The sequence below is a fragment of the Acipenser ruthenus genome, chromosome 1 (assembly GCF_902713425.1).
Source record: "Acipenser ruthenus chromosome 1, fAciRut3.2 maternal haplotype, whole genome shotgun sequence".
In the NCBI taxonomy this organism is placed as follows: domain Eukaryota; kingdom Metazoa; phylum Chordata; class Actinopteri; order Acipenseriformes; family Acipenseridae; genus Acipenser; species Acipenser ruthenus.
The window spans coordinates 86,018,057-86,088,056 of NC_081189.1; the positions used below are offsets into that span (position 1 = coordinate 86,018,057).

The following is a 70,000-nucleotide window of genomic DNA, read 5'->3' on the forward strand; positions in this document are numbered from 1 at the left end:
AACACAGCAGCAGCATTAATATATGGCATGGCATGGTTTAAAAAAAAAAAAAAAAAAAACTTTGTCCTTATGGTTTTGCAGTTTAATAAATATCTGTACTTTTGGATCTTACTTTAGTTATATTTGAAGAACATGGACATTTATAAATTCATTTCAAATATATACATCAATATACTTTTTTGTTGAAATAAACATGGCTTAAATGCTATCACGAGCAAATAATATAACATATTTTAATCTTTATGTTAGAATGAATTGTCAAATCACCACCTGACATGATGTAGAGTTATTCACCTAAAATACTATACACATATAGGAACACTAGGCCCTTTTCAATAATCATTAATTCATTTGTGTTTTTTTTTTTTTAATTTTAATTAAAGATTTTATGTTTGAGAAACTGCCCAAGAATGTTGTTAAAGAATATAGAAACAATTTAATAAATATCAAACCTGATTTCATTATTCAAAACAGACCTAATATTACTTTCCTGGAAAATAAACACTCTTGGCTTCTATGTACACAAAACAAGCTTCCATAAACAACTTTTTCATAAATAAGATTTTGCATATGAAAGTGCAGAGTGCTCAATGTAGTAGGTAGCAGCTACTACTTTGTTGTACATTGAAACATTGGAAATATATTTAAAATTCAACTGGAAAGACAAAAGTGCCCTCCTCCCTTTAAGTGCCATTTTCTTCTTGAGCTTCAGTGCCACTAGAGGACGCTATTGTGCTATAACTTACAGTAAGATTTATTTGGTTTCATTACTGTGGAGACAGTACCCTATTTTGCCTACTATCCAACACACTTGCTGTTTAATAAAAATGTACAGAACTAAATCTGATTTTAAATAATGCACTTTTAGAAAAGGTCTTTAAGTATTTTCTAATAAAATAGAATTACCATATTTAAAAAAAAAAAAAAAAAAATCTATTTTATCTTGTCTAGTACACAAGATGTGCATCAGATTTTTATATTGGGTGTGCGCCATACACTGGTGCGATATTATGAAAATCACGGTATGCAATAGTATCTGACACACCAGGCTTCTGGGAAGTGTGTAGCTGAGTGATTCTGACAGCATCTAGTGAACATGGATTAATGCTAACTACTCACAGGTGTGGTCACATATATGAGATCATTACTTTTTTTTTCTCTTACTGTTTCTTGTGGGACAATATTTTATAGACACAATACAGTACGAATGTTAGACTTAACAGGAGGAAGTGTGTGCAAAATAATGTTTTGAACAGGTGACAAATACTACTGCCACAAAAGGGCATAGACCACCAGCAATTATCCTTATAGGGACATTCCATGCTAATGGGGTACATTCTGCCCTAATGATACAATGGATAAAAATGTGTTTTAATATATAGATGTCCCTGTATAAAGAAATGTACACATATATTGTTAAACCTTACAGATTAATTAAAATTGTATTACAAAAAAATATAATCTAAAAGTATGTCCAGCATTTTTCAGTTTATAACATTGTACAAAATCCTCTTTCTCTTGATGAATAATGATTTATATTCAATACCACTATTGTCTCTCATATCTCGTCCCCTCTTCTCTCGTCTATCTCTGCCATTCGCCTTCTCCTTAAGGGGATGATGAACAGTTCCCCTCCTCCTTCTTCCTGTTTCCTCATCACTACTGACATTTTCTTGCATATAATCTCAATCCTCCGTCAAGGCTGTTTTTCTCCTTTTGATAATAGTCATTGAATCTCTTTGTCTTTCTGCCACCTTTGGTTTTCTCTCCTGTTCCGAATTTGCTGTCCCCCCTCCTTTCAGTTTTCCATCCCTGGGCTTTTGCTCCTGCAACCTCTCTCTAATCCCCGATTCACGCTATATTCTCCTTTGTATCTCCAAAACAGACCAGCTCCATAAGGGTCAATTCATGTTCCTCTGTAAACCCAACTCTCCTATTTGTCCTTATTCCTCCCTATCTCGCTATCTTTCCTGCTGCAACTCCTCCAACCCTTCTGATTCCAACACATCCTTATCAAAAAAAGAACAAGGTGCTGTTCTTCAACTGCCAATGAATCTTACATTTGTTCTTCACTTCCTAATATTTTTTCATCCCAACAGAATATTGCTAGTATGCCCGGAGTTGGGGACATCTCTCTGCCAGGACCACCAGAGGTATCCTCCCAATCAAGGGGGGAGGGGGTCTCCCTGAGCCAGGGGGCAACCCTGCATTTTTCTCAAATCTCAGTTTTCTATCACTCATTCCCCTACATGCTCTCCAGCCTTGGAGCACTGAACGGTTTGGTCTCACCTGAGAGGGCGGTTCTACCTGAGTCTGAGGTAAACCCTGTATTCTTTACTAACAACTTGCTTTCATCTATGCCAGTGTTCCTCTGTTACCCTTTGTATGTTCATTTCCTTCTCTTTCAGAATTCCTGTCGCCCACCATGGCTCTGTCTAGGTCTGGCCGTGCCGATCTCCCGAAGCTTAGGCATTCCTTGTTAGTAGGTTGACTTCTAGTCTTCTCAAATGTATCATCTATCACGCTCTTCATTTTCCCCTTGAGGGAAGTAATGCTTGATTCCCAGCCTTGGAGGCCGAGGGGAAAGCATGTCATCTTCCTAGTCACAAGCACATCATTCCTATTTCAAGTCCCAGAGCTTACTCCTCGCAGCCCTTGCTGGATAAATGCAGTTATCATTAATATCAATCTTAATAATACATGTCTTAGTTTATATTACTTTATGGAGGGTTTTATTTGTAACTGTGTCTGTCTCCTGTTACATACATTACAAGGACTGCAAGAACTACCAGCTCAAAATAACCAGCATCAGTTAGAACTAGACTTTAAACAAACCGTCTAAAGATTTGAGTTCATCAATTTTATGGATTAATAGCCAATATACAGTAACAAATATTGCAAATAGGTATAATAAATATGTAATTAACAAAACATCTAATTGACGTTATTGAGGTCCCAATACTTTTCAAATATGTATTGTAATGTAGCCGATGCATTTCTTATTTACCTGCCCTGAATCAAAATTAAAATAATTAGTTGAACCCATATTTATAAAACAAACAAAAAAAAAATTATATTTCAAATTTTGGATTTTTTCTGTCCATGTTACATACGTTTTTATAAAATGATCATGGCATTCGTTTTTGATTTTTTGATTTCCGTTTTTTTGGTCTTATCCCACATTTTGTACTCCATTACCAGGAAACTGAAAGGGACTTATTGAGTAGTCTAAATTGGGAGCTGGTCACAGCATAAAGAGCAAGCGTCCTATCTTTAGATAGCTGACCATTCTTAGAACTTTTTAGTTTGCTTTTTTTTTTTTTTTTTTTTTTTGTCATGCTGGAACAATTTCCATCTGAGTAATTACTGGACCAGGTTGCATTACATTCCTTCTATATAGCCAGAAGCAGATACTCTCATTAACAAACAAAATGATTGTTTGGGTCTCTAGAAAAAAAGAGGGATATTTCAGAACAGTGATCTTGTATTTTCTTGTCATCTGATCTTTATTAGTTTTTAAAATTCTACAGACAGGAGTTAATGATTTCTGTCACTTACAAACATAACTTGTGCTTGCTCTATAGTATCTTACAATACCCATTCGAGGAGGACAATGCCATCAACCATCAAAACAAGAACAAGGTAATTAACCATTTCTTAAGACAATTTTCAAGAATATTACATAGTTTTAAATATATTTTCTTATATATATATATATATATATATTCATATATATTTTTTTTCATATATATATTAGTAGAGAGTCAATTATCCAAACTATTTGGGACCGATACTAGTTTGCATAATCAAGTTGTATGGATAATCGAACAGGTATTAACAATTACTGTACCTTTAATAATGCATAAAGTTAACACACACACACAAGTAGTTAGCACACAAGTACCTACTGATGATATATAGCTAGTAACCTATTCTATCATATTAAGCATACACAATTATAAAGCTTTACAAATCATTAAATGAATGCAATTCAGCATAACTTAAACACCTATAGTTAACGTAGTGAAATACTGTAATTAAACGTACCATATACCAATCAAAGAATACAATTCAGTACAACTTTGACACATTACAGAACTTTAGGAATTAAACTTCAACAATTCTGTAAAATGTTTCTATGCTTTGATACTTGCTGTTAAGGCATTGTAATAACATGCAATTGAAATGAATACAATAAAAGTTCTTAACTGCTCAATAACAGACACAATCTCCAGCCCTTACTGATGAAACAGATGAAAAATCAAGAACAAGGTGACTCTTAATTTGCTTAACTGCAACAATTTAAAGCACACAATGCTCCATCTAATGTTTTGGTGGTCTGAATAATTCTGCAGCTTTCATTTGCCTCAGTCTGCTTGTCCTTTTTTGGCAGCTAAATCTGGTAGCCGTTTTAGCAGCAGACGCTGTGTGCGTAATAAACCACATGGAAATCATTAAGTGATTACTGGTGCGTTCGGTTGATTAGGCAGTACGGTTGATCAAAGATTGGATAATTGACTCTACTGTATATAAGTGTGTGTGTATGTATATATATATATATATATATATATATATATATATATATATATATATATATATATATATACATATACACACACACACACACGCACGCACACACACACACACACACACACACAGTAAACATGCATTCTATCAGAAACTTTAATTTCCTTAATTAAAATAAAACAAAAAAGATACTCTTCTTTTCACACAAGATGTTTTATGCACTTTACTGCCTAATATTCCCAAAAAAGGCATTTGCTATACAGCTATTTACACCATATTTTGGCTTGAGCGCAGATGTTGCAAAGTCATGCTGTCATTCAAAATGTAGATGCTTTAAAGGTTTTTTCCTATTACATAGCACCTACAATGCAGTATGATGTTTTACAGATGAAAAAAATGTCAGACTGACCCTAGGGCAGATGTTAACATATTTTACATGGATTGCATTGATGGCAAACTGATCACAAGTATGCAGACCAGTATATGACATTAAAGAACAAGAAAGTGAAAGGAAACAAAGCCCTTGCATAAAGATCAATTCTTTTAGCTTCAGATGGAATGACAGGTTTAGGTGGAGCTGGCTTCTTGTTATTTTTGGCCTGCAACTTCCCCAAGCCACTTTCGACTTCTATGGGTTTTCCGTAACAGTCATAATTTGACAATTCAAAATCTCTTGGCAAAGATCCAACGATGCTAAAGTCATTAGACCTCAGGTCAGATTTTGAGGTGCACACCTTTTTGCACCTAGTTTCTGCAACCTAGCAAACAAAACCACAGAAGACAGGTTAAAGAAAGTTTAAGGGAATAAACAGACTTTCAAAATACTGTATACTTCTTTGGAGAATCAATATTCTGTTAAATGTTAAACATCATTTAAATATTTAGTATTCATTCTTTTATGTTAAGAAATTAACACATTCATAAACAATCTTCTGCAAATTCCAAATCAGCCCATTATTTTATTTTAGCTTTACTGAAGATTTTACAATTGTAATACTTAATCATCCAGGCCTTCAAAAAGTCCAGAACAGGGAAGTTAAGGAGAAGCAAGGTAATAAATGTTTAATAAATGTAATGTTTCCACAAAAATATGAAGCCAGAAATACGTCTACAGCAGCCTGAAGGTGAAGTATCCAGCAATTTGTTACAAGATAGTGTGATTCTTGCTTGTATTTTATACTTCATTTAGAAATATACAGAAGTTTCAAAAGACATTGTTTTCTGTTTCCTGTTAACACATCACAAACTTTGCTGTAGCTCAGTTTTATTCCAGCCACAATCAGGCCTTGCGACCAAAGATGTAATTTGATACCAGGAAGAAACAGTTGCTTTTTTATAGTCAAAGTTGTACTTTAAAATTCCTATTAAATAACCATAAAGATCTTCAACTAAGAAATAGGACCAATTATAATGCTTTATACTAAAATGGAAAGGAGAATGACGAGGATAGGAGAATGATTTTAAAACATTGTTTAGCGCTCCTTTAGCCACCCATAGGGCTTTTACCACAGGTAATGTCACAAATCAAAACATTTAAAATCATTAAAGAAATCCAAATCAGTTTTTCCTGTTATTAGACTCTGAAAAAGAAACAAGGCTAGATGTATTCAATGCAATCCCATCTGGTTCTAACTAAATGAATACCAGAGAGGACTGAAAAGGTCAGGAATGAAAGAGATGGAGCACCTACTACAATATAAAACATCCCAAATATGAATGAAAACAAAATGGTATTATTAAAAAAAAAGAAAATCTTAAAAAAAAAGGACTGGGAGAAGGTGCTTCAGTCATTAAAATATATACATTAAATATATTTACTAAAATACATGCCCTGGATAATAATTAGCCTAGTTGCACAACACTGACACTATATATATATATATATATATATATATATATATATATATATATATATATATATATATATATATATATATATATCCTAAAATATTCAATAATTGCACTTGAGTGAAAAATAGTTCTTACTTCTTAATAGCATGAGCATCCTTATCAATAGTCAATTTTCTTTGTGATAGAAATTGTTTAGTTCCACTTTAATTCAAGATAAAAAAATAAATATATTTTTCATGGCATATATTCATTTCCTGTGCTGAAGGTTACATAATCTGACTGCATCTTAACACTGGACAGATATTTTTAAGTAAAAAAGTCACCAGGACACAAAAGCCACTTTATATTCTATAGCGTTGAAATATCTGTATTGAATGACAGTCAATGCAAGCAAACAAATTACAGTGATAATGTTGCTAGTAATAACAGGTAACTGTAATACCAACTTGCAAGCACAATGTACAGAACTGCTTTTTACCACTGAAATATAGTGTGAAAACAACCAATTAAAGGAAATTGCCATATATCTTGTTACAACTTTATTTGACTTCCCATCCAATAAAAATTATACACTGGCATTGTTTCAGTCTTGTTTTTGATGAAGCATCTCCTAGCAGTCATTTATTCACATAGAAACAGTCCCAGAGGCTTAAGTCTATTGTTCATTTACTCATAGATAGGTTTCATCTTGTAATTACACCTATTGTTCTAAAAGAGAATGCATGTTAGGAGCACATTAGTGCATAGCCTTTACTATGCTTTTGAAAATTAACAAATGCTAAATTTTGTAATGTCAAATTAGTCTTGTGTCTGTTAAAAAATGTCTTCAAAGGAATATGTTCACTCTGGCAATCGCTTTTGAAGTTCAAGCTATTATTCAGCATAGTTTAGTAAGTAGATAGTCATTTGTTGATATTCTAATCCAAATGGTCTCATTTGTTTTCAGCAGATTAACATGGATGTAATCACATTTCATGCAACTTTAAAATCTTTTTAATATACTTTATCACATGAACTGCAATCTGTGTGTTAACTATTTACATACAAACATGACTCAAGCTAACAAAAACACCAAGTGAGTGTGTGACAGGGTATGCCCCCGCCCGTGCTTCTTTCACGTTTTGTGTTATTTTGTATTTGTTGTATTATTATTATTATTATTATTATTATTATTATTATTATTATTATTTAAATGTACTGTTGTGTATGCAAAAACAGGTTATTTTATTGTTAATTGTTTTGCAGCAATCCATGCTAAGCTCGTGCAGAATGTGACCGTCTCCAGATTGATTGATTCATTTATTACTAATTTGGAGACGGCCACATGTATATAAACCCGCAGCTTTGGCTGATCGAGGTTAGTGTGTTCAGAGGCAGAACGAGATGTGAGTGAAAGAGAATCTAAAAAGAAATCATAAACAATTGCTACTCGTGCTAGCTTGACACCAGCATGATCCTTGTTTGTTCCGTGTCTGTTTTGTTTGTCTGTTTTAGCCTCTGTGCCGTTTTATTTCTGCAGAGTGTTTTGTTTTGTTTTGTTCAAACCTTTTATTTATTTTCCAATAAACCGTATCCCAGCACTGTTGTCTGTTGCTTCCTGGCCTGACGTCACCACACGAGCCATTGTGTTACAGAGTGGATACCAAACAGTAACAATATTGATAAGATTTAACAAGCTTTTAGAGCAGTCCAAACGATTAAGCACAACAGTAAAAAACAAATGTTACAGTCTACAATAAAGGACACTACCATCAAAAGTTAAAGTATCCATCCATCCATCCTCCACTAGACAAACAACAAATGTGCCACTGCTGAATGTTCACTTATTTTAGATAACAGAACTAAGGCTTTGGATACTTAAATAACACTAGTCTCTAAATAAATACCAGAATAATGTATATCTTCATTGAAAAATGAAGATATACATTTATTATTACAATCTGTAAGTGCAATGGCACCACAGACAGATTTTTTTGTATACTTTTTAAGTAGGTTGAAAACTGAGTAACAGTTCTAAGGAGGAATAATTACAGAGGAACTATATGTATTGTGAATGGATTCTGAAAAAATTGAGTCAATACTTCAAATGTTTACCACCTCCTTAAAATTAATAAAACCAATATTTTGCTGACCTCTTTCGACTATTTGTACTGTTTAGTGATGTCAATAAAGGTCCATAAATCCCCCGTTGGAGAAAACCCCAGCAAGATTAATAGATGTAAAAGTGTTGAGGTTCAGAATTAAATATATTTTTTCAATGCTACAGGGTGACATTTAGAATCTATATTGCATTTATTTAAATCTAAATGACAGAATGAATGGGTGAATTGCACAATTCCTAATTTATATCACTTTGCTAAGCTTGATCTAAGGAAAGTAATTCTCCAAATTGAATTGTTTCATTAAGGTTTAAACATATTTTCATTTCCATACATTGTACTTGTACAACCCACTAGTACCTTGTCCGTCAGTGTGGGCTCTTCATTAATATGCTACAATGTGGCAATGACACGGTTCATTGTGCTATGTTTGACTTACCTGCAGAGTGCTGATATGAACAGGGGTACACCCTGTTCCATTTACTGTATTCTTTTTAGCTGGAGTTTTTCCCTCTGCCTGTTCTTTGCTTGCCATTTTAACCTTTTCAGCCTCAATCCTCTTGGGACTATTCAGCATCACCTGAACTACAGCATATTCAACCAGGGATGCAAACCCGAACAAAAGGCAGGTGATAAGCCAGACATCGATTGCTTTTACATAGGACACCTTTGGGAGTTCAGCAGCAAGAGATGTACATTCAGATGACAAACTCAGCACTGAGAAAATTCCTGAAACAAAAAAACAAATTAAAAAATGTCAGATCATTAACAACATTAATGGATAAAAGACCGTTAACAACAGCAGTGCTTGTTAAATTTGAAAGAGTCATGATCCAATTCAAAATTTCCATAACTACACCAATGTCTTGGCAAATCACACGTTAGTTCTGAACTTAAAAATCTGACACAACAACTTAAATTCAGTCTGGGGTGGCATTAAACAATTAACCACCTCATCTTGCATTTTTTTCAAACATTATTATGTACATTAGAAATCAACCACATTGTTAAATGAAACTATATATAAATTCAAAGGTCGAGTTAAATGTAAAATTAGATAAGCTAGTTTTTAATCACAAGAAATCACTGTCCGAACTTCCCCTTTAAACAGCATCACCTCGTCAACTCATGTTTATCCCAAGCGATGAAACATCAATGCTGACAAAAAGGCTGAATGCAATAAAACTAATTTAAGCAAATGGAATCATGGGAACAATTATGTGTTATATCACCTGTATGGATATGAACTGATGATAGTCTGAAGCAGTTAATTTTTACTACAAGGAATGAATACATACTTGATGCAAGATAAACTGCAATCATGAATGCTGCTAAGGACGTATCCCTTCAGGAAAATGGTTCAGGGTCAATGAGCACAGGATGCATCAAATGAAAACAAACAGTAAATCATCTCCTTGGGACATCTTTTCAAAGTGTTTACTCAGGTCTTTAACTACTATTTTTTTTTAAAGAAGAAAAATCATTATGTTCAAAATGAGAAAAATGCAACTTGACAGTACTTAACCTTGTCAAACTTGGTAAAGCTTAACATGGTATTTTGTACGCATTTCAAAATGAATGTTCTTTAAAAATACATGAGCTGGACACACTAGATACCCAGACTTTTGGCATCATTTAGTGTTCATTATTCTTCTCATTACTGGATAGGCAAGGTAGCTGACCTACGTTTCAGAGGATGGTCATCCTAAGGAATTGTTAAGGAACCAGTTATCTATAGTTTGAAAGTGCAAAGGGTAGTGTTAAGGAATAAATGCAAAAGAAGACACGCAACTGACCTGGTAGGAAAGCTTTCCCTCTGGTAACAAAGATGAAAAACCTCAGCAGAATTTCATGAGTTTTAGATGAGTGTGGCATACCAGGACCAGATCAACACATTACAATGATGGAAACATGAAGAGAGAGAGACAGTGGGAAATGATGAATATGTGTGACATTTCTTAACCTATTACAAGTCTATTACAGGGCACCATAAAAAAATAAAGTAATGACTGTTCCATTTAGCCAAGGATGGAAAAGATAATTTGAGTTAATACCCAGCGGAACTCTGGCAGCGCTAGCATCAGGGTTAATCCAGAATGAGAGCCATGAGAGGACCACAATCAGAAGAGTAGGAGCATAGACACCCATCATGTAAAATCCAACCTGCCTCCTCAAAGTGAAGATCACTTCCACGCAGGTGTAGTAACCTTTTATGAAAAAAATAAAAAATAAATCAAGAATATAAAATAAAGTTTAGAAAAGACTATTGTTCTAAATAAATATGTTCTCTGCAAAAAAGAAACACCTTAAATCTATTAAACATGAGAAAACATGTGCAACTAAGGGTGCATAGTAAAATATACAGAAATAAGATATGAACTTGGTTAAGATTTCTTCTGCCTTTCACATCAACAGCAATGCTTCTACAGTCATACAGTATGTCTTCAATAGCCATGCCATATGACGCTCCGATATTAACAAAGTGCATCTTTATTGTGTTTAGTAATTCTGTGACAACTTGTTTTAACATGTATTTGTATTACCTGCTCAGTTTTCAATAAAATGTTGAATCTCAAAATGTAGAATCTCTCAATGTTTTAAATGTTTGAATGTTTTAAACAGTGTCAGATCTAAATATAGAACGCCCTCGCTATAATGATCCTGTTGGGGTCCAAGCCTTTTGTTTGTTATATCGAGGGGCTCGTTATAGCAAAAGGACAATCAAAATGAACGCTAAACTGTAAGTTAACCTTTTGAGTAATGATTTCTAAAATGCACTGCCAGTCCTACGGGAGTGAGTTTTTTTTTTTCTGTCTCCTGCATGTGCTTGATTATTACGAGTACAGCATACAAACAAGCTGAAAGCTATATGTTTGTATGTATGTAATAAACACTGATGAAATAGACAAATAATATTTACCTTAAATAAATAAAACAAATAAATATAATTTTTTATTTTGTCACAGGGAAAGGTTTTGACTAAAAAATAACAACGGGTTGGAACAACCACAACAACACATCCTAACAAAAAAAGGGCTGAACTAGAGGTAGAGAGAGAGAGAGAGAGAGAGAGAGAGAGAGAAAGAGAGAGAGAGAGAGAGAGAGAGAGAGAGAGAGAGACGAATAAATCATATCCGGGTAAACAGGTTGTGGGAGTGGAGGGAGTGAAAGTGTCTAATGCTTCAGCGTATGATACTCCTTGAAGCATGGAGCAACGCACAGAGATGGGTGCCGCCTCTTCACTGGACGCCTGTGACTTGATGGTAAATATTCTTCGCTGACATCCGATTCAGTGGAAAAATTGTATGTATTTGAATTTAAATCGCAATCTGAATTCAGAATTATTTCTAATACTTCTTTCTCACCGAGCAATTTTCACCGGTTTACAGACATTGACAATTGTGTGACAGGGTTTATTGTATGTAATTCAGTCAATATCTGGCAGAGGGCGCAATAGACCAATACAAGGTGTTACAGAAACCTTGTGTTACAATATCTTGTTATCAGAAGTTTTGTAGGCTCAGTAATTCAAGTTTAAAGTAATGGTACGTTCGTATTCTCTGGGGACCAGAGAGCAGTGAACGTACCGGTACATTCGTACTCCTCAAAGGGTTATTGAGATGAGATTGTGAATAAAAGTACAATTACACGCAACCTGTTTGTCTCATGTATGCTATATTATGCCTTTGCTTTATGCTACAGACGTGCTCAAATTTGTTGGTACCCCTCCGCAAAAAACGAAGAATGCACAATTTTCTCTGAAATAACTTGAAACTGACAAAAGTAATTGGCATCCACCATTGTTTATTCCATATTTAATAGAAATCAGACTTTGCTTTTGATTTTTTATTCAACATAATTTTGTAAATAAGAAAACAAATGAAAATGGCATGGTCAAAAATGATGGGGCCGCTAACCTAATATTTTGTTGCACAACCTTTAGAGGCAATCACTGCAATCAAACGTTTTCTGTAGCTCTCAATGAGACTTCTGCACCTGTTAACAGGTAGTTTGGCCCCCTCTTCCTGAGCAAACTGCTCCAGCTGTCTCAGGTTTGATGGGTGCCTTCTCCAGACTGCAAGTTTCAGCTCTTTCCATAGATGTTCGATAGGATTCAGATCAGGACTCATAGAAGGCCACCAGAATAGTCCAATGTTTTGTTCTTATCCATTCTTGGGTGCTTTTAACTGTGTGTTTTGGGTCATTATCCTTTTGGCGGACCCATGACCTGCGACTGAGATAGAGCTTTCTGACACTGGGCAGTACGTTTCACTCCAGAATGCCTCGATAGTCTTGAGATTTCATTGTGCCCTGCACAGGTTCAAGGCACCCTGTGCCAGGCGCAGCAAAGCAGCCCCAAAACATAACCGAGCCTCCTCCATGCATCACTGTAGGTATGGTGTTCTTTTCTTTGAAAGCTTCATTTTTTCGTCTGTGAACATAGAGCTGATGTGACTTGCCAAAAAGCTCCATTTTTGACTCACCTGTCCAGAAGGATTGTGGCTTGTCAATATGCATTTTAGCAAATTCCAGTTTGGCTTTTTTATGTTTTTCTTTCAAAAGGGGAGTCCTCCTGGGTCTTCTTCCATGGAGCCCACTTTTGCTCAAAAAGCAACGGATGGTGCGATCAGAAACTGACGTACCTTCACCTTGGAGTTCAGCTTGTATCTCTTTGGCAGTTATCCTTGGTTCTTTTTCTACCATTCGCACTATCCTTCTATTCAATCTGGGGTCGATTTTCCTCTTGCGGCCGCGCCCAGGGAGGTTGGCTACAGTTCCATGGACCTTAAACTTCTTAATAATATTTGCAACTGTTGTCACAGGAACATCAAGCTGCTTGGAGATGGTCTTGTAGCCTTTACCTTTACCATCCTTGTCTATTATTTTCTTTCTGCTCTCCTCAGACAACTCTCACCTTTGCTTTCTCTGGTCCATGTTCAGTGTGGTGCACACAATGATACCAAACAGCACAGTGACTACTTTTCTCCATTTAAATAGGCTGAATGACTGATTACAAGATTGGAGACATGTGTGATACTAATTAAAGAAACTAATTAGTTTGAAATATCACTATAATCCAATTATTTATTATCTTTTCTAAGGGGTACCAACAAATGTGTCCAGGCCATTTTAGAATATCTTTGTAGAATAAGCAATAATTCATCTCTTTTCACAGCTTCTTTGCTTTATTCTATGACATACCAAAGGCATGCAAGTATACATGATAAAATAGCTTTTAATTTCATCACTTTTCAGGAGGAATGAAGCATTATTTCAATGAGCTGTAAGGGTACCAACAAATTTGAGCACATCTGTATTTGTTAAAGAATTAAAATGCAGTACAAAAAGCAAAAATCCCAAATTGAAGCTGAACTTTTATTCAAAATCAATCTGACATGAATTGTTTCAAAGTCCACCAAAGCTCAATCAAACATGCAAGAATCCCAAAATTAGCTTTTATTCCAAATCAACCCGACATGAAACGTTTGACATGAAAAGTTAAATCAGATCCTCAAGGTCTTTTTTTCTTTAATCAATTTTGCTTTGCCACATGGTTGGTGAACAAGCCCGAGTGCTTTTTGACAACCTATATTCACGACAGAGATATGCCTGCGTTACTCCTTTTTTCAAACAATCAACATAAAATTATTTTTGTTTTGGAGGCATAGTTACACAGCGCACACGTTTAATTAAGACAAAAAAGAGTTGACTGAGGTGGCATCCTGTGCGTACAGACCGGGATGTTGACTGTGTGTGTTTATATTATCTTTTTTTTGTATTCTTTTCTTTGGGGTCCAGGGGCCAAGCTTGTTACAGACGAAGATTCATTATAATGAAGGGTGTTACAGCGAGGGTATACTGTACCGTCATTCATTTACTCGTGTACACTCCTTGTGGTCATTTTTATACTGGCCTCATTACTTGGCAACGCTGCTAAGAAAACTTCAGAGAGAAATTGGTTCAAAGTCGCCCCCATTTTATTTATTTTTACTTATAAGATGAAATTCGAAAGGTGTTTGTCCAGGTCTTTCAGGTATATAGTGAAATTCTCTCGTTTCTCCCAATGAACGCAAATACGACTCAGTAAGTGTTTTTATTCCTGTATTTTCATTTTCTTGCTCTTTTAAAAATGTTTAAATTCTTCTGTTATTGGTATATTGTGTATGTGTATATATATATATATATATAATTTACTTCAGAAAATAAATACAAAGAATAACGTAGTATTATATTGTGTGGTTGACAGCAATTTATACATTTGTTTTACAACAGTCACAAAAATAACACTGCAGTTGTACTAGTAAAAACACTTCTGTAGAAAAAGATATATATTATGTAACTTTTTTTTTATAGCCACTTGCTGTGTATTTTAACTTCGACCTACACTATACAGTAGAAAAAATAATGAGCTTACTCCATGTCAACTACAACAACGTTCACTGAATTCTTATTGTAAGCGTTCGCCGATTAAAAATGCAGCAAGACTTAAACTGTTCACTTTATCAAAAATGAAAAGATGTAATGAAAATATCCGGTTACAAAACTTGAATTTGTTACTAAACAAGGACGGCACAGTAATCAAGTCCAGCTTCAAAATGCCGCCTAATACACCCGCAACCAATGCAGATTAAGATAAACAAACAGAGCAAGATAAACAAAAATTACAAAAGGTAATTCCCATTTATCGTTTAGAGAGCCCACAACTCCTTGGAAGTAAGGGAGATTGTCATCGTTGCTAGTCTTGGTTTTAAAAAAGTGCTTTTCAGCAAAACTGTTCACGTTCAAGGATTTGATCAAGTGAGCTAAGGAGGAGGACCTGAGGTGATGCCAAACTGCCAAAGAGAGAGAGACGGAGAAGAGACATCACAGAGGCAGTTTTGTAACTAACCGCGCTTCGATGCTGCATTTGAACAATAATTTGCAAGGTTAATACTATTTTCTTATGAATAATAAATACCCCTGTATTTATTACAGTTTTGTCAGCATGAAACTAACTACAAAGCATTACTTAGGGTGAATGTTAGTCTGGTAACTGTATAGGTTTTTTTAAGCATCAGAATAATAGTCTACACGCAGTTCATCATTGGATTTAATGTAGCATAAAGTCTGTTCTGCTGCACACAACTCGCTATCCTATTGTTGTCTTCAGATAGTAAAAAAACAAACAAAAAAATTTTGACACATATTTACTGCATTTGGTCGCACGTTACACAGCACTGGGAAAATTAGTGTCTCAGTGTTCTTGTGTCATTAGGAAGTGCACCTGACCAAACATTAAATTCTGTGCTGGAAGAAATTCAAGCATGAATATCTGTGTACATTAGCGGCTAAAATAGTAAAAACTGCCGACAGCCAATTGTGTTTTTTTCCCTTATAAATCGACGTCATGCCGATATAGATATAGATATAGATATAGATAGATATATATATATATATATATACACACACACACACAGTCCTTAAGAAAAAAAAAAAAACAAGAAAAAAAAACACTTACCAGTCCCTTTATAATACTTTGTGCAGTTCCCATACTCAATTTCCTGCTTTATATCAAACTGGGGTAAAGCTATTTGTTCCATTTGAACAGGGTCTCCAGACTGCCATATGAACCGCAGGTCATCTGTTGTGTATCCAACTGGAAACCCAGATGCAGAAAGCAAAACTTAAACAATTAAGTACTGAAACATAAAATAGAGCACAGACATATCTGGATTTTTCATATACAGTAGCTTATAGGATCAAATTGTGTTAATTTTTTTTATTATTATTTGATCCTGTTACAACTAGAAAAAAAAAACTATAAAGTACTACTGAAGCACTTAAAACACATCCCAAGCAGTGCAACACTACTGCACTGGTAATATATATATTTTATATATATATATATATATATATATATATATATATATATATATATATATATATATATATATATATATATATATACATACATACATACACACACAGAGCATCAAAAGAAACGTATCACTATTATAACACATTTATTTTCTAAAAAAAATAAAGTATATTAAGATGCACATTGACAAAATGTTTTTGGTTTCTTTTTAATCACTCGATCATTCATCCTTGACCATGACACACTTGAATGACTATGACTGAAGCATATGCACTTAATCACCTAATTAGTGAGACAGTTGATTGGACACTGGACATGGAGTGATTTCAGCTGTTGAATTGCAAGCTTGAATAAAAGCAATAAAGAAAATCACAGAAAAAAAAATAATATGCCACGTCTGGCAAGAGAGCAGTGCCTTTGTACATTCAGCATATTGGAGGCTGGACTAGGGCAGCGTACTGTGGCTAGCCGTCTTGGGCGCTCACAGCCAGCAAGAGCGACAGATCATTTTGCAGCATCTTCGTGATGTCAATTGTTAATCAGCACAAAAAAAAAGTCACTGCACCTGCTCTAAAACAGAGTTTGTCATTTTTTTTATCATATCTAGTGAATTATCCAAATATAAGTGATAAGTTACTTCTGATGCTCAGATATAAGTGATAAGTTAATTTTGATGTTCAGTATATGTAATATTGTGTATTTGCATGGGTTTGATACATCTTAGACTGTGACATGCAATTAGGCATACAAAACACTTTACATAGGCTACTAGTAGAAATATTTTTAAGGAAACATACATTGGTCTACATGAATCTGTTTGTATCTAATTGTGTGTAATGTATAATACTGTAGCATAATAATTAAGTAATTTTACATACAGCTTTCCAGTTGCATCTTGCACCGTTGTGTATCCATAGGAAATAAAGTCAAGTCCAGTGGGCAGGAAAGAGTCACAGATAACCTAAAAAGGATAAGGAAAACTGTAATTAGGAAGTAATTAATGTTGGCAGCTGTATGTCCCCCCCCCCCCCCCAAACACGACCCATCACTGGGTGGTCTAGAATTCTCATACACTCACATACAGACTAGCCAGTTTATTTCTTGAAAAGATGACATGCCACTACAAACGTCCTAGAATCGGTCCCTACTCAAAACTGACTACAGACCAGTTTAAATGAAGCATTAAAATAATTGGAGCTATTAAAATAATTCCACAAGTCTCATCAATTTTGCACTTACCCATTTAGCTACACAGACTTAAATGTGCAATTTCTTTTAAAGTAAAACATGTTGTAACAATATATTATTATTATTATTATTATTATTATTTATTTCTTAGCAGACGCCCTTATCCAGGGCGACTTACAATTGTTACAACATATCACATAATACATTATTTCACAGTATACAGATATCACATTATTTTTACATACAATTACCCATTTATACAGTTGGGTTTTTACTGGAGCAATCTAGGTAAAGTACCTTGCTCAAGGGTACAACAGCAGTGTCCCCCACTGGGGATTGAACCCACAACCCTCCGGTCAAGAGTCCAGAGCCCTAACCACCACTCCACACTGCTGCCCTCACATATATGTAATATTGTGTACTTGCATGGGTTTTCATTTGAAAACACACATCTGGCACTACACTAGGTTAAAGGAAGTTCTCAGTTGCCATGCCTTCCAGGAATCCTGTTACTGCTTTAATTCCTTTGTCATTTCATCTCAGCAGTGTCCTCTGAGTCAAGGTGTGTTACTGACTGACACAATGTCAGTCAATCACTGAAGCAGCTGAATTGTTATTAACAAGGAAGAAGCCAGTGGTGGGGAAATGTCCTGAGGTAGTACCAGATACTATGTGTTAAAGCTACACGTCTGAGACCATACAAATGAATGGGTGTTCATGGTGGATACATTTATAAAAGCAAAAATATTTAAGAAAACACTTTTTTTTTTTTTTAAATGTCTCCGTTGCCAGTGTGGTATTTATTATTTTATAACTAGCTTGTTTAGCTGATTATGGCGGTAGATAATCGTTATCCTATTTTAGCTTATGCTTGCATATTTGGCAAAAAGTTATCTCCTCTATCCTCGCACCCCTATACAGTTTACTTTGCAATACAAGATGATTCACTGTATATAGGCACCTATAGAACTATAGAAATAACATGCATTTTGTAAGTAAACTTTTCAACAGAAAATGCTGGTGGTAGCTGGTCTCCTAGTCCTCCTCCAATTATGATTCACTAAATGTTATATATTAATTTGCCGTAGTGATATACGAAGGAGGAGCAAAGGTGATGATGATGATACTACCATATACATCATTAAGTGTAAAATTAAAGATTTCTATAACTGATTATAACAAGAGTAAATGAGTTTGGTTTTGTACTGTATTGCTCACTGTTCTCAGGTTACGCATTAACCCATAGCATCAACTTTGACCCACCCAACTTAACAAAACACTGCCCCCACTCCCCTATTAGAAGCAAGAACAATTGCCAAAACAGCAAATAGACATTGCAAACTGTTCTGTACAGCTGTTGCTTAGCTGCAGTACGATTCCTACAGTTTTTTAATTTTTTTGCTATTTGGTAGAATAGAAAAAAAGTCATCAGTAAAGTTAAGGGTTAAAATTACTTCTAGATATAAAACTTTCTAAAAAACTACTAACTTGGCCAACATATTAAATCAGCTCTTATTTCAGCCTCTTGTCATAAAACATCAAATGCTTGGTTCCCCAACGGCAGCATTTAATAGGATGGAATGCAGAGCTTGCAGAAAAAAAAAAAAAAAAAACACAACACACAAACAAATGTATCCTGCAAAATATATTGAAAAATACCATTACCATACTGAAGGTATAAACTATGCTTGCTGCTTGCCAATTCTTGCATTTGGGAACTATTGCAATTGCTTTCTCCTGAAGACAGATTACTGTTCCTCTAAAAGTAAACGGGAGATGCTTCCACAGGACTTTATGACAAGGCGTTCTGCTGGGCAAATTTGACTTGTTGGAAGAGTTGTGCAGTAGTGAATGCTAGTTACAATCATGAATGATGGGATGGAATGTTTAGGCTTTATACAAATAAATGAGAATCACCAAAAATGTATTGCCTTAGGCTTCATGTTCAAAAATAAAAACGGGTCATTTTTACACTCCCGAGATTTTGGCAGTATATTAAAAACACGTCTGTGTGCTTATACGTTTATTTTGTTGTTCTGAACAATGTCTAGAACAATGTACATGAATCAAGAAAAAAACATGGTACATCTCCACATTGGATAGTGCTGAATATATCCCAAAGGACATAACCTTTCATTTGTATTCAAGAATTAGGTTTAAGTTTCACATGTTAAAAATGAACTGCACATTTTCATTTATTGCTAAGTCCTAAATTGTGAAGTTCTGCATTGAAAGTCAAAAGTAGAGGGCGGAGCACAAGCTGATGATGTGGATAGTCTAGGCGGTTTCAAATGAAACTAAGGAAGGATGTGAAGCAGCTCTGCACTGGAATCAGTCATTTTTTTATGTCCTCGTTATATACGAGGCACACATATTCAAGTCCGTTTTCATCCTTTTGTATCTCAAAAGATGTTTTTGTCAGTTGGTGGACACACTCGCGCCCACGTCGTGCCAGATTAAGCTAAAGATCGGTAATGCGAGGGTGGTGTTTGGCCTTGTCTTCACCGGCTATTCTGTCATGACTGACAGGAAGATATTATTGCTGGCCTTAAACTCGCTGTCAACAGATATGTTAAACAAAAGGAAAGGAGAAAGAGCTTTCCGTTACAATGCTCCTAAATTGTGGAATAAACAACGTCTGATATTAAGAGATGCCAAGTCACAGTATTTTTAAATGAAGACTAAAAACTCACTTTAAGAACGGTATTTTGTACCAATTTACAAATGTTTTTTTTTTCTTTTTCTCTTTCTTTTTCTACTAATACAAGACCTTCATTCATTTTACTATAGCTTTTTATGTTCATGTTTTTTAATAGTTTTGAGTAATTTTATTGTAACTTGTTTTTATTGACTTGTAAAGTGCTTGCAGAATGAAAGGCGCTATATAAAAAAATAAACTTAAACTTACTGTTAAATAACCTATTTAGTCCAGCTCTCAGCGTTAAACTGGAGACTGAATTATACTGGTCAACAGCTCAACTTCTTGCACTGGGATAAAATTCCCCCAGAATGCTGTTGAGGTTTTCTGTACTGATTTCCTTAAAATGAACATCCATAGTGTTTTTTATTTTTTTCTGTAAGCCAGTCTTTAAAAGACATTAAGAACATATGAAAGTTTACAAATGAGAGGAGGCCATTCGGCCCATCTTGCTCGTTTGGTTGTTAGTAGCTTATTGATCCCAGAATCTCATCAAGCAGCTTCTTGAAGGATCCCAGGGTGTCAGCTTCAACAACATTACTGGGGAGTTGGTTCTAGACCCTCACAATTCTCTGTGTAAAAAAGTGTCTCCTATTTTCTGTTCGGAATGACCCTTTATCTAATCTCCATTTGTGACCCTTGGTCCTTGTTTCTTTTTTCAGGTCAAAAAAGTACCTGACATTGTCAATACCTTTTAGAATTTTGAATGCTTGAATCAGATCACCACGTAGTCTTCTCTGTTCAAGACTGAAAAGATTCAATTATTTGAGCCTGTCTGCATACGACATGCCTTTTAAACCTGGGATAATTCTGGTCGCACTTCCTTGCACTCTTTCTAGAGCAACAATATCCTTTTTGGAACGAGGTGACCAGAACTGAACACAATATTCTAGATGAGGTCTTATTAATGCATTGTAAAATTTTAACATTACTTCCCTTGATTTAAATTCAACATTTTTCACAATATATCTGAGCATCTTGTTGACCTTTTTTTATAGCTTCCCCACATTGTTTAGATGAAGACATTTGAGTCAGCATAAACTCCTAGGTCTTTTTCATAGATTCCTTCTTCAATTTCAGTATCTCCCATGATATTTATAATGCACATTTGTATTGCCTGCGTGCAGTACCTTACACTTTTCTCTATTAAATGTCATTTGCCATGTGTCTGCCCAGTTCTGAATGCTGTCTAGATCATTTTGAATGACCTTTGCTGCTGCAACAGTGTTTGCCACTCCTCCTGTAGATTAGGAATAGCAGAGGACCTAATACTAATCCCTGTGGTACACCACTGGTTACCTCGCTCCATTTTGAGGTTTCTCCTCTAATCAGTACTTTCTGTTAGAACCACTCCCTAATCGATGTGCATGCATTTCCTTGAATCCCTCCTGCAATCAGTTTGAGAATTAATCTTTTAATGTGGGACTTTGTCAAAAGCTCTCTGGAAATCTAAATAAACCATGTCATCCACTGTTGATGATGCATCCTCAAAAAAAATCAAGCAGGTTAGTTAGACACGATCTCCCTTTCCTAAAACCATGCTGACTGTCTCCCAGGATACTTTTACCATATTTGTAATTTTCCATTTTGGATCTTATTATAGTTTCCATAAGTTTACATATAATAGAAGTCAGGCTTATTGGTCTGTAGTTACCTGGTTCGGTTTTGTCTCCCTTTTTGTGGATTGGTATTACGTTTGCAATTCTCCAGTCTGTAGGTAGAACCCCTGTGTCAAGAGACTGTTGCATGATCTTGGTTAGCGGTTTGTAAATAACTTCTTTCATTTATTTGAGTACTATTGGGAGGATCTCATCCAGTCCAGGGGATTTGTCGGAACCCACGTTGTCTTTTTATTTGTGTTTTTATTTTTCATGTTTTCTTCCGTTTCATTTAGCTGTGCCTCTTTTGTCTTTTGTGTCTACTGTTGACAGCTGCTGTAGAACTTACCGTTACTTTTGTTTTTCAGGTGGATTACTGTCATCATTGTGAAAGTTGGTGCTGTACCAGTTCTCTGGAGTCTCATCTCCAAATATGTTAAAGAAAATGGGTGGAATGTCACTTGTTTTGTGGCAGTGGTTTTATAACAAATAAATAAAATTGCAGTTTGTCATGGAATTTTGTGATTCAATTTCTAATGTGGTGCATACTGATTTATACAGTGTGAAGCGGCTCATCAGTATGCGAGCCGTGCATATACGCTATATATGTGCACGGTCATGTGATGCCGAATCAGAAGTTGTTATTTTTCCAAGGGGTTTATGTTTATATATATATATATATATATATATATATATATATATATATATATATATATATATATATATATATATTACACACAGTGCCTATAGTAAGTATTCACCCCACCTTGGATGTTTTCACAGTTTGTTGTGTTACAACCTGAAAACTTGATGCATTTAAATGGGACTTTTTTTCCTTTGATTTACACAACCTACTCAACACTTTGAAGATGTAAGAGAATTTGTATTGTGAAACAACAGTTAATGGAAAAAAAAAAAAAACTGAAATGTCTTGGTTAGATAAGTATTCACTCCCCTGAGTCAACACTTGGTAGAACCACCTTTGGCAGCAATTAAAGCTTTGAGTCTTTTGGGGTAAGTCTCTGCCAGGTTTGCATATCTGGATCGTGCAATATTCGCCCATTCTTCTTGGCAAAATTGTTTAAGCTCTGTCAAGTTGGATGGTGATCGTGGGTGGACAGCAATCTTCAAGTCTTGCCACAGATTCTCAATCAGATTTAAGTCCGGGCTTTGACTGGGCCACTCTAGGACATTCACTTTCTTGTTTTTAAGCCACTCCAGTGTCGCTTTGGCTGTGTGCTTGGGGTCATTGTCCTGCTGAAAGGTGAATCTCCATCCCAGTCTTAGGTCTTTTGCCGACTGAAGCAGGTTTTCCTCAAGGATTTGCCTGTATTTAGCTCCATACATTTTGCCCTCTACCCTGACAAGCTTCCCAGTCCCTGCCAATGAAAAGCATCCCCATAGCATGATGCAGCCACCACCATGCTTCACAGTAGGGATGTTGTTACCTGGGTGATGTGCTGTGTTGGGTTTGCGTCAGACATAACGCTTTGCATTTAGGCCAAATAGTTAAATTTTTGTTTCATCGGACCACAGAATCTTTTGCCACATCTTTTCAGAGTCTCCCATATGCCTTTTTGAAAATTCCAAGCAGGATTTTACAGGGGCTTTTTTCAGAAATGGCTTCCTTCTTGCCATTCTTCCATACAGGCCAAATTTGTAGAGTATCTGAGCTATTGTTGACACATGGACAGTTTTTATACCCCTCCCCTGATCTGTGCCTTTCCAGAACTTTTTCCCGGAGTTGTTTTGAAATCTCCTTGGTCTTCATTATTATTATTATTTATTTCTTAGCAGACGCCCTTATCCAGGGCGACTTACAATCGTAAGCAAATACATTTCAAGTGTTACAATACAAGTAATACAATAAGAGCAAGCATTACAATAACTTTTGTTCATGGTAGTATCTTTGCTTTGAATGCACTACCCAACTGTGGGACCTTACAGAGACAGGTGTACTTAATCTGAAATCATGTGAACCACTTTTATTGCACAAAGATGGACTCCATTTAACTTATTGTGTGAGTTCTGAAGGCAATTGGTTGCACCTGAGCTTATTTAGGAGTGTCATAGCAAAAGGGGTGAATACTTATCTAATGAAGACTTTTCAGGTTTTCATTTTTAATTGATTTGTTTTTTCACCCCACCCATTATTTCACACATTGAAAGTGTTGTGAAAATCAAAGTGGAAAAAAATCCAATTTAAATGCATCAAGATTTCAGGTTGTAATACAACAAACTGTGAAAACGTCCAAGGCGGGTGAATACTTACTATAGGCACTGTGTGTGTGTGTGTGTGTGTGTGTGTGTGTGTGTGTGTGTGTATATATATATATATATATATATATATATATATATATATATATATATATATATATATATATATATATATACACACACACACACACACACACACACACATACACAGTGGCTCTCAAAAGTATTCACCCCCCCTTGGACTTTTCCACATTTTATTGTGTTACAACATGGAATCAAAATGGATTTAATAGAAGTTTTGCCACTGATCAACACAAAAAAAGTCCATAAAAATAAAATGTACAAATTATTCTAAATTAATTACAAATAGAAAATAGAAAATATTTGATTGCTTAAGTATTCACCCCCTTTGCTATGACACACCTAAATAAGCAGTGGTGCAACCAACTGTCTTTAGAAGTCACATAGTTGAATGGAGTCCACCTGTGTGCAATTAAGGTGTTTGACATGATTTCAGGTTAAATATATCTCTGTCTGGGAGGTCCCACAGTTGGTTAGTACATTTCCTAACAAAAACTGAATCATGAAGACGAAGGAACATTCAAATCAAATCCGGAATAAGGTTCTTCAAAAGCACCAATCAGGGGTAAGATATAAGAACAATTCCAAGGCACTGAATATCCCCCGGAGCACAGTAGGCGAGAAGGGCACTAGTCAGGGAGGCCACCAAGAGGCCTATGGCAACTCTAAAGGAGTTACAGTCTTCCACGGTTGAGTTGGGAGACACTGTGCATACGGCAACATTAGCCCGGATGCTTCACAAAACTGGCCTTTATGGGAGAGTGGCAAAAAGAAAGCCATTGTTGAAAAAAACTCACATCAAATCTCGGCTAGAGTTTGCCAGAAGGCATGTGGGAGACTCTGAGACCAAGTGGAAGAAGATTCTATGGTCTGATGAAACCAAAATAGAGCCTTTTGGCCTCAACGTTAAGCGCTATGTTTGGCGCAAGCCTAACACCGCACATTATCCTGAGAACACCACCACTACCGTGATGCATGGTGGTGGCTGCATCATGCTATGGGGATGCTTCTCTGTGTCAGGGCTGGAAAGCTCGTGAAGATAGAAGGCAAAATGGATGCAGCAAAGTACAGGGAACTCCTGGAGGAAAACCTGCTGAAGTCTGCAATAGACCTGGGACTTGGGAGAAGATTCATCTTCCAGCAGGACAATGACCCCAAACATACAGCCAAAGCCACACTGGAGTGGCTTGAAAACAAAAAGGTCAATGTCCTGGAGTGGCCCAGTCAAAGCCCAGACCTCAATCCAACTGAGAATATGTGGAAAAAGTTGAAAATTGCTGTTCACCAAAGGTCCCCATCCAACTTGACAGAGCTTGAGCAATTTTGCAAAGAAGAATGGGCAAAAATTGCAGTGTCCAGATGTAAAGCTGGTAGAGACTTATCCAAATAGACTCATGGCTGTAATTGCTGCCAAAAGTGCCTCTACCAAATATTGACTCAAGGGGGTGAATACTTATGCAATCAATTATTTTCTGTTTTGTATTTATAATTAATTTAGAACAATTTGTAGATTTTATTTTTCACTTTGACATTATGGACTTCTTTTGTGTTGATCAGTGGCAAAAACTCCTAATTAAATCCATTTTGATTCCTTGTTGTAACACAATAAAATGTGGAAATGTCCAAGGGGGTTGAATACTTTTGAGAGCCACTGTATCCCACACAGACAGAGCTCCTTTTCCCACTTACTAATTGAGAAACTGTTGTGCAAATTCTGGCAAGGTGGTAAATCAGTGCAAGTATAAACTTGTTGTGCGTATTTCTCTTCTCCATCAATTTTGTTTTCCCAAAGTATGGTCAATGTCAGTAAAATAATGTGTCCATCTTTTTTGTTAATAGTTTAAAATGGATATCAAAATGTTCAGCAGAGTTTTAATACTGCAACAATATGATACCTGTTCCACCCGAAAGAAAAAAAACAAACACATTCTGGTTTGAATATGGCAGTTGGGACACTTAACTCACCAAATTGTGCACTTTGGTATGTGGGTAAGGAAAGTCCTATCGGTAATTGGGTTGGATGAATATAGCAATTGGAATAATGTGCTCTTAATTCATATGAGGCCCTTAGTTTTTATTGTCACCTTCTGATCAACTGGTTTGCGCATTTGTGCAATTTCTAAAAGCTTCTTGCTTACTGGGCTTCTAAACCTGTTTTTAAGATTAAGATAAGCACTTCTCAAAGTTTTTGCCTCTCCATTTAGTATTTTATCAAGGCTTTATAACAGTTGTTTTTTTTAAAGCTTTGTCTTGTTTTGCTTAGCAGGGTGCAAGAATGCAGTACATATTCTAGCTTGTTGATGTCTCAACATCCCATGCATCCATCTGTGAAATTATACAGCACAACTTAGGAGTCCCAGGTATTACAATATTCTATATACCCTTATGGAATAAGGCATTACAGCCACCCATTTCTAGCAGTGCTTCCAGGCACTTTAGAAACTTACCTCATACTCACGAGGACATCCCCATTGCGATAAATAAACAGCAGGATGTTTTCTTGTGTGACATCATGGAAATTGGCATTCTTTTCATTTGCGAAAAACAAATCCGGTTTCCAGAGACATTTGAACATTTTTGGATCTACAGTGAGAGCATCTGATTTGAAGTCAGCTGGTAGCCGGAGCCTGGGATCATTCCACCGCTGCCTCAGGAAGATGTTTACTCTGTAATCCTGTAGGTAAATCGGACACGTTATTAACATTATTGGCAAATTAAAGATATGTTGGGGTCTTTTTTGGCCACTTATATTTATTGATTTTGATCATTTTAACAAACTGGCCAATGATTGAGAAAATAAAAGTTAACCTTAACACATAGTTGTACAGTACAGCTCATTTGTAGTGGTGTAGTGTAATAATAGAGGGTAGCCCTTCACAAGAAAAACTCAATCAAAAGACCAAACTGCAAGCACTGTCAGTTGTTTCATTACCGATTCAAAAACTTTGAATGATAACTGCTGATTTCAGAGCTGCCCATTTCCGTTAACAAGCATTGTGAAATGAAGCACCTTTTTCATGTAGTTGTCTGAATTCACTGTTAGTTGCTCGGGCAGGTTAGTACTCAAGAGGCTGTTTTTAGGGAAGTAGTCTCACACTATTCTGATGCAAATTGACAGCAAAGTCAATTTTTTTTGCAAACCGACAGCAAAGTTAAGCAAAGTTTTGTTAAGGACTGTAAGAGTCATGTTAATATATATATATATATATATATATATATATATATATATATATATATATATATATATTTTGCACACACATACTGCTGTGCAAAAGTCTTATAGACATGTTGCATTTTTCTACTCTGAAGCATTATGAGCATCAATAATGTACTCAAGGCCTCCACTACTATTTTCTACTATTAAAACAACCTTGACTTGCATAAACAAGGAAAAACATTGAGTGAAATAGCTTGCATCACTCGATTTTCAAGGTGTGGTATCCGAAGCATAATCAACAAGTACAGATAAACATCATCTGTAATTGACAAACCCAGGACTGGAAGACCCAAAAAGCTGTCTAACAAGCATGAGCAATACTTGAAGATAATATCCTTAAGGAAAAGAAAGAAGACAAGCATTGAATTGACAACAGAACCGGCAGAAGGCTCAGGTGTCGTTGTCCATCCATCAACAGTCCAAAGTACCTTTGTACCTTTTAGTCTTGTTCCCCTTTCTTAACAGAGGTATTCTTACTGCAACACATCCTTTAAGTCCTGATTTCAAGAGTGACCTTCGTACTGTTGATTTCATGGACAACGACATGCGCATTTTTTAGTTATTTTCTTTATGACTTAAAAACAAAATATTCGACATTTAACTTACGTATTTATAGACATTATTTAAATAATGAAATTAATTATTAAAATGAAATACATTTTAAGGACTTTAAGTGTGCGGTCTACTTTGTTTTTTGCAAGAAATGGCTGTTTTGAAAAATTCTGTCATCGTGAGTCAAACCTGAACACTTCCAAACAATCAGTGAATATCAATTTAGAATTGCTTATCACCTCTAAAAAAGGCCTGCAGCTTTCATGTGATTTAAAAAAATAAATTGTAAGCTCTAAATAATTAAATTCAGGTTTATTATGGAAACAGTAACAATAAGAACGAGTTGTTTACAACTCAAAATACAGAAGGAATGTATTTAGAAACACAGTACGTGCCTTTTTCAGTACTTTTTGTTTACAAAGGTGTTCTCATGAACCGTAGGTGCTTGGATTGGGGTTTGTGTTGAGTATGCTGGGGAAACCTGCGATTTCAAACTTATAGTTTGTCTGGCCCGGTGGAAGCTTTCAAGCAGTAATTGACAACCACTTCTTAAACACTATGCCCCTGTTCACTGCAGTTTCATTGATACACTCGCCACTTCAAACAATTTCTCTGGTTCTACAAGTCTTACAGTGATCCTCAACGGTTCATTTGAAAGGTAAGAACTTGGACTAATTAGCTGTCATTTATGTATTTATTTAAAATGTTCTATACTTATTTATTTATTCATTTATTTATTTATTTTTTAAACAGTCCCTTTAGTCATAGTCACGCCCCCCCTTACTGACTCTCCATGCCCCCCACTTTGAGCACCACTGCAATAAGGTAACATTAAAAAGGAGGATTGGCTATTATGTCACATGTTTAGGAATAATGGCCTCTATTCATCAAAGTGCCAGTCCCAAAATTCTTTCCAAGGATTGTGACTGTTTTTCACAATCCAAAAAACTGCTTCTACCACACATTTGCCTCATTTGCATACACTGACTTCAACAAATCGGAAACTGCAGGTGGCTCAGGAGTAAGGAGTAATGTTTTAAGAATCTTAGACATGTATAGTGAAGTAGTTAGAAATTAAATAGTAACAGGCCTTAGAAGTAAAGGTAAGCTCAATTTAACTACAAATGAAAAAGAAGCGCTAAAGGATGATAGCATCATTACAAGACCAGCAGATACAGGTTTGGTTAGAGGTAACCCAAAAATGCACAAAGAAAAACACCCAATGCGAATGATTGTTAGCACAATTGATAACCCAACATATGTTACTGTGGAAATAGCTGAAAGGCAGCTGCATCCACATGTTGAAAGCTTACCTAGCTATGTTAAAGATACAACACATGTTCTGAAAATGATTAATAATGTAAAGGTTAAACTTTCACAGAATACCACTTTATTTTGCATGTCTGTAAAATCCCTGTAGCCCAGTGCTCCCAGCCATGAAACTTTAGAAGCATGTAACGAGGCACTGGTAACACAGTAGATAAGAACATGATACCTACGAAAGAAATATTAAATATGATCAAGATAGTTTTAGAAAATAGTTATTTTACATTTGGAAATAGAAGTTACAAAACAGAATGATGGCACAGCAATAGGCTCAAAATTAGGTATGCATTTTGCAAGCACGTATATGGGCAAATGGGAGGAAATGTTATTGAGTAAACGAGGACACATGGAGAAGAATCTCTTGTACAGTTTTATAAATTAGCAAATGAATTTGGTGGATTTAAGGTGGACAAAATCTAAAATTGAATTCTTAGACACCTTGGTTAAAGTTGATCAAGGATCTATTAAAACAGATCTTTACTCGAAACCTACTGATATGCATCAGTACCTACATATGTCATCTTCACATCCTATCTATACTAAAAGAGCAATTACTAAACGACTGGATATAAGGATAAAAAGAATTTGTTCTGAAGAAAATGACTACAAAAAACAGAGAAAGGAATTAAATAAATCTTAAGAAATGAGGATATAAAGAACACATTTTTCTGTTCTGAATGCCACTTATCTAATCTCCATTTGTGACCCCTGGTTCTTGTTTCTTTTTTCAGGTCAAAAAAGTCCCCTGGGTCAACATTGTCTATACCTTTTAGGATTTTGAATGTTTGAATCAGATCACAGCGTAGTCTTCTTTGTTCAAGACTGAATAGATTGAATTCTTTTAGCCTGTCTGCATACGACATGCCTTTTAAACCTGGGATAATTCTGGTCGCTCTTCTTTGCACTCTTTCTACAGCAGCAATATCCTTTTTGTAACGAGGTGACCAGAACTGAACACAATATTCTAGGTGAGGTCTTAGTAATGCATTGTAAAGTTTTAACATTACTTCCTTTGATTTAAACACTTCTCACAATATATCCGAGCATCTTGTTGGCCTTTTTTATAGCTTCCCCACATTGTCTAGATGAAATATAAAATATAGGTCAGTGTGATACTGACTAAACACACTTTTTACATACTGCAATACTGTATTAGACCATTGGCATTTATATTACTACATGGTACATATAACACATTTATTTTACTGCAATAAAAAAATAGTAATTAAGGAAATAAATCTGAAACATACAAGAAAATCTTGGCTTTTTATGATCTCATTACCCCGTTGTATACCTGCATGATATTGTAGGGTAGTCAATCTTCATTAATGAAACAGAATGTTTCTTTATGTGAAACAGCATTTTAGATCCAATGCTGATAACTTTGTTTTTAAATTGGCTAATTAGGCTGCAGTTTATGTATTTGTCTTGTAAAACTGCAGTACATTTACATATTGGTATCCTCCAGTACTATGTATTACTTATTTTATTTATTTATTTATTTTTTAAATGTCCCATCTGCCCAAACGACTATTGACAAATTAGACGTGTCCCGGCTAAAGAAGAAATCAAGAAAAAATTAAATAAAACACTCCCCAAATGTATGCTCAAGTTATGACTAATATGCATAAAATATACTTTGACTTCCCACACCCTGACTACATAGCAAAATCTGTGCCATCTTTATAGTACAGAAACGGTTGTGCTTTTGATTATCATTAGACTTCAGTGCATAATTAAGTTCAGCAATGAGATTTCATTTTTCAACCTTTCTTGTATATATTAACAAACACAAAATTAACAGGAGTGTATAATATTTTGATTCAGAGTTACAGTTGGAAGTTTGCTTGTTCGTTTATTATTTGTTTATTGTATTTATTTATCAGGGACACATACAATTTAGCCAGTAGGCTAATTTCCATTGAAGTGCACAATATAAGTATTGTACCGGTGGTATAAATACATATTTCTAGTATTAAGGACGCAGTAGATCATTTCAGATTCTTGCTGGATTGATTGTCTAAAAAAAAAAAATGAAAAAGGTGTGGGGTATGTATACTTGTAAGCATTTTTTATGCAGCCTGCTATATTGATTTTAATACATTAACTATCATTACTTCCATTTGAACAATCAATTCACATCAAAGCATAACTTCAGACCACGTGCAGTCGTCGTGACAATTGCCACGATTACCTTTAATTCTTAGTCTAAGTCCACAGAGCTCCCTGCTGTTTTGTTTAATGTATTTTCAGTTTATTTTTGCCTGGTGGCAGGACCAATGAAGTGCAGCTGATTAAATGCTGGTCAGAAGGAACAGGATTGCAAGCTTGTGACAGTATCACAAGTGGTAAATACTTGTTTTTGCTTTGGGTGGCTTTTTTTAGGTAGGGTAAAACTGACCTGAAGTGAGACCACCTGTGAAAACAGGTACAGTACCTGACTAACAGAATCGCAAAAACAGTATCAGTAATTACATGTACTACATGAGAAGAGTTGACCAATGACTAACTATCATTACTCCTACTACATACTACCAACCCCCTGCAATCTGGGAACACATAGGTCACCTAGAGGATCCATAAACAGCAGATGTTGCAGAAAAATTCAAAGATTTCAAAACTATTCCAGGAAATCTAAAATTCTGTGAAACACTAAAGCTGTTTCCACTGTTTAAATTACAGCTGTGTAGCTGCTGTTTAATAAACTTTATGTGCAGAGTTTGGCCAACACCTTCCTTGGTCACAGGGTCTACCAGGGGGGTACTGCTAAGAACACAAATTACCTCATTTGGCTGCTGGTTTAAATTAGGGCCCACATTCCAAAATACTTCTCAAGTCACAGCCTTAATTGGTCAAAATAAATGAGCTGTTTCATCCCTTTCCAGCTCTAAATCTTTCAAAGAGCAAACATTAACCCTCTTCTTCGGCTTTGTTCAATGTTTTCCGACACTAAATGTCAAACATTTCTGAAGGCCACTGAAAAGAGATTTTGTGTTGGGCGCCAGTGTGAAACTCAAAGATGGAAACAAATGTCAAACAGCCCATAAACAATCCCAGGTGTTGCAGAGGTCGAGGAGAGCTGTATAGGGGAGCTTTGTAACATGCCTGTGAGGTTTATACAGATTTTGGATTTTGGTTTACTGTATACTGTCATTTGAACGTTGCTGTTTGTTGCACGACTGTAAGCCTGCTGAATACTATCCCCCATTGAACGATGCCATCTATTTATTTCAAGGCAATTTAAGCTCAACAGCATTCTTTTTTAAGCAGTTAAACACTTTTTTAAAACAAAAAGTAAAAAAAAAAAAAAAAATCTGCTGTTTACAAAACTGATGCTTTAGTTTAAGTCAGCCTTCATTTGTGCAAAACTTGTACGTAAACAAACAAACCTCTTACAGTACTTTAAAAAAAAAAAAAAAAAAAAAAAAACATTTACTGTGGTTTATAAAAGTCACTTATTTTAGACTGTCAAACCTTTTTCAAGTTTAACAAATCAACCCGTTCCATCAAGGTAAGCCATTTGTTTTTATCCATTATAATGTCTCCAATTGTCCTTCGATTAACATTATATGCCTCACTTGGGCAAGAAAACATGTGCGATGTCTTGCTGACTTGCTTTATTATTTTCAGATGCATACATGCAGATTTTTGCTCCGGTGTTAAATGTAGGGTCTACTCACCATTTTGTACTTATTGTTTTGCTCTGGGAGCGGGAGTGTTGATGACATTGGTATGTATGTTCAGTTAACAATGAATTAGGAAAGCGAGTCAAAGGTTAACTGCATAACTTTGTTGTTTTAATTGACCATGATTATTTCACTGGCGCTACAATGAGGGAAACTACAATGCTTATATTTACGTTTGCTTGGCTTGGGAAGTTGGTGGATGGCGGACAGCGGGGTGGCAATATAACGGGTACAAATAGCACTGTTTTTACATTGGAGACATTTGTTCAGAGAGAATAGCTGGCGGTATGCGAGGGTGGAGTTATAAAGGGGCCGGTATAACGCAGAACACCTGTACTACAAGATTATACTGTCTTGGTTTCAAAGCAGTCATTAGTCCTATCCAAAAACATATTCAATTGCAACATCATGTACCTTTAGAACTGTGGGCTAAAAAGTTATCTATTAGACATCCCCTCTTTAATTAATAGAATCCTTTAGTACTCCTTGTAGCTACTTACAATACATGCAATGTGAAAGTAGCATGATTCAAGTCAGCCGACACAACCACCAAGTTGCTTTCTGGCAGTTTTCACCATCTCCATGCTACTTTCACTCATATTTCACACAACATTCTTATTATGGTCAAGGAAAGCAACTGCAACGGTACTTTTTAAGTCCACCATATCTAGTTTGAACATGTTACAATTTATAACATTGTTAAATAAATGCAGACATCTAATTTCTCTTCCCTTGTTAAGTCAGTTATTTTTAAATATTGTACACTTTGTATTTCCTGCAATCACATTCTTTCTTTAAACTAGGACTGCAATAAAAAGGTACGTTTTGACCTTCGAAGGTTCTGAATACGTTACCAAAGTTCGATGGTACTAATTTGCATAATATACTAGCAACGTTACCATAGCTACTTGTTTATATTTGATTATTGTTTGATATTATTTTACAGGTAATCCATATAAATGGAATTTACATGTAGTTTAAAAATACATTATATAGAACAGCAATCCTGTTTGTATAATTTAAATAAAAATACACCTTATGTACATGTAATTGAGGCTGCTTGCGCTATATAAAGTAAGCTTGCATTCCAGAAGCATCTTATTGCGACCAATTAAAAGAACTGCAGCTTGGAGCTCCCGAGTGGCACATCCAGTAAAAGCACTCGTGTAGAGTGCTGGATGAATCCTATAGTCTGGACATCGTCGGTTCGAGTCCAGGCGGACTTAGGCAAAACAAAGCTTTATTTAACACGTTCCAAGCAGGTTATCAGTCAGTCACATTTTACTACTACTAAAAATTAATAACAATAATAACAATAATAATAATAATAATAATAATAACTTATGCTTGTCAAGTGACCCTGGAGATTGGCTGTGCCTCCATGACACATCAACAGTCGCTTGCACAATTTGCATTCATTATTTTTTTTGGTTGTCTGGGCATTCAACCAAAAAATACCAAACAGCAGAGGGGTTGAGAGACATTTCTTTCAATACAGCTTACACTATACAACGCTGTGCTGTCGAGATGGCGAATGAAGAAATTAAAAGTTCTGTCTCTGGATAACACAAGCTGGAGGGGGAGGGGCGGACAGCTGAAATTAATTATTAGTGTTGGCGTACCTTTTGGATGTTTCAAAACTAGGGGTGCACAGATTTTCTTGGCCGATACCAATAGCTCGTTGTTACAACTTCTACCTATACTGCACAGTAGAAATGAAATGTAGCCTAATCAACGTCAACTACAACAACTTTTGTTAAATTCTTATTTTAAAGCATACACTGCATAAAAAGCAGCTCAACCTACCTTTAAGGGTAAAGTTGGGAGTCTTGGATAATGTAATAAAATATTGCAAAATTACTCTTAAACAATCATAATTACTAAGAACATAAGAAAGTTTACAAACGACAGGAGGCCATTCGGCCCAGCTTGCTCATTTGGTTGTTAGTAGCTTATTGATCCCAGAATCTCATCAAGCAGCTTCTTGAAGGATCCCAGGGTGTCAGCTTCAACAACATTACTGGGGAGTTGGTTCCAGACCCTCACAACTCTGTGTAAAAAAGTGCCTCCTATGTTCTGTTCTGAATGCCCCTTTATCTAATCTCCATTTGTGCCCCCTGGTCCTTGTTTCTTTTTTCAGGTCGAAAAAGTCCCCTGGGTCAACACTGTCAATACCTTTTAGAATTTTGAATGTTTGAATCAGATCGATCACATAGTCTTCTTTGTTCAAGACTGAATAGATTGAATTCTTTTAGCCTGTCTGCATACGACATGTCTTTTAAACCCGGGATAATTCTGGTTGCTCTTCTTTGCACTCTTTCTAGAGCAGCAATATCCTTTTTGTAACAAGGTGACCAGAACTGAACACAATATTCTAGATGAGGTCTTAGTAATGCATTGTAAAGTTTTAACATTACTTCCCTTGATTTAAATTCAACACTTTTCAAAATATATCTGAGCATCTTGTTGGCCTTTTTTATAGCTTCCCCACATTGTCTAGATGAAGACATTTCGGAGTCAACATAAACTCCTAGGTCTTTTTCATAGATTCCTTCTTCAATTTCAGTATCTCCCATATGATATTTATAATGCACATTTTTATTGCCTGCGTGCAGTACCCTACAATTTTCTCTATTAAATGTCATTTGCCATGTGTCTGCCCAGTTCTGAATACTGTCCAAACAATTTTGAATGACCTTTGATGCTACAATAATGTTTGCCACTCCTCCTATTTTTGTGTTGTCTGCTTACTATACCAGAATCTAAATCATTAATGTGGATTAGGAATAGCAGAGGACCTAATACTGATCCCTGTGGTACTCCACTGGTTACCTCGCTCCATTTTGATGTTTCTCCTCTAATCAGTACTTTATGCTTTCTACATGTTAACCACTCCCTAATCCATGTGCATGCATTTCCTTGAATCCCTACTGCATTCAGTTTGAGGATTAATCTTTTATGCGGGACTTTGTCAAAAGCTTTCTGGAAATCTAAATAAACCATGTCATATGCTTTGCAATTATCCATTGTCAATGCTGCATCCTCAAAAAAATTAAGCAGGTTAGTTAGACACGATCTCCCTTTCCTAAAACCATGCTGGCTGTCTCCCAGGATACTGTTACCATATAGGTGTCGTTTACGGTAAACTTTGAGACATTTCACAGTAAAGGCACTCACTACTACTACAGAGCTATTGGAGAAAAAACAGACTAAAGTGTTATAGTAAGGCCCATCTAACAAGCTTTTCACAATAAAACTTAAGAATGACATCAGGTCTGGGGCATTTCGCCCTTGCAATTTTATTATTATAATACAGGTGCAGTCATTATGATTTACCCCAACAACGTGATTCTGTGTGTTTTAGGGTACGCTGACACTGCGCTGGGGCTTGTTAAGCGCTAGAGGGCAATACCTAGTTAGAAACTGCTTTAACTATAGATTAATAGCAGGGTCGAGGTCACGTGCTAAAACTAAAGAATAACAAAAGGGCAAAGCTAACTTCTAGTAAACTCTTTTGTGTAGCAATAGCCCAAAATAAATAAACTGTGCAGTAGCATATATCAATAAGTTAAAGCATGCTTTTTCTTAAGAAATGGATACATGCATTATGCACGTGAAGGTGGTTTTATGTTTTCCTAGTTATTATAAAAAGTTGTCATTTATTTTTTTTCAAGAAAACAAAAATATACGGTAGGCTACTAAAACCATTCCACAAATATTTTCTTATATCAGTAATAGCTAATAAAACAAAACTCGGGTAGCCTACAGTTTGACATGTAAAAACAGAATTTGATTTATATTTTCTCAGGACATTTATCAGTTTTAACTTAAAATAAACATGACAAGAAAGGTTTGTAATTACTGTTTACAAGTCACTTCTCATGCGCAATTTTTTAAAGAACATATTCTGTGGTAGAAAGGTATAATCCTTATGCAGCAGTATTTATGATGCAATAGCAATATTACGACCTTGGCCAAACCAAATATGCATTGCAATTGTTTTGTTTTTACACACTGCAGACAAAAAATACAACATAAAATAATAATCATTTGGATATAATTTTGGGATCTTGTGCCGTTTACAGTTTGCTTCTATCATGTGTACATCCAAAGTTATTAAACTTTAAAGTTGACAGTTGAGCTTTTATTTGAAATACAAACCAGCGCTTGGCGATTTCGTCATTCAGAACATTAAATACCGTAGCCTAAGTGTTGATTATTTTGTTTTTAAACACATTATCTTACACGTCTTTCACATTTCCACATTAAACGTTCCATTATGAGTTGGCTAATCTTCTATCTAAAACTATCATTGAGACTGTAAAGAGATATTCAGGGTAAAAACAAGAACACGATTAAATACCAAAAGAAAATATGAATTAATCCCTTAGTCTTTCTTCTCGCACTGTGGTGATAAGTTTGCCCTTGTGTCCTACATTGGATATGAACCGAACAAAACTGACATCATCTTGACTAAAGATATTGTTGGAACACTGAAGCAGGGCAGCAACGTGGAAATGATGAAGCTTGGTGGTAAGTGTTTTTTTTTTTTGCTCGCAAATTATATTTTATTGTTGAATACTGGGAAGCTCTCATTTTTTGTTATGTACTGATGCAATTCATGAATCTATCTTGTACTTTTTATTTTCTCAGATGCCAATAAACTCGCTAAATCAAAAGCAGAGTTGGAGAGACAGCAGATTAAAAATGATGTTCAGAAGAAAAGAAAAATAAAGCTTTATAACAATGAAAGCTGCCATCCGGTTAAAAAGAGGAAGCTTGTCAATAAGACAAAGGTACTATGTTATAGGCTACAAATTTTGTATTTATTTATTTCACCAGGAAATTTACCTGTTGAGACCGAGGCCTCATTTACAAGGGGGTCTCGGAACACATTTTTAAAAGATACTAAAAACAATAAAATATGTAGGCTAAATGTAGTGCTCAGGTTGTATTGGGCTACTTCAACTCCAAAATAAGTAAACTCAATTTTAAACATTAAATTCCCTTTCAAGCTAGTGCTATTTGGAAAGTGTGTGCTACTGCTTATACTAAAATACGTTTTATTTTCGTAAAAAGACAAATGTCATCGCACAGTTCCCTTCACTGCAACCGCCCGACCACATTTCACCTATACAGCACCGAACCCACATTGTACCTGCTCACCTGGCAAAGAACTGCTGCAGAATGAAAAACAACGGGGAACCATTAACAGCCTGAAGCGGCAAATTGTACATCTGCACGAAGCAGTCGGATCTGTTACCAAAGCTGCGAGAGAACTCTTGAACGCATGCAGAGTCACTATGAGAATGAACCACTGGAGACCAAGTACTATGCAGTGCCACCGTTCTGTCAGACATTGTAATCAACAGCATTAGCCTGGAAAAGGAAGTGGAAATCCATGTCTTGAGCCGAGGAAGAGTGGAAAGATCTGCTGCATTGTTGTTCAGGGCGCTCATTACAACTGAACGTTACCACGAGTGGGCAAACAATGTAAATTATGATGGTCCCAGAGGCAAAAAAAGGGCTGCCTACGAACCTGAAGCACATTCTATGGGGCTATTTGCACAGGCGTTTCAGAGTGGAACCACAGCACAACAGACTCGTAAGGGATTGAACAAACAAACAGCTCCGAATACCTAGAAGAACAGACATCATGAAGTGATGTTGTTAAACACCATGGTGTTTACTGTGTAAAAACTTAAAGCATTCGTTTTTGTATGCAATTTGTTCAAAAAAACATTGTATTCACAGTACATTCTTTATGTGTATTTATTTGGTTTACAAAATAATCCTCACACACCCCAACGTAACGTAGAACACATTTCTTAACACCCCTCCGCCACAACACGTTGAATAAGCGTTGATCCTCCTCCCCCCATTCGACCGCATATGAATCACTTAAATTCCCTTCCCCCAGGTGAAGATTTATTTTTGGTGATTAATGGCGCACATCCACAACAGCGAAATATCAAAAGAAAACAACACGTTGACGAATGAATCTCTTAGTCTAAAAACAAGAAACAGCTATCTTCACAATCTCTTAAATAAACAAAACTATATATATATATTTTTTAGAACATTTTCTTTTACACAAAATAATACAAACGTGTTAACTGTAAACATGTAGAAAAAAAATACATGGCAGCTATGGAGTCTGTAGCCTACATTAAAAAGAAAAGCTACCGAAATTGGTTTATGCCGCAAGATGGAACAGCACAAAACATTGTCCTTAATTTAAAAAATATATATATTTCTATACTGTATTAAAAAATAATATTCAACACAAACTACACCGCAAATGAATAGGAATCACAGAGCTGATATCGGGAATGTGCCAACTGAAAGCGGACGGTCAATATAGCCTATAACCTATCAGAAGATTAAAAAAGAAAAATCATGCTGTGTCACAAGGGAATTCAGTGATAGTTTCTAAAGAAAACAGCAGGCATTTTTATTAAAGTGCATGTGCTTATTTTCGATTTGTCAAATCCTTGTTCTTAAAAAGCTCCACAAGGTTATTTAGCTCTCGGTATTGAAAAGTAAACAAACACATTGATTAGGCTAATAAATCTTTGTCTCTATGCAAAGGTGATACGTAGCCTAGCTTACTGTAGACAGATGATAGGCTAAGTGAATGCTGCAAGTGTTGTTGTTGTTTTTAAACACATTGAAACACTTTTTGAAATTTAACATGTGTACAAAAGCAAAACAGAAGCTTCTTCAGACTTGTTCCTGGCAAAAATAATACAAATGCTCTGATTAGAGCATGACGAGAATTTACAGCCTTTTTTGATTGTACATTAAATAAAGTGGAAAAAATAAAAACGAGACTACTGTTTGCTTTTGCTGTTTATTTTTGTAAAGCGCCATGCGACACTTGCACTAGGCTGCTATATAAATTAAATTGGTATGGTGTAAACGGGTCTTGCCCTTTTAGGATACAACACAGCGGGAGCTCTGCTCAGAGAACTGGATTACATAAAGAAAGTGTTTAGTGTCTGAGGCTGCAGCAAACGGCAGCGAGGAAAGGGGCAAGCAAGCATGGCTGAGGAAGACAGCCGCAAACATTGTGACTCCATATACCCATACTGAAGAAGTACAGTCCCTGGGACGTTATTAATTTAGTTCAGGGGGAAATTGGGCAACCCTGTTAAATTATACTGAGATAAGTTTAATTTTATGATAGCTAACTACATGTATAATACCAATGCCAATAGTCAGCCTCTTCTAACACGTTTCCACTGTTGTATCCAACTCTTACATACCCAGGTATGGGTAGATTCTGTTTGGGAAGGGTTGGTGAGGATGCATTGTTGACTAGCTGACGAAAATGCGTAGCCCAATGTTATGACGTGTTTCAAGGCGGCCACTTAAAAACTTGGCATGCATGATTAATCGAATTCAGGTGAAGCAGCAGAAAAAGTACAACAGTAGAAAACGACTAATGCATCAGGAAGAAATAAGATCGGAGACGAGGAAGAAGCTATTAAAACTCTGTCCGATTACCACGATAAACTAGCGTTCCTGCCACATTAGTTCGTAAGAGACATGTGTAGTATACTGGTGCACAGTGCTTATAAACAAGGCCAAGAAGATACAGTCAAAATTCTCAGTTTATTTCTTCAGTATCCAAGAAAGTTAGCGTAGTTGTTATTAGTCACAGTCCACAAATCTTGCTCATGCAAAATACACTTCCAGTGCAGTACATAATTAATACAGTCCCTCTAGGATTATACGAAAGAACGTAAATTTTTTACGTTTTGTGCTTTATAAATTATGCTACAATGTATGCTTTATTAAATCAAACTATTATGTTGTAGCAACTTCGTATCACTGTACTTGCTCCTGTACTTGATTTACAAAATCTTTTTTTTTTTTTTTTCTGTTGACAATACTGTCTAACCCACCGACTGTAGCTGCTTGTTGATGTTTAAAGCATCTCTAGCCCAATATAGAATAGCTTCACTTTGTTGTTACTGGTTGCACTAGATCTCAATTAGTTGCAGCTTCATTATTTTTCTGTGCTAGTGTACCAGCGATCAGGAATTATTTACCAAAAAACAAAACAAAACAAATAAACAGATCTGTCGTATTGTAAACTTGCTTGGCACAGACCACGCTCTTCCATTGTTTTTTTATTGTGATATACAGTATTTGTGCTTTGTTGTGAATGCCAAGCACAGACAAAATATACAATTAAGTCAATGTTATAAGTCCTTTAAGTTCAACACCAATAAAACAGCACACAATACAAGTGTCATAAATAATTAAAACAGTCAATGCAAAAATATTCTCATTCCAATAACAGGTTGACCCTGGTGCCCCACCCACAGCCTGCTCTGGCCCGGGGTCACTCAGATATCTTGCCATACATATTTGTATACACTAACTGCAGTAAACTAAACTGTGGTGTTTATGAAAGCTAGACACTGTATATTGTACAACAGCCTTCTTTTAAAATAGCATAAAGAGCCATGTGTAACCCAGTATTTCTGAAACAGTGATAACCATTTAGTAACTGTTCCAAGTAACAAAAAAAGAAAAAAAACTATTTAATAATTTTCTTCATTAAATTTATTGGCAAATTTCTGAGTTTGGTTAAAATGTTTAGTGAAAATCTAAATGGTTTTGTAGTAAACTAAGTTGAAACACAGATACGTGACACCCTTATACTCGAGATACATATAGACAGTTATGAATACACTTTAAATTATATTTAGGGCTTCTGATTTTCGGTTTCAACTGATAAAGCCCGATAAAACACCCCCGATACAAAAAAATCGAAATCGGTTGATAGCCAATAAACACCAGAAAACACCTGAAAAACTGCGGAAATTGTTAATCAATTCACGTTGACTTTACCCTTTTCCCATTAAAAAATAAAACCTACTACAAAAATAATAATAAATACATTTCCCAGTGCTGCTGGGCAATGTCCCGCATTCCTGACTTGCATCTATCATTGATTCGTTCTGAATACTTTAAACCCGCCCCAACTACTAAGTGACAGCAAATTCCTACATTTCTATTGGAGACTCCGCTTGCGAGATTTAAAACGAGATTACAATCAGGATGGAGGCTTGTTAGCGGGATTTAAAGCTGTATTACAGTTAAGATACAGAGGATTTAACACAGAATTGTGGCGAAATTTACAAAAATGCCTACACACAAAAACCCCAGAAGAATGTGCCCGTAACCATAGGGATTTCGTTGTGGAAGACAGCACAGGAAAGAAGGTACAACTTAAGTGTGCAAGTACTGTCGAGTTACTGAAAGTAACCGAAAACACTAATTTCATACAGTATATCACAAACGAAAGCCTCGAAATTATTATTTTTTTTACATACAACTCGAAAATAGCTAAAAATAAGCACCGAAAAACACAATTAATAAAACCCGAAAAACAGAAGCCCTAATTATATTGCATCATTCTGCAACCACTGCTACAGGATATCAACAGTAGCATAATGGCTTTAAAAAAATATTTTCCAATGTTCAACTGAAGCATCCATCTTCCACAAAATTACTAATACACAGAATTAACTAAATAGCTAATTCAACAACCACTGACTTGTAATACATCAATTGTTATGCAAAAACAGCTAATTTGATGTTCCGACTTTCCATACTCTACCGTATGAAAGATGAAGAAAAAGGTACTACAAAAAACTCGGTTTAAAATATTGCAACTTAACAACAACTGAGAAAAAAGATTCTCCCTGCTTTATCAAAGTGACTTATCTGGTGATGTCTCTCGTAGTGATATCCACCACAAGTTTACACATGTTACTAAAAGAGAACACAAAGCAATGGAACTGGTCCTAACTGTTGAGCACATCTGACCAGTAGTCATTATCATACTTGCCTTTTACCTTACTGTCAAATGTGGTTTCAGACAATGTTGGTCTTCATTTCTACCTCATTCGCTTTCCATAACAAAAAACAAAACACAAAACAATAGAAAATGTTTGAAGCATGCGTATGGTGGGCAGGAGTTGGATGCTTGTCATTGGATACACAATGTTTGTATAGCACTTTGAGATCCTGTGTGGATGAAAGGTGCTTAATGCAAGTTTTATTCCACTCCAGAATGTATCCAAGTGAAATTTGATATGGTATACATCCAAAGGGTGAAATCTTACAAAGCAGTAATTTTTAAAGGAAGAGTTACTTGGCAATAATATCAAATATACAAATAGAGGCTTACATGTATAAAATGTAAACACATGTAACTTTGTTAGAATAAAAAAAAAACTGTACATTTCTAATTTGAGGATGCTGAACAGATTGTTACTGTAGATCTTGTGGTCCTCTAAATACCCAGCAAACATAGATTTCACTGGATTTACTCGAGGCCTTTTTTGAAGTAAAAACAAAGGCACATTTTTAGAAAGGAATACATCTAAATCGCATGATACAAGCAGCAAATCACTTATTTTGAGGCAACAGTTAATGTATTGCTCAGATTAGTTTCTTGCTACTTTTCAGAAACACTGCCTTGGGTTTTTTTCACTTCGACTATGATGAGTCATTTTATTTTTTTTTAATGTAGGGCCTGCTTTGGGCAGGTGGGTGGGGGGTCTTGAAAAAAGTACCTTGCTGTAGTTCATCCACATTTGGGTTGCCCCCTTACAGTACAGGCATTACAAATATATACAGATTGCTTTTTGAAGGTTTTGCCTCCAGTGTTTCATGTTAAACCTCTTGCTGGAATATCACCACTTCTTTTTTATCACCAGCTGCTCACTGCAGCTGAAACAGCAGGTTAGGGAAAAATAGACTTAATACAAAGAGTACAGAGTTTATTAATAATTTACAACTACAGTAGAACCTAACAGTTACTAACAAATTGACAACAGAGGATGTTCTGAAATGTCTAATTACTTTTCTATTATGTATTTAAGTGCAATGTACAGTAAAACGTCTTCGCCTTTAACCTGGAGAATGATAAGAGAGAGAACAAAGCCAGGGGAGCTGTGTTTAACTGTGAAAGTTACTTAGCATCTGATCATTTCACAGCTGCATTCACACTGGGTCCATTTCAAACGTACTCGGTCTGGTTTGTTTTGTTTGAAACAGTGTATCAATGAGCTTGCTGTTCACACTTACCTGTAAGCAAAGGGACCAAGTTTGTTTCGATGCAACCTCAAGTCTTTTTTGGTCCTTTTCCATTTTTTTTCAGGACCGAGCCTGTTTGTGTTCACAATGCAGTTTTCAAGTGCACTCGGTTTGTTTATATGGTGTGTGAACAGGATGTTTACAATATCCTGCAAGGCATATTGAAAGATGGCAGCTGTTGATGTATTGCTCCGGTTTTTAATATAGCATGTTTTAGATAATTACATGTTGCTGTGGAAGAAAGCACTGGTGGAGCACTTCGCTCATTTAATTAATACATTTCTTGAATGCCTACAGTAGGAGAATGCAGTTTGCACAATTCTGCACGGTTCTGCTAATGTCGGCATTAAGCAAAGTAATTTGAGAAAAGTGAACATATTTTACTATTTTTCTGAATTTTGTCCAGTTCGGCTATCAGAGCTTCGGTTTCTCGCACTATCCGTGTAGTTTAGGATTTCCACTGATGCCGTAGCAGTTCTGAAGCTATTAACAAAAATAGCAGTATATCAAATAACACAATAAGAGTTTAAAAATTAAACATCGGGGGCTCCCGAGTGGCGCATCCAGTAAAGGCGCTCCGCGTGGAGTGCAGGATATGCCCTATAACCTGGAGATCGCAGGTTCGAATCCAGGCTATGTCACAGCCGACCGTGACCGGGAGTTCCTAGGGGGCGACGCACAATTGGCTGAGCTCTGCCCGGGTAGGGAGGGCTTAGGTCGGCAGGGGAATCCACGGCTCACCGCGCATCAGTGACCCCTGTGGCCGATAGGGCGCCTGTGGTTCTGCAGTGGAGCCGGCACTATAGGTCTGGTGGCATTGCTGTGGATCTGCAGTGCGAAAAATGACGGCTTGGCAGGAGCACGTTTCGGAGGACGCGTGTTCCAGCCGCCGTTTCCCGAGTCGGCGGGGGGGGTTGCGAGCGGTGAGCCGAGGATACAGATAATAATTGGGCATACTAAATTGGGGAGAAAACCAGGGTAAAAAATTGGCCACGACTGAATTAAAAAAATAAATAAATAAAAAAATAAAAAATAAAAGAAATAAACATCGGGTGAATTTATTGCAGATCATAACAACTCATTATTTTCTTTATATTTTCATCTACTCAAAACATGTTAAATGTACAAAAAGCCAGATTTTACAAAAATAGATCAGCTTTTACCATTTAAACATGTGATATACACAATCAGAATGATTAAATAAATAATCCATAAGATTGGTTATTTTATTTTTGGATGGCGCTAACACACAACCTAATACATTACTCTGTTATTAATTTGCTGAGCACGCTGATGCAGTTTTGTACTTAAAAAATTACAATAACAAAACCAGGATTATTAATAATTATTATTATTATTATTATTAATAATAAAGTTTCTGACTGGGCCAAAAAATGAAGGCTGAAAATTGTCACAATCTCAAATTTTCCCAGGAAGTCTGGTAACCCTAGTTCCAAAACATTTTTTGTTTTTTGCTCTACTTGTTTACGCAAAATGTTTACTTCCTAGCCAGGTTACCTCGTATAGTTTGTTTCCTATGTGCAAAAGGGCCAAGTCCAGCAGTTCACACTGACTTTTAGCAAGTGAACCAGACTCAGTGTGTTTAACAAACGGACCGAGACCACCTCTTAGGTGAACTCGGTATGGTTTGTTTCCCAAGCGGACTTTGTTGTTCACACTTCACAGCAAACGTACCAAACCTCTACACAGACCCAGCGTGAACACAGTTGACTGGTCAGTTCTAGTGTTAGTAACTTTCAGGTTCTACTTAATCAATGAGACTCACATTTTATTTCAAGTCAATTCTCCTCCCCATCTATACTAAAATACGTAACTCTGTGCATGGAATTGTTCCAGTAAGAATAACAGGTATTTTTAAAGCATCTCAATGCTTTGGATTTTACAGAATACAAAGGGACTGGATTCTCAAAGCTATTTTTTCCAAATTGTCATTAGCACTTTTTTCAAATAAAAGAAATGTAAAAAAAAGAGAGAGACTTACAACAAAGCCATCATTTATATGTTTGAGTTGTTTATTTCTGGTTTGGTTACTTGAACAGATTTTATTTTTCTTCTGAAAAAAAAACAAACAAGTAAGCAAGCTAATGATCATTTGGAGTAAAGAGCTTTCAGAGTCTAACCCAATGCATTTAAATGTTCCTGACAAAACATCTCCAAATCATTTTCTACTGTCTGATAATGTAGGAAAGCACACATTTTGCACTGATTGATGAAGCATACAACTGCATTTCAACTTTGGATAAGAAAGAGAAAGATAGGCCAGAGCTTGAGGAACTGGTAAAGAAATCAGTACATTTTCAGAACAGTTTCATGTATCCATTAAACAAAATACAGTTAAAGCTTTGAGAATACTGCACCTATGAAAATGTTTCTGTGTGCAATCTGGGCTTTATGGTGCGTTTACACTGGCCATTTTTAGGACGGCTTTGGGCCGTCTGATTGTCTTTTTTCTGCGGTTTAAACGCACACGGCCGACTCTCAGCTGTCCTAAAAACGGCCAACTAAAGACGTGGCTCAGCGCCAGCATAGGTCCGTCCGAAAGGCAGTGTAAACTCACCCGACTTTATGACGGCTCACGCACGACATGAGTGCCGCTCGGCTCCTCCCCCATGGAATCTAAACAGGAAGAAGCTGCAGTGCCGTTGCAGCGTCACAAAAAGAGAAGAGCGACTTGAGACACAAGTGTCCTCAATATTTGAATTTATTAACTGTTTATATTGGGGAGTATTTGTAAATATCTACGTTTTATTATTAAGTTGTCATCAAAAGTGTACATACCCCAAATATCCATACATTGGGCTATGTACACTTTTGATGGTAATTTTTCTGCTTTGTTAACCAGGTGCAGACACCGGTGGACGTCAAAGAAACAAAAGTGTAATATTTGAGTTTATCAGTGAGAATTATTTAAAAAAACAACACTATCAAAAATAAATTAATACAAAAACTATCCTGGATTGTGTTTTTCCCAGTTAATTTATTGTAAACCACTTAGTTACTGGTTTAGTTTCAAACACGCTTCAACACACTGTCTTTTTGTTGTTTGTTTTTATTGTTATTTAAATAAATATTTTGATTGTGCCAATGATTAGCTTAAAACACAGAATATATATATATATTATATATATATATATTTTTACAAATGTTTTAGTTTTTTTGTTTGTTTCTGACAACCGCGGCGTGAACTGGGGAGAGCAGGAAAGCAGAGCTGTCATAGTGTTGTGGGGTGAAACTCAAATCCAGAGTGCGCTCTCAGCAGAAACACAAAATAAATACATATACCAAGAAATAGCGGCAGGTTTGGAGAAAGATCTGTGCAACCGCCTCTCTGCCCTTTTTGATTATAGTCGATCTGTTACATAAATTGTGTTTTACATGTTATGTTCTAAGTTTTAAATAAAGATTGTTTTAATAATTTGCGTTCCCTGTCATTTTGTTTTTTAAAAAAAGGAATGGGCAGCAGTGTGGAGTAGTGGTTAGGGCTCTGGACTCTTGACCGGAGGGTCGTGGGTTCAATCCCAGGTGGGGGACACTGCTGCTGTACCCTTGAGCAAGGTACTTTACCCAGATTGCGCCAGTAAAAACCCAACTGTATAAATGGGTAATTGTATGTAAAAATAATGTGATATCTTGAAACAATTGTAAATCGCCCTGGATAAGGGCGTCTGCTAATAAATAAATAATGATAATATTGTTTTGAATTACAAACAATTTAGATAGTGTACTTATTACAAATTATTAATATTATTATTATTATTATTTATTCATTTGCTGTAGTAGCATTTGTAACAAAGCTAATTTGAAAAAAATAAAATTTGTTAACTACAATTGTATACAGTAAATGTTTTTTCTCTGGTATTCCTGTGGCTGCTTAGCCTATTTTAACTAAAAAATAAAGGACTTATGCATCATACAATTATGTATATATACAAGGTGAGATAATATCGGTGAAGAAACAGAATAGTGTTATTTTGAAAACAAAAGGGTCTTTATTATTACAATAATAAACAGCAAATTTACTAATCTTATTCAAGGTGAAATCCTTCACATAACAAATGGGTCAGGAACCGCTATGTTATGTCAAATACTGTCTAAACGAATAACCATTTTTTCGTAGACTGCAAGATAAGTATGTATTTTTTAACCCTTTGCGGTCCATTGTCGGACTGGGTCCGACATTGCAATTATTCCTCACAGGTCCTTTGTCGGACTGGGTCTGACATCATTATAGCAAAGCAAAGCAATTGAATGGTTTTCTCTGCTCCGGAAAAAGCAGAGAAAACCATTCAATTGCTGAGTGGGAGCGACAGGAGCCGAGACAAGCCGAAAAAAAAAAAAGGCGTATCTCATGAATAGTCATACATGGTATCTGGTATCAGATAACGGGGCGGTCGTAAGTAAACAAGTTGGCTGACTGAATCAGCGCACAGAAAACACGGAAATTTGCAGAGCTTTTTTGAGATGTTATAGTAATAAAATAATGACTTGGATCGCATTATTGAGGAGTTTGGTGATAAAACGAGTGATCAGGAGATGATCGATCGGTATGTACGACTATTATTATTATTTATTTCTTACATAGGTGAAAGCAATAGCGAACGAAAGGGTGGGGCGGGGCTGGAGATGCCTAGTGAGTGCTTTGTTGATATGCAGGGCCATTTAAACCTGTTTGACTGTGTATAATAAATGGACCGCAAAGGGTTAAGTCCCCGCAATATGAATACAACACTGTATTGTTTGTTTGTAATACCACTCTGCCTCTTCCGCTTTGTGGTTTGGGGAGGGGAAAACTTGTCATCCCTTCAGTGGTCGTTATGACGTCACCAAGCACGTATTGTAATTTAGGTGGTGTGCGCACACAACCGCAGTGTAAACGCTACGTGAAAAATCATAAGAATCCCCGCGATCGGTTGGACCCGAGTCGGTTTTGGTCCGAGGTGGCAGTGTAAACGCAGCAATAGAGACACAATCAACTTCTAATCACTTATTGATTTTATATAATTTTTACACCACAGGAGCCAACTGTAAACTAAAGTCCCTTCAGATGTTCACATGTCAGCCTTAACCCTTTGCGGTCCTATATCGGACCTGGTCCGACATCGCAAATTTTCCCTTTCCGGTCCAATGTCGGACCCTGTCCGCCATCATCAAAAAGACGCAAAAAACAGGTCTCTAGTCGTTTTTTCTCCGGAAAAAGTCGAGAAAACCATTCAATGGCCGAGTGAGACCGATAGGAGCCGAGAGAAGCCGAAAAAAAAAGGGCTTATCTCATGAATACTGATAGACCCGACACCACATAGATAACACGGACATAAACAAACAAGATAGCTGCTTCTGCATCAAGCGCTCAAAGAATATCACAGACATTTGCAGAGCTTTTTTTTTAGATGTTATAGTAATAAAATAACAACTTGGATCGCATTATTGAGGAATTTGGTGATAAAACGAGTGATCAAGAGATGATTTATCGGTATGTACTATTATTAAAAAAGTTATTTGAAAAATATAGCGAACGAGGGGTGGGGCTGGAGTTGCAGCACTGAGTGTCCTGTTGATATGCACTGCCTTTTAAACCGGTTTTACTGTGAAAAAAAATACTTTCAAACAGCGTGTCTAAAATAAACTGCACGTGTGAAAATAAATTGGACCTGACACGCCTGACACACGCTGAATAAATGGACCGCAAAGGGTTAAGGAAAAAATCGGGGGGGTGTCGGAGAGGGCTGCTCTCTCACTACGATCTCCATTTCCTACCTCAATCCTGTCTCAATCCAGTCCTCCCGTTAGTCTAGATGAAAGCGGTTGCGAGTAGCACGGTCGGCGGGGTTCTGCCTTTGCTCCCGAGCTCTGTCTTAAAGCCATATACCTACACAGCAGAGGTTCTCTCAGGAGGCAGAGAGGACACCCAGCCACACATTGTACTTCTGCAGCTTATGCACTTTTTGCCCCTACGTGGGCCCTCTATCCTAATCGTTCTCCTCTAGCAAGCTATATGTCTTAGCTCTGGCCTCTAAACTGTCTCCTATTCACAGGTTCCTTTGGGGCACGTGATCCGGCACCGGACGCCGGCTCGACCTCAACCACGAGGTCGCCACCTGGTGCCAGCCCTGTCTAAATCTTTCTTATTCCAGGTCTGCGACCTTTCCATCCCTATGGGTAGCTGTGTCTCCCCAGGCCACTAGAACGTGGTCCTCTGAGCAGTAAAGGGACTCTCCATGTGTTATATGTTCTTCGGTTCCAACCATACCGGAACCTCTTGCTCTCATGGGTATCTTGTTCCCAAACCGCCGAGGAAGCTCCTCACGGTTCTCCGAGTAGTGAGAGTCATGTCTGTCCTGTCTGTCTACTAATCTCAGCCCTTAAAGACGCCTTGTGAATGTATACTTATATATATATATATATATATATATATATATATATATATATATATATATATTTTTTTTTTTTTAACAATATAAAAGAAAGCCTTACCATTGTTGTTTCCTGAATTGAGCCAAAACTGTTGATGAAAATGTTAACTTTATCATCCACTGGAATACCTGTGAAAAAACAGCGACAGTATGTTTTATAGAGCACTTAATTTTTATTTTTTTTTCATCAGCTTCAATTTCTAAAGGAACAATTAGATAATGTAGACTAATAAATTAGACTCTGACTAAAGAAAGTAAATTCAATATTTATTTTGTGGCGAGCTTTTGATATTGATTGTAACAGATTCTAAGATCCCACATCATCCCTTTCCATGACAAATAAGGCATGACATTCTGTGTATGTAGCATTACACATACACAGGCATACACACTAAATACTTCTGGGAATAAGCCTGGACCAGTACAGAATATGTAATTCCTTCCTTGAAGATCATTATTTACAGTCTTACCGTACATAAGCTGAATTACCATTTCATGGCACCATAAATAAATCAAGAAATGCTAACCTCCACTGAAATAAAAATGATCCCGATATTACGACAGACAGAATCAGAACTCAGTGGCTGTACAATGGTCATACAAAACATTACATACTGGCCACTTATTCTAGTACCGTCAAAATAATATAGAGCACTGTATTGTATAATGTATTTATAATAAATAGTTTAATACTTCATTGTGCTGTATGCTTTTTAATTATACTTGATGATGATGACGACACCATAGAATATGACAGTTGAGGACAATAGTAATGCTATTAAAAACCAAACAAATGTTTATGAAGACATTTTTTAAATGTGTTTTTACATTTTGTTGGACTGTATCTCTTAGGCATCTTGAAAATTATGTTGCTTTTTGAAGTTTCAAGATTCTGATAGTTTCATCTGTGGGATACGACAGCTCTACTCTTAATCTGATTGACTAAGATGATAAGGGTTAATAATATGCTACTGCTTTATTAAATTATAACAAATGCAGATGCAGTCAGGAGAACGCATTTATGACACAAAAACATTCAAGTGCAGGGGAAGAAATAAGACTCCTATTGCATAGAAGTTTCACCCATTCCAGATTGTAACATGTGCTCGATTAGCCCCAGTGTATAGGTAACAATTTCAGGTGTGTCTTATCGTAAAACTAGGAATGGTTTAAAGTGCTATGCAATGGAAGTCTTATTTCCACCCCTGAAGTGAAGGCACAATCTTAAATGTTCTACATATACAAATGCTTGCAGACTGTAGAAAACTGAAAATGTGAATTGCTACTAAAATGAAAACTAGAGTATTTGTAAACAAAGCACTGCGGTAAAGGTCGTTTTCAAATGTAAAATGCATCAAATGTAAAACTAAAAATATCGCTGACCTTTGAAATTGGGCCGAATTCTCGGATCGTAATTAAGCAGCAGTCTGTTCAAGATGTTGCTGGTAGAGTTGGCTGGTACTCGTGCAAGGTCCTCGCTTGACAGCTCTCTGAGAACAAAAAATAAGCATAGCATAGCAAAGGGAAAATCTGTTCCACATGGGAGGTGAGCAAGAAAATCTTCCAAGGTCATTGTTGTATAAAGGACATTTTTGAATATATGTAGAATACACTGCAAAAATAAATTTTAGTTTAAGCCATACATCTTTTAAGACATACTATATAGATTTACTTGTACATTGTTTAGGCATAGCCCACTTTGTCTAGATGCACATGAAAGTACAGATGGTTTTACAGATTAATATGCTGCAAAAATGATATTTTTAAACAGTTCTTACTTTTTGTTTGATCGTTTATATAAAAGGTGCTGCAGAAGTATACATTTTGTATAACAAAACATCCATATGAGGATAAAAGAGCATAATATTGGTCACCTATGAGACAATTAATCAGGTATCCAAACACGAAGACATAATGATTTTATTTTTTAATCAATAATGTATATTGTATTGCATGTTGCAGCACGTATCTATATTTTCAAAGCGTCTGTTTTCTCTAGTCTCTAACTTCTTAAGGGTCGTGAATGGTATTACTTAGCTGTTAGAATCTAGTTTTGTAAAATAAGTGTTTTTGTCCTTTAAAAAAAATAGGTGTTAGTTCAAGACTGGAGTAAAATATGCCGTATGATCCATAAAATACTTTCTCTGTTCCTTTCTCCTGAAACCAAAAAATGTACACTTACGAAGGGCACAACTGTTGCTTTGTTTTGCCCTTTCCTTTCTTTGAAGACTTCTCTTTGGCAGAACCATCCTCTATCCACAGGGACAAGACCAGGAGAAGAAAGGACAACTTTAAGGCCTTCATTTTCAGACACATCAACCCTGATGGGAAATGCTTTCTGCAACACAAAAAAAAGTAATTAAAATTTTGAGATGTCAATCTTTTCTGCCATGGGGAATCAAATGGTTCATCTGGCCAAACAAAAGGACAATCCACAAAGACATCAGATGTAGGCCTAATACTGAAATACAATAAAGCTGTGCTTTTCTTAATTGATCTGTTAATGCATTACTAATGTATATTTACAGATTATGTCCCAAACTAGGCTTCGAGATTATTTTAAATCACCACTTACTGTAATGTCATAGCAGCAAAGCACAGAGCATTAAAGCATGTCACATGTAATCTATCAGCTTGGTGTATAAGTGAATACATCACTAGAATAGTTAACGTATAAACAGATTATAAACCGTTTTAAAATGAAAATACCAGATAATAGTTTCTCTCTCTAATGAATTCGAAATTTATTTTTAAACTTTAAAAACTGTGTAAATAATTTCTGTACATAATAATAATAATAAGAGAACCTGTGAACATTTTGCTAATACAATTAAGAGAAAATCAAAATAATTTTAAAGCATTGGTTATCACATTGGTTGGCACTTTGGTCTACTGACTCCAGTAGTAGAATCGAATTATGCATCACAGATTGTTTAACAGTATGTCTGAACATAAACACACATAGACAATATTAATGAAATGAACAAAGTATATGATACCAGTGTAATACTGTGGTTAATTTCAAAGCTATTTATAGAACATAGAAAATTTCAGATTACAAATTAAGGTTTACCTCCAGGTAACTTCCAGACATAATTTTACTCCATGATGTCCAACTCAGTGAAAGTTTTATGATCCTCAAAATTACAACTAATAGTACAATGTACCTGAATCAAAACCATAAATATTAGTCATGTGTTTAATGGATGTATCCATGTGTTGCAGGATAACAACCATTACATTATACATTATCTTCAGAAAGGTTGATTGAATTGAAGTCTAGTCTGTGATCTTTGTTTTTCTATTCATGCGCACAAAATAGAACATGGAAAAAGAATGCACTGTTGCCATTCAAAGTAATGCGTGTACAAATCCTTTGAGATGTATAGATACACCTGACACAAAGGGACAGAAAAACACCATACAGACTGACAAGCTATTATTTGAATTTTAAACAACATGATGAGCATATCCCCCACCACCCTCATCATCCACACTGATGTAGATTAAGAGAGCAAAGAGGATGCATTAAGGAATGCAGAGAAAACAAAACGTCAATACTGACTGGAATGGTGTCTCCTCTAAGTTCTACAATGATCATACACCAAAGATTAAAGCACGCATATTTAAGGACAAACAAAATATCACTCTTACCGTAGTACTATATTTTCTAGCAACAATTATTTTGGTTCTATTACCAAACAAATCAATAGTGAATTCTATAATACAGCTGATTGTGCAAGATAGCAAGCCATCATTACGAATCACGCAGTCTCTTCAGTCAGTAGCTTCAGGCGACCGATTAAATAACAGCTATTAGCAGTTAACTTTACATGTTTTTCACCCACTACGATATTTATTAACACATCTTAAAAAACAAAAACAAATTGTCTATATTTATTCTTGTCCTCGCTCTGCTCCGGGATGTTCAAGATGGTGGCTGCGTGCACCTGAAACATGCGCAGTAGTAGCTCTAAGCAGTGACTATAAATCACTAGATCAGCAGCAGCAGCAGCAGCAGGAGAGCTTTGCAATGACATAACCGAGTGCCTGTTTATTAATATGCAAAGCAACGTCTCTCTGTGTGCGTATTTATGTATGTTCCTTTTGTACAGAATCACCCACATTGTGGTTAAATTAACAGAATGCATAAGTAGAAGGGCATCTAGTTAAATCGGTGCCTCTTACAAATACAATACAGATCAAAAAACAGTGTAGCGTGTATTTTTTTTTACATATATATTTCAATATATTAAATGTACCCATTTTTGACTACTGTAACACATTTTAAATGCATTTCCTTTGTTTTTGTTTGTATTTTGTAGATATTAATTTGAAATATAAAACCGAATATATTTCAGTATATTAAATGTGGCAATTTTGAATACTGCTTCACAATTTAAATATACTATGAAAGTTATTATACAAAAACATATCGAAATATAATCAACAAATTGTAATCCTGAAATGTTATTATTATTATTGTAAAGCATGGTAAACTATAGTGTTTTCTATAATTTTACAATAGCTCTTCAAGATGAAAACAGCTGTTGGAGAAACTGAATAATGCATTAAGGATGTTCCTAGCTGCAATGTATAGCACATGGGCATCCAATGAGTTTAACAGACCAGCACTGTTTGTGCAGTACAGGACTTCATGCCCAGGGTGCATTTGCACCTAGTCACACATGCATTTGTTTATTTATTTTCTATGTATTTATTTGGCAGACACCTTTATCCCAGGCGAATTACAGGTGTTATTGGGCAGTACAGTGTTACAATGCAAGATTAATATTTAAAGTTTAGTAGTGCAATAGTGCAAGGATAGTGCATTAGCTGAGGATCCAGTAACGTGGTGCTTAGGTCAGACAACTCCAGTGCATAGTAGGAGGGGTAGATCAAGAGATCTACAAGTGCAGTCTAAACAGGTGGGTCTTGAGGAGGCGTGAAACATAGTGAGAGACAGAGCAGTCCTGAAGTTCTCCGGTAACTGGTTCCACCACAGAGGGGCTAGAGAAGAGGAGCAGGCACTGGAGGATGGCGAGTGGAGTGAAGGCATGACATACATAGACAAAATGCTTTACTGGACACACTGTGGCTGTCAGCAGCGTTGATTTATGGTAATTGGATGTATACTGGTTCCATATGTACTGTGTAAAGCAACATAGAGGAAGGAGAACATCACAGCAGACCGTTGGTGCCATTGTGGTGTGTCCAGTTTAGGTTGATTATGTACATTTTGCTGTAATAGCTGGGTTTGAGCCACTTGTTCCTGGTCTCTAGATACTGTTACTGAAATTTTTCAGTCCATGGTCCATAGATTTGAAATGCTCTGCCTGCAGAACTCTGCCTTACCTATGAAATTCTCCCTTTTAGAAAGGAACTAAAAACATTCTTATTTCACAAGGTATGTAATTCAATGGGGAGAATGTATTGTCAGATGTTTTGATACTGATGTGTGCTGTTTTTTGTATATGTATGTGTGCTGTTTTTAGTATATGTATACGTGCTGATTTTTGTATATGTATGTGTGCTGTTTTTAGTATATGTATACGTGCTGGTTTTTGTATATGTATGTATGCTGTTTTTTGTATACGTATGTGCTGTTTTCTATATATGTATATTCATGTCCTGTACAGCGCACTGAAACCACTTGTGGTCTGTTGCGCTCTATAAAATGTTCAAATAAAATAAAATGAATAAATACAATTGTTTTCCCTATGATCTGGACTCAGCATACTTTACAGACTTAAGTCCCTGGTCACACTTTACACTCATGGGATGCATGCTTGTTAAATAAACAGACTGCAGTTATACCCCCATTCCCCCCCAACTGTACAGTTCCATTCCCAGGATAATCTGAGACCCAAGGTCAATATAAACATTAAAATCTACAATCCTTTTGCTTATTGTTTTATTTTTTTAGCCTAGCCTCTGCATACTTTCATATTGGGCATGGGAATTCTATGTGGGTGTCTTGTCTGCTATTTCTGGTTTTCTTTCATCTCGCTGCTTCCTCCTGTTTTGTTTTATTATTATATAAGAACATTTACAAATGAGAGGCCATTCCATAGCTTCACAACTCTTTGTGTAAATAAATGTCTTGTACTCTCTGTCCTAAGTCTATTGCTATTTAATTCTCATCGTGTCTGGTATAGTTTTGTGCCATGCTTGTATTGGTTGGTTTTAACTTTGTCAACTCCTTTTAATATTTTAAAGTTCCACCAAATTCGTCTTTGGCTAAATATATTCAGGTCATTCAATGTATCTTCATAGCTCATCCCTTCAAGCAGTTGGAATAGTCTTGTTGCTCTTTCATTGGATTCTCTAAAAGGCCACAATGTCCTTTCGGTAATTTGGTGACCAGAAGTGAACATTGTATTCTAAGTGCAGTCTCACCAGTGTGCCATACAACCTCATCATAACCTCCTAAAGTTTGTACTCTTCTGACAATATACCCAAGCGTTCGGTTTGCTTTTTTAATTGCTGACAGTGATGGGTCTATTACAACACCAAGGACTTTATCTTGGTGGGCCTGTTCTAGTTCTATACCAACAATTAGGCGTTTGGATCTTACATGTTTGTTAAAATGTTTGTTCTTGTAGTATTGTTCTGTTGTCAGGTAATGTGCAATGTCTTTGCACGAAAAAAGCATTTTATCAGTGGGGTTTGTTGGTGGTGGTTGAGTGACTCACCAGATATACAAAAGATTCCAGACAGATTTGTATTTGTGGTAATGCTGGCTCGTGGTGCTCCTATTTAATTTATACAGGTGAGTGTTAAGTACTGTACCAAAAAATGTTTTCATGATGATATTATATTTATTTATGTAAGTACTCCTATCCAGCTGTAGTAAATCACCTTGATTAGGTTAAAAAAAAAATGAAGATGGAATAACTTACATGTAGGGACCAATACATTTTGCAGGTTGATTCATGTAACCTGACATACCACTATTAAGCAATACCATGTTCACAACCCTAGTAAATGTATTCCTCATAATACATTGAGCATGGGGTTTAAAGCTGTTCAATTTCAAAGTCTTACACTATTTCATTATTTTTACAACTGTTGTTTTGATACTTTGGTTATTATTTTTATGTACAGACACAGATATTGCTGCAAGTCTTGTAATTTCCATTATTTAGACAGATATAGAGTAGTAGTTTTTTTTTTCTTGGCATTTGCTGACCAGAATATCACATTCCTTATTCATTATTTTTTGTGTCATTGCTCATTGCATGATTAATAGTTTAAAGAGAACATACATAGAAGACAATCACTGTTGCAAAAGGGGCCTTGCACGACACCTCTATTACAGTTAATTTCCTGAAAAGCTAACTTGTCTATTATCCAGTCTCTCCTGTTTTTAGCAGAATATTAATTAAAACTTTAACAACTTGGTAATTGCAAAATTATATGTGTTGCCTTTTGTAAATAAATTGAAAATATTCAGCTACTAATTATTTTAACAAGTGAGTTCTGTTTTAACTAAAACAACAACCATAATCAGTGTGCAAATTATTAATTTAACTGTCAATGTTAAGGTAATAAAGGGTCTTGGGTTATAAACACTGAAACAGGGAAAGCAACACTGAGGGAAAAAAAACAGTGTAAGAGCAGAAAAGAGAAACTAACTGTGTACATGATATATCTGCGACCATTTTAATCAGTGTCTCAACACAACATTTTAAATAGTCACAGGTGTTTGCAACCAACTAGTTAAAGTAGATGAAGCTATTAAAACAATTCCATAAATCGTACATGTTATGCATTTCCATTCGTTATGTAGCTCTCTAATGTTTAGAAAAAAACGCAAGTTACAGTAAACATGTAGTTCATTTTTAAACAGTATGTATAGTACAGTACCTTTATTTGGTTATGCAAATCTCTGCTTGGAAACCATACTTTCAGTTAGTGTTGCACTTGTTTAGTCAATTCACCTGGCGCGTGAAACTGTTCCCCTCCCTTTAATGGCTTCTTTCCGGTATGAAACCAACCAGCTGCTTCCACTATTGACTGACATGCTTTCTTCCACTTAAGTCTTTCAGATGTGCTTTCAGCCATAACATGCATTTCTTTAAAAACTAAAAATATGAGACTAAGGTAGCTAATGGAAGTGCAAAGCATGTATGATTTATGGAAATATTTTATGAGCTAAACCTAAGTAACTTTAATATTCACAGTTGTATTTTTCCTTTCTAGTTTTGTTTCGAAGAATATCAAACCACTTTGAGGGTTCAAGTATTGCACTGTGGCTAGCTGAACTTTTGAGTGTAAGACATAAATCAACATAAGCCATAAGACAAAAGTCTACCTAAGGTACAAGCTGTTCAGAATGAATGTGTTCTACCTAGAGGAGATTGCAGAGTTAGTCGATTGTAGAAGGCAGTGATTTTCAGTGGCCTATAACCTGATTGTTCAATGAGGTCATAGCTCATATGCATCTGGAGCAGCTTATTGGCTAATACAAAAAGGCAAGCCTGTAGTAAAGCGTCCATATTTAATGGTATGGACACAAATAAAATTTTTAGAATGTGTTCTAAAATAAATCAGCAAAATATATCCCTGTAGTGGAGCAGTAATGTGCTTTCCAGATTATGTCGAGCCCTGATGCCCACCAATACCAAAACAGGTTGATGTTTCCAGACTGGCTGAGTAAAGTTGGCAGAATACCATGGGAACACATGCAATTATTCAACTAGCCATGATGGTATTACACAGCTCAGTAAGATCATTTGCTGAGGAAGATAGATCACCTGTAATAGCAGGATCTTGAACGGGGAAGGAGATCTTCAGTGTTATAATTTCTTTAATGGAATGAAATGGGAGAGCACCGAGGTTAAAACTAATGACTTCATGATAGATTAGATTTAATAAAACCAAGGGCAAAATCATAAGAGAGAGAGAGAGAGAGAGAGAGAGAGAGAGAGAGAGAGAGAGAGAGAGAGAGAGAGAGAGAGAACCCATGCTCAATTCATGTGCATGTGCATGGTAAATTCAACGCTCTACCATTGAATTTTAAGCATGCCTAATTGTAAACATAATCTATCTGCATAATGCAGTGTTGTAATCGAGTCACAAAAATTGGGACTCGAGTCGAGTCAAGTCGAGTCACAGAGTTTGCTCGAGTCGAATCACCTATCTGGCTCAAGTTAATTTTAGTCATTCGTTCAGACAGTTCGAAACAGTTTGATTTGATCCGATAAATTTTACAGGAAATTAGCAATCTACAAGTAAAAAGAAAATAACAATTCAATTAAAAATACAAATTAAGATGCACAATAATGTGGTCATCCTTCCCCACTAACGTTCACCATTAAAGGGCCACAGTTTCTGCCTTGTCTTTTCTCACTCCATTTCAGTGAATTCACGATTCCTTGGACCATTTATAAACAGATTTTGTTATTGACCATTGTGGCAACATGGCTGATTGTGTACAGGTGCAGGAGTGATGCAGTGCGCAATGAACAAAAAGAGAATTGTAATCCAGTTGGAAACGGGTTTTAATGATTATAATCCCGGTCTGGTGACCTAACAATAACTCCAGGCAATACACAACAATGTGTAATGCACTGGAAATAAATCAATGGGTTACAATCCCAAATAATAAATACACGTATCTTTCCCACAATGTACAAAACACGGTCACCAGTCCTGGGTGCGTGCTGTAGTGCTCGTGGTGGGTGATACAGTTTATTTCGTGACAGTGGTGAAGTGCTGTTCCGGCTTGGTGCTGGCCCAAGGCGACAGCTTCTGAATTGTGTTAGCTGTCTGATGATTCTCAAACAGGACAATTACTAACAGACAGAACAAACAAACAAAAACACTCACGATACTGTTACGTCCTTCTCCACAGTCCTTCTAGGTTTAAAAACACAAACCAAGCGAAAGGAAGAGATTGCGACTCTCCGCCCGCATTTATGTTTTCACACATGACCCCTTGGTAAACGAGTGCTACCACTTCTCCAATCTGTGGCTGCCACGTCGTTTTCCTTCCGGGTCAATGCATTCTTGCAACGGAGTCTCGCCTTCATCCAGACTGGCTGAATTCCCGACCCGGGTAAAGTACTGTCAGACCAGCCCATCCAAAGAACTCTGTTCTCACTGCTTAGCGCCTTCACAGGTCGGGAGTGAGATTTACAACCAAAACTCATTGTATTTCTGTCACAGCCATACAGAGGCCCTTTTACCTATACTCAGTTGGGTTGGATATACAGTAATGGCTACCACAAAACAAAAGAAGGCATTTAACCATTTATTTACAATTTTACTGATGGCAGTTTTTTTTTCACCTTTTCTCAACAGTGAAACTCACTGATAGTTTTTGTCAGATACCTTAACCTATGACAAAATCCACAGACCACTTCTTAAAAATTAATTCTGAAAACAATGCAATTCCATCCTCAACCTATTTTGTCTGGCAGTGTTGTTTGTGCCTATTTCCCAAATCATGCTGCTGTGGTGTGGTCTGCCCATTTTGCAAAGTATAAAGAACAAAAAAGGCAGCTACAGTTTGAATGCATCTGTACCGTGGGCTCAGTTTTGAGGTGATGGAATGGGTTTTTGTCTTTTGTAGAAACGTTTTCATACAAACTTTTGTACATTCCTTTAAAAATTCAATTGATTTGATGCCTATGATGAATATGTTTTTGTGACTAATTAACTATTAACATTTAAAATATTGAGTACTTTGCTGTATGTTTCAATATGAACTAAATCAAGTTATTAATCAAACGGATACATCTTGTTGCATACCTGTAACTGATTGATTAAAATGTTTGGATATACTGCTATTTTATTGATTACTGGCTAGTTCACTTATGCAAGGCTCTCGTTTCCTTTGGTATTGTGCGCATTCGTTTTTTTATTTGGACGTTTTTAGTCATGCAGTGTTCAGAAATTAGGATTGAATTGTTATATTCTTGTGCACTGTGCTGGTTTTACTCAAAAGTGATTCCTGTTCAGGTGTTTATGAATGGGAATAATAAGAGCCATGCATTTCTAAAATTTTCAATTATACAAAGGTAGGCCTACCTAATTTAAAGTTTGATAAAAACGTCTGTTTAGTTTTTGCAATTTATTTCATTGTCTAAAATGAAAGTGTTTAAAAATATATATTTTCACTCAGTGCACTCTATGTGATTTCCATCTTTCACAATATTTATTCAAATGAATAAATAAAGTTTAGATTAGGTTTATTTATAATGTTACTGGTTTAAACATATAAAATGTTTTTAATTTTACATTTTCCCAAGGAGTGCTAATAGTGGCCCGCAGTGCCCAATGCAGCTGAACAGGTGGGCCTCAGGTAAAAAAAAGTTTGGGAACCCCTGCCTTACAATATGTTCGTTTATATACAGCTATGGCCAAAAGGTTTGCATCATTAGAATTTTAGGATTGAGACAAAATTAAAACTATAAATAACTATAGTAACATAATTTAGATATTTTATTTTACATCAAAGAAACTACAAATTGATATCGTAAAAGTCTACCGGAAGCAGTAAGTAGTACAGTATTTCATGTTAGATTTTGAATTGCCCACTGTGACAGAGAGCGAATGATTCTTGGTGTTAGGGCGCTGTGTAAAAGGAACAGAGTACCCTTAACTAAATGGCACGACAATTTATTCCTTAGGGTAGGTGGAAGTGGGTCATTTAGGAAGGGGCGGAGCTTTGGTACCCAAACTCAGTGACCCGGACGGTAAACGGCGTGGCATCTGAGGATTGGAGGAGCAGATGCACTTGTTAACCTAAGGGTCATGAGCAAGGGTATAAATAGGGGACATAGTGTAAGTGATCTGTTCCTTTGTAAATGGTTAGAACAACCTTGAAGGAGACCGCTGTGGGAAAAAAACGTGAGTGTAAGTGATCTGTTCCTTTGTAAATGGTTAGAACAACCTTGAAGGAGACCGCTGTGGGAAAAAAACGTGAGTGTTGTGTTTGTTTGTTCTGTCTTGTAAAAACAGTTTTTTTTTTTTTTTTTCAAGACTACTAACACTATCCGGAGCTGCAGCCACAGGCCAGCAATAAACCCAGACACCAGCACTTCCCTGTTTCACAACTAACTGTCTTTTCACCACGAGCACTAGTGTCACGCACTAAATAAACACTGTGTTTTGTGTTCTGTGTTACGTGTGGGTGAGAAAAGAACCTGGACTTTGTTATTGGTTTCGGATCAAACCTGAGGATTACAAACGAAGTGATACACGCCGTTGTATCACTTCCATCATTTCACATTTATAGGTGTTTGTCCTAAGGTTCTGGACATTGTAAAATCAATAAACACCCTTGCACCTGGAAATCATCGTCTGTCTGTTTTGTATCCGTTCTGCACTGCACACATCTTTAACCACTCACCACTTTGCCACACCCACTCACCAATTTGCTTCAAGTAATGTTGTTGAAGCTGACACCCTGGGATCCTTCAAGAAGCTGCTTGATAAGATTCTGGGATCAATAAGCTACTAACAACCATACGAGCAAGATGGGCTGAATGGCCTCCTCTCGTTTGTAAACTTTCTTATGTTCTTAAAGCAGTGCAAGAGCAAAGAGGCAGAATGGAACCGCAGCAATTCAGCGCTATGATGGACCTCCTGCGCCAAACACTAACTGAGTTAATGCAGGGGAGTGTAAGAGCTGCTGCGCCTGACCCAATGCTACAGCGGCCCACAAAAATGGTGGCAGAGGATAGACTGGACGCATACCTGGAGGTATTCTAGGCGATGGCGATCTCTGCCGGGTGGGCCTGAGAGCAGTGGGCTAGCTACCTCCTGCCACAGATGATGGGTGAGGCGCAGGCAGCCACGAGGACCCTGGATTGCATGGCGATGCTGCCTACGCCACGCTGAAAGCTGCCATCCTCAACCACGTGGGGGCGACTCTGGAGGGTTATCGCCGCATATTCCGGGAGGAACACTCCAGGGCCATCACATACCGCTTACAGGATTACGCCCAGGGATGGTTGAACCCAGGAGCAACCACCACTGCCAGGCTGGTGGAGGTGATTGTAGTCGAGCGGTTCCAGCAGTGCTTGGCTCCGGGTCTGCACTTGTGGGTGCAACGACAGGCACCCGCCACCCTGAATCGGGCGATCCAAGAGGAAGAGGAAGTAACTGGAGAGATCTTCCCCTTTCGTGACCCGGCATAGTATTGCCAAATGTTTAGACCCCGCAAAACTAAATAGGAAAGAGTCTGATAAGTTTCAGATGGGGGCGATTGGTGAAGAGTTGCTTCCGCTCAGGACTGACCGGATCCCGAGCGAGAAGCCATGGGAGCAAGGGCATGATGACGTGCTGGGCAGGCTCTTTGACCAAGCAGCTGTGGTTAATGGTCGGGTGGTCAAGCCCAGACGCACTGCCGTGTACCCTCACTTTGAAATTAATCGAGATCTCTTGTACCATGTTGAGAAATTACCACAGACTGGGGAAGTGTGTCACCAATTGCTCATTTCTCAGCCCTTTAAGGAGGATTTGCTGCAGCTGGCTCACGCTATTCCCCTGTCTGGTCATTTGGGAAGTGACAAGACCAAAGCTAGGTTCTATTGGCTGGATGGTGACGGCAGGCGTTTTTTGCGTGTGTCAGAAGGCTAGCCCTAGAACCGTCCCACAAGCTCCATTGGTGCCGTTGCTGCTAGTGGAAGCTCCGTTTGAGCGTATTGGAATGGATATAGTTGGACTGCTAGAGTGGAGTGCGGCAGGATATACACACCTATTGGTCATCCTGCTACGCGTTATCCAGAGGCCATTCCCCTCTGCTCTGCGTCCGCTAAATCAGTTACCAACGAGCTAGTAAAGGTTTTCTCCCGGGTGGGGATCCCAAAAGAAATACTGACCGAACAAGGCACCAATTTTATGTCCTAACTAGTCAGTCGAACATGTAAACTTTTGGGGATTAAGACCATTAGGACCTCGGTTTTTCACCCACAGACCGATAGTCTTGTGGAGCATTTTAATAAGACCCTCTAAAACAGTGATGACAGTGCATGACAGTGACATGCGCTACTGGGACCAGCTGATTCCTCCCCTTCTATTTGCTATCAGAGAGGTACCTTAGGCTTCTACAGGGTTTTCACCATTCGAGCTGCTGTATGGGCAGAGACCCCGGGGTGTGCTCGATCTGGTCAGAGAGATGAGGAACAGCAGGATAATTTGACCAATACTGTCTGGTATGTGTTGGACCTGCGCAAACATTTTGAGTCTGAGGGAAAATGGGTGCATGACAATTTGCAGTAGGCTTAATGTAGACAGGAGACCCAATATAACAGGGGGACCCTTTTACGCACGTTTCAGCCAGGGGATAAAGTGCTTCTATTATTAGCCAGCTCTGAGTATAAACTTCTGGCGAAGTGGCAAGGATCTTATGAGGTTACATGCCGGGTTGGGACGGTGGAAGATCTGCCAGCCGGAGCGACGGAGAGAAAAGCACATTTATCATGTAAACCTCTTGAAGCCCTGGTTGCAACAGGAGGCTTTGTTAGTGGCGCAAGCAGATGATGTCACAGACCTGGGACCTGATCTTTCTGTGTTGGCGAAAAAGGGGTCCGTACAGATTGCAGATAAGTAGCTGGAGTGTCTAGGCATGGCTCATTTTATGACAACACTGGATTTAACGAAGGGGTACTGGCAGATACCCCTGACTCCGGAATCCACAGAGGACAGAGTTTTCGACTCCCTTCGGGTTCTACCAATTTAGGACCATGCCCTCTGGGTTGCACGGAGCACCAGCCACTTTCCAGCGGATGATGGATCGCATTTTGAGGCCTCATCAGCAGTATGCCACTGCTTACATAGATGACATGGTTATCCACAGTGAGGATTGTAAGTGTAAGGTAGCGGCAGTACTGCAATCCTTGCGGTAGGCTGGGCTCACTGCTACGCCAAAGAAATGTGCCATTGGGAATAGTGAGTCGGAGTATTTGGGGTATCAAGTAGGGAGCGGCCAGATCAGACCTCTGATTGCTAAGGTGAAAGCCTTGACTGACTGGCCGGTCCCTACGACCAAAACCCAGGTGCGCTCTTTCTTGAGACTAGCAGGCTATTATAGGAAGTTCTTGCTACTCCCTTAACAGACCTCACCCAGAAGGTTGCTCCAAATACGGTTCAGTGGACAGAGCCGTGCCAGAGGGCCTTTCTCGCTCTGAAGCGAAGGCTGTGCAGCAAGCCAGTGCTGTGCAGTCCTGATTTCAGTAGGAGGTTCACCCTGCAGACGGATGTGTCAGAGACAGGTCTTGGGGCAGTGTTGTCTCAGGATGTGCAGGGAAGTGAGCAACCAGTCCTGTACATCAGCAGGAAGCTCCTTCCCCGTGAGTAAAACTATAGTACCATCGAGAAGGAGTGTCTCGCAGTAAAATGGGCAGCCGAGTCCGGTACTACCCCCTGGGGCGACACTTCACCTTGGTTACAGATCATGCCCCTTTGGCATGGCTTCACCGGATGAAGGATAACAATGCCAGAATCACTCGGTGGTACTTGGCCCTGCAGCCCTATGCCTTCAGGGTTGTCCACCGAGCAGGAAAGCTGCATCAAAATGCAGATTTTTTCTCTCGGGAAGGCATGGGGGTGTAGAATTTTCGAATGAACCAGTGGTGTCATTCTGAGGGGGAGGATATGTAATAGGGGAGATCTGTGCTGACTGTCTGGCGCATGCGTGGTACTGCAGGAAGGGGGCAGCAGCCTCGTAGATCCACCTGTTAGTCATGGCAGTGACACAGAGAGGTGGGGAAGAGGGTGTGTTGGCTTTCCCTCTCTCTGAGTGGCTGAGAGGCGGGCGTTGGAGGATTGCTGACCCTGTAAGATAACGCTCTGTTGTTCCCTCAGCCTGCCCTTTAAGACGAAACGAGCCAGCTGGCAGAAGCTCTGCTGCCGGAACGAGCACGGCCGGAGAAGAACGAGCACAACAATAAATTAATTTAAAAGAAAAAAAAGAAAAGGAATTTTTAGTAGCGGGGAACAACTTGGCAGAACCCCGAACAGTATCAACAGGTTGAGGGAACGGGTGAGCATAGGATGAAGACCCAGGCCGTGCGGATAGCGACGGTCAGGGTAACGCTGGCAAATGAAGCACCTTTATTTTGTAGTTTCATTACTGTGTTTTATTTTCCCTTTTTCTTTGTGCCTTTTGTTTTCATTATTATTTTGAGCACTTGTATGTGCACTGGACTATATAACGGTATTGGTAACCCTGTGGTCCTGATTACTGTTGTCAGTATTCAGGCCATGGACAACAGCGCCCTCTGTGGGTAAAAATAAATCAGTGCGTCTGAGCTTCGTTACAAATAAAGTTTCTCCTCTGTCTCCTCTGTGTCAGTGAATTGCCTACCACCCTTCCATATTTATATATTGCTAGCATTGGTGGCAATTGTTGGTCATGTTGCGCTTGTCTTCCAGTGCCAGGGCCAAACATCGCAGCAGCTGGTCATGACGCCAAAGTGGATTTGGTTCCTCGGCAGATGCACTGCTTTACAATTTCTGCTAATGAAATTGAACTGATATCTTTCCTTGTTCATATCATCTGTAACAGTGTAAATATCACGTAGTAACTTGTATCAGTAGTGTAACATTATATATATATATATATATATATATGTATATATATATGAAATAAATACATAAATAAAGACTCCCCAACAAATTGTTTTTTTTACATAGTTAGGGACTGGTGATGGTGAGAACAACTTTATGTCCCACGTTAGTGTCCCTACTGGCTGTTAGGGGTGTGCAGGAATTCAGATTCCAGTACAGGTCTTAAATGAAACACATGTAGTAGAATTGCCATACTTATAGTACGGGCAGTCACTGTTTTAAAAGAAACTTTGAAATTATCGTTAAAATGAATATTGTAATTTCAATATTTTGCCACCAGGTGGCACCATGCGCTAAGTAAAAATCAATAATAAATAAAACATCTTCAATATAAAACAGATGTTAAGGTAAACTGAATATAATCTTAAAATCAACAGCTGCAGCTTTTTTCAATGCTTACTGAGGAAATAAAGATGGAACATGTGGACAGTGCATTGCTTGGCCTCTTTCCTATTAATCATGTCTGTTTTACAAATCCTATGTTATTGACTAAAATCAATGTAAGTGATGCTACTTACTTCACCAGTTATTTAAGAAGTATAACTAATTGACAGGCTCTGTGATGTGGCCAGGGGGGTCTTTTTAAAAGTTGAGTGGCCATGCCCCCTCACTTTTTGACAAAAGGGCTCCGCACATTGGGGTCCTGTGAATTAAAAGTACATTCAAAAATGTGATTTCTGCTTCTTCATAATAAAATCTTTTCTGGGGGAAAAAAAAACTTAATAAATACATAATAATAACTGTAATTCATGATATAAGAGTTATCTTAAATTTATTCAGAATTCAGTCTAGGTGTACATTTTAATGGTAAACTGAGCAAGAAACTCAGCTCTCACCTGCAAAAGCAGAGCATCCCAAAAACCTGGGCAGAATTCTGAAAATCAGAATGGCCCAGAATTTGGGATGTTATTTGAGAAACAAAACGGCCCAGAATTTGGTAATAATAATAATAATAATAATAATAATAATAATAATAATAATAATAATAATAATAATAATAACTAGAGTTGCCAGCAACTTTACGGCTTCCAGTACCAGTTCCAAACACTTCAGCAAATAGTGCAGAATGCCATTACATAGTAACCATGACCCTATGTGCACTCTATAAGGAGTTATAAGCCAGTTTTACATTTGACTTTTAGGAGAGGTCAAAGGTGTTTTTTATTGTAGCAACTTCCCTTGAACAACCTTTGAAGACAACCACACTAGGATCATGTGTGCCGGACTAGCGGTTTCAGAGACAAAGGTTTTTGTAAGCCATTTGTGTATGTTGATGATGTCATCGGACGTGGCCACCATGTTTCTTTATTGCAGCAACTTCCCTTGACCAAATCTTAAAGACAACCATACTAGGATCATGTGTGCCAATTTTGGTTCAATTGGACTAGCGGTTTGGGAGAAGAAGATCTTTGTAGTTTGTGATTATGACGTCTGTACCGTATGATTATGACGTCATGCAGCATGGCCACCATACCACACAACCTATCAGCTTATTACGAACATCAGTTAAGGTGTTTGAAACTTTGGTAATGTGGTTTTATATCGCATAATAATTATTACACTTCTAAGCCTCATTTTACATTTACAATTCAGACTTAAGCTGATATAGGTCCGGATGGCAGCAGAGATCCTTATCATTTTCAGGTTGTGTTTACACTTGTCTATCTTTCTTTAATTCAAGAGCACAGACTGTGGAATTTAAGAATACATGTTATCTACTGTCTCCACATCTATAGAATTATTTTAACTGCAAAGGAACACGTAGGAATAAAAGTTGAAAAAAACAGACATAAAGTGTGCTTTATCAACATACTGGAAACAATTATAAATATACTTTGCAAAAAAAGAAAAAAAACACAGCCAAGTAGAGCAGGAAGTGTAAACTATAATACAAAATATGACACCTACTGACATATTTCAGTAACAAAGTGCATGTTAAACACACTGCTCCAACCTAACTCAACTATTTGGGCAGCAGTGTGGAGTAGTGGTTAGGGCTCTGGACTCTTGACCAGAGGGTTGTGGGTTCAATCCCCAGTGGGGGACACTGCTGTTGTACCCTTGAGCAAGGTACTTTACCTAGATTGCTCCAGTAAAAACCCAACTGTGGGTCAATGGGTAATTGTATGTAAAAATAATGTGATATCTGTATAATGTGAAATAATGTATAATGTGATATCTTGTAACAACTGTAAGTCGCCCTGGATAAGGGCATCTGCTAAGAAAGAATAATAATAATAATTTAAAACAAACACAAACTTAAACAGCATGGTACTATGATAGTCATCACACATAGGTTTTTGTGGCTCCAGAGCTGGAGCACTAACACACCTAACTAGATGTACAGTATTACAATCTTGGAAATAGCCAGCAGCAAGCTATTTAATTATACTCAGTTTAAACTTAAGCATAACTTAGTCAGTTGGGTAAAAAGTATAAAAAATATTTTATTGTAGAAGAATCTACCTTTCCCATTACTCCCCCTACCCGGGAAAAATAATCCTCATTTTGGTGGTCTTTCCCCGCACAATGTACCATGCGGCCATGAAGGACTGCAATGCCTGATACCACCGAGTCATCCGGACATTGCTATCTTTCATTGTGCTTAACTGCTTGAGTGGGGCATGGTCTGTGACAAGATCAAATGAATCTCCCAGCAGGTAGTATTGTAAGGAGTGAGTAGCCCATTAAATGGCCAAACACTCCTTTTCGACTCCCGAGGGAGCATCTTTTTACTAATGTACAATATTATATATATATATATATATATATATATATATATATATATATATATATATATATATATATATATATATATATATAGGATGGGAAAGAAGTTTGTAAGAAAGTCTTCAAAGAGAAACCAGAGCTTTACGTGTCTGTTCAGAATAAAGCCCCCAAAGTAATAATAGCTGTTCAGATGCACAAGTAGCAAAGCCTAGTGAGCGGTTAACACTGATAAAGAG

At 36.9% G+C, this 70,000-nt stretch overlaps 1 protein-coding gene across 3 annotated transcripts; it reads right to left on the minus strand.

The window, feature by feature from the left end:
• Positions 1 to 4,736: 4,736 nt before the first annotated feature.
• On the minus strand, positions 4,737 to 54,424 carry LOC117421439 (glycine receptor subunit beta). 3 transcript variants are annotated; one of them, XM_034035885.3, is made up of 10 exons: positions 54,105 to 54,424; positions 52,633 to 52,788; positions 51,834 to 51,940; positions 50,512 to 50,579; positions 26,565 to 26,791; positions 17,214 to 17,296; positions 15,976 to 16,113; positions 10,532 to 10,684; positions 8,917 to 9,206; positions 4,737 to 5,285 (listed from the first exon to the last, which is right to left on the minus strand). In XM_034035885.3, the coding sequence occupies exons 2-10, from the start codon at positions 52,764 to 52,766 to the stop codon at positions 4,989 to 4,991; spliced, it is 1,497 nt and encodes a 498-aa protein (XP_033891776.1). In that variant the 5' UTR covers positions 52,767 to 52,788; positions 54,105 to 54,424; the 3' UTR covers positions 4,737 to 4,988. The 3 variants fall into 3 exon arrangements, 2 of the variants coding, with proteins under 2 accessions (XP_033891776.1, XP_033891777.1); XM_034035886.3 differs by lacking the exon at positions 8,917 to 9,206 and having other exon boundaries at positions 5,125 to 5,285; XR_009329635.1 differs by lacking the exon at positions 4,737 to 5,285 and having other exon boundaries at positions 9,072 to 9,206; positions 10,274 to 10,684.
• Positions 54,425 to 70,000: the final 15,576 nt, after the last annotated feature.

Bases quoted from the DNA above. Each gene is read 5' to 3' on its own strand.
- LOC117421439 (XM_034035885.3), bottom strand. From the start codon at position 52,766: ATGTGTCTGAAAATGAAGGCCTTAAAGTTGTCCTTTCTTCTCCTGGTC. The intron at 26,792-50,511 runs GTAAGGCTTTCT...ATTTACCTACAG, and splicing joins CAATTCAGGAAACAACAATG to GATTACAGAGTAAACATCTT. The intron at 17,297-26,564 runs GTAAGTTTCTAA...TATCCTTTTTAG, and splicing joins GATGTCCTCGTGAGTATGAG to GTTATCTGTGACTCTTTCCT.